Raw genomic sequence first — 65,153 nt, forward strand, 5'->3', positions numbered from 1 at the left:
ATCCAATTATTCCCCACATTCCCAGGGCTGGGGTTTGCTGTGGGTCAGGCAGGGGACATGTGGCACTTGGGGACACAGTGGCTGCAGTCATTTCCCATCCCAGCTCGTTCAGACAGGGTAATTTAAGGGATAAATTGCAGCACAAACAGAGCTGCTTGGCTGAGTTGTTATCTCGGCTGTTGGCTCAGTTGCTCCTGATTTTCCCTCCCAGCAGAGGCTTGGCTGCCATTGCCAGGGGTTTTTGTCAGGGGATGAGGGGATTCAGGGATAACTGCAGATCTGGGGAGCAAATCTGGTGGAATTCCAGCTGCACAGGGTGGGAAATGAGGGAAAATTATGAATATTGCCCAAACTGACACAGGATGAGGGAATTCAGGGATAACTGCAGATCTGGGGAGCTCCATGCCCTGGAATTCCTGGAAATGAGGGAAAATGATCAACAATGCCCAAACTGACAGTGAAATTCAAGGAAAATTGCAGTTCTGGTGAGCTCCATGCCCTGGAATTCCAGGTGGGAAATGAGGGAAAATGATCAATAATATCCAAACTGACAGAGGAATTCAAGGATAACTGCAGATCTGGTGGAATTCCAGCTGCACAGGGTGGGAAATGAGGAAAATTATCAACAATGCCCAAACTGACAGGGGAATTCAAGGAAAATTGCAGATCTGGTGAGCTCCATTCCCTGGAATTCCTGGTGGGAAATGAAGGAAAATGATCAATAATGTCCAAACTGACAGGGGAAGAGGGAATTCAAGAATAACTGTAGATCTGGTGGAACTCCAGCTGCACAGGGTGGGAAATGAGGAAAATCATCAATAATGCCCAAACTGACATTTTGGAATTCAAGGCTAACTGCAGATCTGGTGGAATTCCAGCTGCACAGGGTGGGAAATGAGGGAAAATTATAAATAATGCCCAAACTGACAGGGGAATTCAAGGAAAATTGCAGATCTGGTGAGCTCCATGCCCTGGAATTCCAGGTGGGAAATGAGGGAAAAGGATCAATAATGCCCAAACTGACAGTGAAATTCAAGGAAAATTGCAGATCTGGTGAGCTCCATTCCCTGGAATTCCAGGTGGGAAATGAGAGAAAATGATCAATAATGCCCGAACTGATAGTGGAATTCAAGGATAACTGCAGATCTGGTGAGCAGATCTGGTGGAATTCCAGCTGCACAGGGTGGGAAATGAGGGAAAAATCATCAATATTGCCCAAACTGACAGGGGATGAGGGAATTCAAGGAAAACTGCAGATCTGCTGAGCTCCATGCCCTGGAATTCCAGGTGGGAAATGAAGGAAAATGATCAGTATTGCCCAGACTGACAGGGGATGAGGGAATTCAAGAATAACTGCAGATCTGCTGAGCTCCATTCCCTGGAATTCCAGCTGCACAGGGTGGGAAATGATGAAAAACATCAATATTGCCCAAACTGCCCCAGTCTGAGGTGAGCTTTCAGCCAGGCTGGAGTTTGGATCACCCTGGCATGGGAAGCTGCCCTTGACCCTGGATGAGCTTTAAAATCCTCCCAACCCCAACCACCCCAGAATTCCGTGACATTTCCACTCCAATCAGCATTAAAACCCAAGGAGCAGCTGATGTCACTGCAGGGATGTTCCTGCTCTGTTGATGGGATCAGTTTTTCCTCCAACCTCCCCATAAAATGAGATTTCCCACAGCCCTGGAACAAAAGGTTTTGTTGGGATTTTCCAGCTGGCAGGGAGATGCTGAGCTCAGACAGGACTTGGCATTGTTCTGCTCTGCCCAGGAGAGGATTGTCCTTTCCTCAGGGGAAAGGTGAGGGAGGAGATTATCCAGAATGGAACAAAAAGCTCTTTATTTGAGGTTAAAGGGAGATGTTCCACCCTGGGTTCTTCCCTCTTTGTGTCACTGCAGGTCAGGGAATAGCCAGAGAGAAATCAACCCTTAGTTCAGGTGATTCACCATTAATTCACCTTTATTCACCATTAATTCACCATTAATTCACCTTAATTCAGGGGAATTCACCATTAATTCACCATTAATTTACCATTAATTCACCTTAATTCAGGTGAATTCACCATTAATTCACTTTAATTCACCATTAATTCAGGTGAATTCACCATTAATTTACCATTAATTCATCATTAATTCACCTTAATTCACCATTAATTCACTATTAATTCACCATTAATTCACTATTAATGCACCATGAATTCACCCTAAATTCACCATTAATTCACCTTAATTCACCATTAATTCAGGTGAATTCACCTTAATTCACCTTTAATTCACTATTAATTCACCATTAATTCACCTTTAATTCACCATTAATTCACCATTAATTCAGGTGAATTCACCATTAATTCAGGTGAATTCACCAATAATTCACCATGAATTCACCTTAATTCACCTTTAATTCACTATTAATTCACCATCAATTCACCATTAATTCACCATTAATTTGCCATCAACTCACCATTAATTCACCATTAATTCACCATTAACTCACCATTAACTCACCATTAATTCACCTTATTAATTCACCATTAATTGACCATTCCCTGGGAGCTCAGATTGATCCAGGTTGCTCCCTAAAAGCAGATTTTGTGCTGAGGGAGGGTCAGGCTCTTCCACAACATGATCAAACAAGGAGAAATTGCACTGTAAATGTAAAATAAAAAGCAAAATAAATTAAAGGTTCACTGAGGAATAAACTCCTAGGAGTTATTTAGGTAGTAGGGAGTAAAAATCCACTGCAATTCAAGAAAACAGAATTTCCTCTGATATTTTTTTCCACTTTTATTCATATCCTTATTGGGCCCACCCTGGAATCTTACAATAAATTGGGTAATTCTCTCATATGAACAAACAATATAAAATTTTAATTCATTTTTTTCCCTGTCCTACAGCTGACAGGAGCTCTTCCAAGTTCATTTTGTAGGATAATTGGCCAACTGCATCTCCAGCCATCTTAGTCCTTAACGCTTCTTTCTCATTAATTCCATTTTACTACGTCATGGCACCAGGAAATTGGGAAATACTGCAAAATCAGCCTTTTTTTGGGGCCATTTTGGCACCTTTTAGCCCAGAACTGCCCCAAGGCCAAGATGCTCAGAAGAAAACCAAATTATTCTTTCCCAATTATTTGCCTCAAGCTTTATGAAAACCCCCAAAAAATCAAAAATCCACCTTCAAATCCCAAGGTTGCTGCGCCCTTCTCACATTTTTATGCTTGAAAACAAGAGGAAAAAAAAACCCATAAAACCCACATGGATTTTCCATGGAATCAGATCCGAGCTGGGAAATCTCTCACTGAATTATTTCTGAAGAAAGGAGGTTGGAAATGTTTAACCCAGCGAGGCTCCAGGCACAAAGGCAGAGCTGCCCTGGCTGTTTGCTCAGCTTTTAATCCTCTCTTGTCCACACAGACACACCAAAGGTTGGCTCAGAATCCCCAAAAAAAACCCCAGAGGAGCCACAGGTTCAAGTTCACAGCAGAATTTCAGGTTTTTTTGGGTTGTTTGGATGGTTTTTTGGGGGTTGGTTTGATTTTTTTAGGGTTGGTTTGATGGTTTTTTGGGGTTGTTTTGATTTTTTTGGGGGTGTTTTGATGGTTTTTTGGGTTGTTTGAATGGTTTTTTGAGTTGTTTTGATTTTTTTGGGGGTTGGTTTGATGGTTTTTTGGGGTTGTTTTGATTTTTTTTGGGTTGGTTTGATGTTTCTTCGGTTTGATTTATTTATATTTTATTTCTGTTGTTCTGCACAAATCCAAACCCATCGAATTATGGAATTGAGATTGTTGGGAAGGAAGGTTAAGATCATCAAGTCCAGCACCACTTCCACACATTTTTGCGGAATTTCTGGAATATTTCTGGTTTTTTGGGGTTGTTTTGATTTTTTTGGGGGGTTGTTTTGATGGTTTTTTGGGTTGGTTTGATAGTTTTCTTCGGTTTGGTTTATTTACATTTTTTTTCTGTCGTTCTGCACAAGTCCAAACCCATTGAATTGTGGAATTGGTAAGGTTGGGAAGGAAGGTTAAGATCATTGAGTCCAGCACCACTTCCACACATTTTTGTGGAATTTCTGGAATATTTCTGGTTTTTTGGGGTTGTTTTGATTTTTTGGGGTTTGGTTTGATGGTTTTTTGGGTTGGTTTGATAGTTTTCTTCAGTTTGGTTTATTTATATTTTATTTCTGTCGTTCTGCACAAGTCCAAACCCATTGAATTGAGGAATTGGTAAGGTTGGGAAGGAAGGTTACGATCATCAAGTCCAGCACCACTTCCACACATTTTTGTGGAATTTCTGGAATATTTCCAGGGATGGGAACTCCACCACCCATCCCAGGGCTTTCCAACCCTTTCCATAAAGCAATTTTCCCTAAAAATCAAATTTAAACTTCCCTTGGGATAGCTTGACACTGTTTGCTCTCATTTTATAATTTATTCCCTAAAAAAGAACTCAACCCTCCCAGCTCCACCTTCCTTCTGGAAGGTTCTCCATCATCCCACCCTGAAAACTGCAACCCCAACAGGACCAATTCATACTCTGGATGGGAAAAATGGGATTTTTGGGTGTGAAAAATTCCTCCTTGGCAGAAAAAAACAATCAAATGGCTCAGTTTAGGGACAGTGGTGGCAGGAGTTGGTGACACCAAGGGAACAGGTGCCCAAAAAGTGCCCAAAAAGTGTCCAAAAAATGTCCAAAATTGTCCTAACCCCCCCAAAAAAATCCCAGGAATGGCAGGATTTGGTTGAAGGTTGGATTTGACGATCTGGGAGGTTTTTCCCACTTTTTTGATTGGATTCAAAGCTCCAAATCCTCTCTGCCATTCCTCCCTCAGAGTGCTACAAATTCCAATCCATCCCTGCTCTGGATGGAAAACAGTGAAAAAGGAATTCCTGAGGTTTTCTCTCTCATTTCCATGAGTGTTTTTCTGGCTCTGTTTGACTGGGATGAGCACTGAGAAATCCCTCATTAGCTCTGCTCTGCAAAAAATACTTTTTTCACCGTTTTCCCCAATTAAAAACAGCAAAAATAACAGGAAAAAAAAAAGGATTTGCAGCTCAAAATCAGCCAGATGATAAATATGGTTCTCAAATCCAATTAAATGCTTTTGGAAATTTGTTTTCACTCCGTTTAACGTTCAGAATTTTGCCTTCTGCAGGTCGGAATTGGGAAGGAGCTTTCCTGCTGAGCTTTCCTTTTGCTGGCACTCAGCAAAGGCTGGCTAAAAACTTGGCTTTGCCTCCAATTCAAACACTCCAGCAGGCCAAAAGTCACGGGGGAAGCAGGAAAAAGCTGGAAAATAACTTTTGGCTGAATGACATCCATTAAATCCTGGCTGTGCTCCAGCTTGGGAAGCAAAATAAAGGCGAGTGGGAATATGTTGGGTATTGGGATATCTGGATTTGGAGAAGCATCACAGGATTTTGTCACCTCAGCCCCCAAAGTGTCCCCTCAGGGTGGCTCCTGTCACCTTCCTGTCACTAAGAAAATCTTCCACATCTCAGATTTTGGCTGTTCCAGAGCCTCAACCCACCCAGGACAGGGCAGGTGAAGCTTTTCTTTCCAATTCCTCTATCTCCCCTAAGCAGTTTAATGAGTTTTATGGGTTTAATGCTGTTTAAGGGGTAAAATCCCACTGCAGGGAAATCCATCAGGTAAAATACCAATGAATTTTATGGGTTTAATGCTGTTTAAGGGGTAAAATCCCAATACAGGACAATCCATCAGGTAAAATCCCACTGCAGGGAAATCCATCAGGTAAAATCCTGATGAATTTTATGGGTTTAATGCTGTTTATGGGGTAAAATCCCAATACAGGACAATCCATCAGGTGAAATCCCACTGCAGGGAAATCCATCAGGTAAAATCCCAGTACAGGGATATCCACCAGGTAAAATCCCACTGCAGGGAAATCCATCAGGTAAAATCCCAATACAGGACAATCCATCAGGTAAAATCCCAATACAGGGAAACCCATCAGGTTAAATCCCACTGCAGGGAAACCCATCAGGTAAAATCCCAATGAATTTTATGGGTTTAATGCTATTTAAGGGGCAAAATCCCACTGCAGGGAAATCCATCAGGTAAAATCCCAATGCAGGGAAATCCACCAGGTAAAATCCCAATACAGGGAAATCCATCAGGTAAAATCCCAATGTAGGTAAGATCCCACTGCAGGGAAATCCATCAGGTAAAATCCCAATACAGGGATATTCACCAGGTAAAATCCCACTGCAGTGAAATCCACCAGGTAAAATGGGAAAACCCATCAGGTAAAATCCCAATTCAGGACAATCCATCAGTTAAAAAATCCCACTACAGGACAATCCATCAGTTAAAAAATCCCACTACAGGACAATCCATCAGGTAAAATCCCAATACAGGGATATCCATCAGGTAAAATCCCACTACAGGACAACCCATCAGTTAAAAAACCCACTGCAGGCCAATCCAGCTGCAGCCAGAGGCACAGCCTGGAGCAGGATGGAACCAGCAACCTCCCAGAGCCTGGCAATGGCAGCCTGGTGCCCATCATGTGATTTTGGGGCAAGAACATTCCTCGGGCAGATGAAACTCGAGAGCTGGGCTGTTTGTCTGCAGGCTGCCTTCTCCTCCGGCTGACCTGGAGCTGGAAATGTTCCATCCTCCGGCCGAGGGGCTTATCTGATGGGAGACAGCCGGGCGTGGAGTGAGCAAACAGCCTGAGCTGCTCGGCCTTTGTTCCTCCCTGCTGCCCCAGGCCTGGGCTGCTGCTGCTGCTGGGGATGAGGAATGTGAGCCACACGGAACCGGCTCTGAGCGCTTGTTGGGCTGTTTGGAGGCTGGGAAATGTCCCTGTCCCTGTGCCACTGTCCCTGTCCCTGTGCAACTGTGGAACTGTCCCTGTGGAACTGTCCCTGTCCCTGTCCCTGTGCCACTGTCCCTGTGCCATTGTCCGTGTCCCTGTCCCTGTCTCTGTCCCTGTGCAACTGTCCCTGTCCCTGTCTCTGTCCCTGTCCCTGTGCAACTGTCCTTGTGTGACTGTCCCTGTGCCACTGTCCCTGCCCCTGTCTCTGTCCCTGTACCTGTGCAATTGCCCCTGTGCAACTGTCCCTGTCCCTGTGCAACTGTCTCTGTCCCTGTCCCTGTGAGACTGTGGAACTGTCCCTGTGGAACTGTGGAACTGTCCCTGTCCCTGTGGAACTGTCCCTGTCCCTGTCCCTGCCCCTGTGCAACTGTGGAACTGTCCCTGTCTCTGTGCAACTGTGGAACTGTCCCTGTCCCTGTACAACTGTCCTTGTGTGACTGTCCCTGTGCAACTGTGGAACTGTCCCTGTGGAACTGTCCCTGTCCCTGTCCCTGTCCCTGTCCCTGTCCCTGCCCCTGTCTCTGTCCCTGTACCTGTGCAACTGCCCCTGTGCAACTGTCCCTGTCCCTGTGAAACTGTCCCCGTCCCTGTCCCTGTCTCTGTCCCTGTCCCTGTGCAACTGTCCCTGTCCCTCTCCCTCTCCCTGTGAGACTGTCCCTGTGGAGCTGACCCCTCCACGGACAGATCACTGGGCTCCCCTGTCATTTCTCATCTAGTCAAGGATTATTTGCAATTATTTCTTTATTTAAAAAAAAAAAAAAGTATTTCTGAGAGGGAGAAAGTGGGAAAGGGCTTTAAAACCTCCTCATTCCATGGGCAAGGATACTTTCCACTATCCCAGGCAGATCTAAGTCCCATCCAGCCTGGCCTTGGGCACTTCCAGGGATGGATAGGTCACGGATTCTCTAGGAAAGCTGTTCCCAAAGATTCACAGGATGGTGTCAAGGAATCCCTGGGCTCACCCCTGTGCCGTCCCAGCCCAACATGGACACCTGGAGGTTGTTTTCCTCCAGCTCCTTCCCTCTGGTCCCCAGCAGAGCCTGCCTGGTGCGTCCCTGTCCACACCACACTGGAGGATTTTCATCCCTAATTCCAACGCTGGGATTTTTGTCACTCACCCCAGTGCCTGGAGAAGCCTGGTGCTGCAGAGGGAACTGAGCTGGGACAGTCTGTCCTTTGTTCCTGTTCTCGGTGACTCAATGCAGTGAGCTGTTTGCTCTCGCTGTGGGGGAAGATTGGAGTCCATGGGGCTGGAGAACTGGACAGATCATCCAGGGAAGAGAATTCCACATTATCCAGGGATAAAACTTCTAGATTATCCAGGGAAGAGATTTCCAGATCATCCAGGGAAAAGAATTCTAGATTATCCAGGGAAGAGATTTATAGATCATCCAGGGAAGAGACTCCTGCTTCTCCTTTTTTGTTTTCCAGGAAAAAACACCCTAAGTTCCCTGGGAGAAGGGAATTCCCAGAGGAGCCTGGCTGAGGCAGAGCTGATGGAGAACAGGCAAGGAAAAGCAGGTGTAGGACCTTCCATGGGCAGAACCATGGAACAATTTGGGTTGGGGTGACCTTAAAGCTCATCCAGTGCCACCCCTGCCATGGCAGGGACACCTCCCACCATCCCAGGCTGCTCCAAGCCCTGTCCAGCCTGGCCAGGCTGACCCCATGGAGGTGCAGGTTGGACCCACTCAGGTGAGGCCTCACCTGCAGAGCACGGGGATGAGCTGGGATCATCCTGGAGAGAGCCCAGAGGAGGCTCCAGGCTGATCCCAGGGATGGAGCAGGAAAGGCTGGGGAGAGCTGGGGTTGCTCAGGTTGGGGAGGAGAAGCTTTGGGGTGATGACCAGACTGCGGCCTGGCGCCATGAACCGCCGTGGCCTGCAGGAGGAGAGAGCATTGCCAAGGCCTGCAGGGACAGCAGCAGGGGAAACGGCTTCACGCTGAGAGCAAGTAGGTTTAGATGGGATTTTGGGAAGGAATTCCTCCCTGGGAGGGTGGGGAGGGCTGGGATGGGATTCCCAGAGGAGCTGTGGATCCCTGGGAGTGTCCCAGGCCAGGCTGGATGGGGCTTGGATCAACCTGGGATGGCAGAAGCTTTCCATGGAACTGGATGAGTTTTCAGGTCTGTTCCCACCCAAACCATTCCAGAATTCTATGGGAAACTCCATGATCTTGGAGGTGTTTTCCATCCTGGAACATTCTCTGGATCTATATTGCTATTTTATATCAATATAGAGACAAGTATATCAATATAGAGATAAATATATCAATATAGAGATAAATGAGGTGATGGAAGAAATGGTGGAAGCTCTCCCTGCCCATGGAACTGCATGAGCTTCCAGGTCTCTTCCCACCCAAACCATTCCAAAATTCTATGGGAAACTCCATGATCTTGGAGGTGGTTTCCAACCAGGAACATTCTCTGGATCTATATTTATGTATCTCTATATTTTATATCAATATAGAGAGATATATATTGACATAGAGATAAATATATCGACATAGAGATAAATGTATCAATATAGAGATGAATATATCAATATAGAGATAAATAAATAGATATAGACATAAATATCTCAATATAGAGATCAATATATCAACATAGAGATAAATGAGATGATGGGAGAGATGGTGGAAGCTCTCCCTGCCCATGGCACAGGGTTTGGAACGAGATGGGATTTAAAATCCCTTCCAATCCAGGCCGTTCCATAATTCTGGCTGTACCCACCCTCCTGCCAACCCTGAGAACAGAGCCTGGTGGATCCCAGCCAGCTCAGAGCTGTGCTCAGCCCCACGTCAGAACCAGCAGAATTCCCCAACCCTCGGGAAAAGGCAGCCAGCCTCACGTAGGACCAGGAGGAACAATACCAAAAGCAACACCTGCAAGGGAAAAAAAAACCAGAAAAAAGGCTCCTTAATTCACAATGATCTGCTTTGTCACTCGTGCCGTGGAGAACATTAAACAGCTGGGACGTGTGCACACAATTACACAACAGAAATGGGGCTGCAGGTGTGCTCTGAGCGGAATTAACCTTCCCAAAAAGCACTTTAATCCAGTTAAGAGCTTACAAGGAGTTCGTGGCTCTTGAGAAATGCCATGGCTGTGATTAACTAATTAACTCCCTGCAGCCTGCAGTGGGCTGGAGCTGCACTTATCCTGGGGCAGGATAATTAAGCAAAGTGCAGCTAACGAAGGGGGGAAGATGAAGTAAGTGGTTTTCGACCCTCCATTTCAAAGAAAAGGGAAGGAAGGAAGGAAGAAAGGAAGCCACAGGCTTGTAACCCCAAATACGTCTGTGATCTGCAGGGCAAAAAGTGCTGCTGATATGTGAAATGCTTGTGGTGAGGTTTCATTAGTCAGCCTCAGATGACAGACTGTGACCTGATTAAACACACAGCAAAAACAACTCAGCTGCTGCTCACTGAGCTAGTTTCAATCACCATTTCGGTGAGAAAAAATTGTATTTACTTTCTATTAAAGGCTGGTAGTACAAACAGAGCCAGGGCTGCATTTAAGCTGAGCAGGAGGTAATGAGCAGCTGGAAGGGAGGGAACTTTTCCAAACACTCAGCTTTGGATCATTTCCTTCAACCAAACCCCAGAAAGTAAAATCCTGAGGCCTGGGAGTTGAGGAAAAGGAGGAAAATTCACTTTGGGGATGTGTGAGACAGCAGAGGCGAGCACAAGGGAAAGCTTTGTGTGAAGAGGAGGTTTTGAAGAGGAACAGAGCTGATCCAAGGGTCCTGGAAGGGCATAGGAAGTGTTCTGTTGGCTCCAGTGGGTTTTGGATCACTCTGGAGGTGGAGAGGAAGGGATGGAGCAGGGAGAGGTGGTTGTGGGAACACTGGAATGCAGCTGGGAATGGATGGAGGAAGCAGAGGGGGGCAAAGAGCTGGACACAGAGAGGCAAAGCTGTGTGGTTTTATTCATATTTCTGAGAAAAACAAGCTGCAGGATGGCTGGGGATGGATGGAGGCTGGAGAGGGAAGTGAGGCAGGAGGGAGGCAGGTGACTGAGCTGTGAGGTAACAGAGCCATGGCTGTGCAATGCCAGGGGAACAGGATGTGGTGCTGGGCTGAGCTGCTGAGTGGGCAGGGTGTGATGGGAGCAGGGGGAGCAGAACCACGAACAGAACCCCGAACAGAACCTGGTACAGTCCTGGAACAGTCATGGCAAAATCCTGGCCCAATCCTGGCCCAATCCTGACACAATCCTGGCTCAGTCCTGGCACAATCCTGGCACAATCCTAGTACAATCCTGGCACAATCCTGGAACAATCCTGACACAATCTTAGCACAACCCTGGCACAATCCTGACACAATCCTAGTACAATCCTAACACAATCCTGGCCCAATCCTGGCCCAATCCTGGCCCAATCCTGGCACAATCCTGACAAAATCCTGGCACAATCCTGGCTCAGTCCTGGCACAATCCTGGCACAACCCTGGCACAATCCTAACACAATCCTGGCACAATCCTGGCACAATCCTGGCAAAATCCTGACATAATCCTGACACAATCCTGGCCCAATCCTGGCCCAATCCTGACACAATCCTGGCCCAATCCTGACACAATCCTGACACAATCCTGGCAAAATCCTGGCCCAATCCTGACACAATCCTGGCCCAATCCTGACACAATCCTGGCCCAATCCTGACACAATCCTGGCCCAATCCTGGCACAATCCTGACACAATCCTGGCCCAATCCTGGCACAGTCCTGGCCCAATCCTGGCACAATCCTGGCACAGTCCTGGCCCTCAGCTGCTCTGTCTGTGCCTCAGGGATTCCAGGGGTGGCTGAACATGGATCTGTTGGATCTGAGACTCCAAAAATCCCTGAAAATACCTGTCTGGTGTTTTATCTTCTTTACAATTCTGGTTCCAAGTGACCTTTAGGACAAAGCAGAAGCAGAGAATTGATTCAAACCTGGATTTTTCCTGAACTCTCTCAAATTCTTCCCAATCAACTCTCCTTTTATTTTCACTCCAGGCAGGATTTGCACAGACCCTCAGTGTTGGGGTGAAATTCACCTCGTGCTGCTTCTTCCTTTTAATTTAATTGAATTTAATTTAATTGCTCAGGGAGCACCTGGGTCCAAACCACCAACATTCAGTTGCAAGATAAATTCCCCATAATTTTCCCACCCCCACGAACACGAACATTTCACATGAACACCGCTCACCTGGACTTTGCCCAGTAAGTTCAGGACTTCAGACAACCCCAAGCCAGCTGAGATCTCAGGGACAGCTCAGTGAGCACCTGGAGGGGAAGAATAATCAGATTATTCTGGAATCACCCAAGCGAGCGCAGAGACATCAAACGCTCCTCCAGCCACCAGAGGAAATTACATCCCATTCCCTTTCAAGCCTCCTCCATCCCCTCACATTCCTTCTTTCCTGCCAGCTCTATTTTTGGGAAGGAACTGTCCCTTCCCTGCTGCTGGAGAGCACAGTTGATTGGGATGGTGAACTCTGGGGTCACACACCATTTTGGAGCTCGTCATGCAGAGAGAACGAGCTGAGAGCAACGCTTGGCCAGCAGCCACTTGGGTTTAAAACAGATATTTCTCTTAGTTATTCATTTCTTTACACCAGTTTTTCATCGTTATTTCTCTTAGTTATTCATTGCTTTAAACCAGTTGTTTGTCATTATTTCTCATAATTATTATTCATTTCTTTAAACCAGTTGTTTGTCATTATTTCTCATAATTATTATTCATTTCTTTAAACCAGTTGTTTGTCATTATTTCTCTTAATCATTCAGTTCTTTAAACCAGTTGTTCATCGTTATTTCTCTTCATTATTCATTTTTTTAAACCAGTTGTCCGTCGTTATTTCTCTTAATCATTCATTTCTTTAAACCAGTTTTTCGTAGTTATTTCTCTTAATCATTCATTGCTTTAAACCAGTTGTTCATCATTATTTCTCTTAATTATTATTAATTTCTTTAAACCAGTTGTTCGTTGTTATTTCTCTTAATTATTCATTGCTTTAAACCAGTTGTTCATCATTATTTCTCTTAATTATTATTAATTTCTTTAAACCAGTTGTTCGTTGTTATTTCTCTTAATTATTCATTGCTTTAAACCAGTTGTTCATCATTATTTCTCTTAATTATTATTAATTTCTTTAAACCAGTTGTTCGTTGTTATTTCTCTTAATTATTCATTGCTTTAAACCAGTTGTTCATCATTATTTCTCTTAATTATTCGGTTCTTTAAACCAGTTGTTCATAGTTATTTCTCTTAATTATTCATTGTTTTAAACCAGTTGTTCGTAGTTATTTCTCTTAATCATTCCTTTGCCAGGCAAAGATGCAGATCAAGGATGCCCAGCTTGGTTTTATTCACAGACAATTTAAAATACCGAATTCTCCACCTTTTACCTTTACAACAACCTGAATTTCGTGACACAACTCCTCCCTGATTTTGAGCAACTCCAGCGAGCACCTTGGCAGGGTTATGTGAAAATCCTTCGTGAATTCCTTCCCTGGAGGTTTCTTTCCCAACCTGGGATGGCGAAATGAGGTGAAGGATTTGCCTGAAGTGTCCCAAACAAGCAGCTGCCAAAAATTGTTAGCAATTAGCATCATCTTACACTTAATTAAAGCTCCAAACCCCATCTGATTGCAGCTCTCAATCAATTCCAGAATGTCTGGAGATGCAGCAAAAATCGAAGGGGAAAGTTTGGCTTAAAAATGTTCAAAAAATCAGAAGTTTTCAGCAGGGGAATAGTTATTTAATAATGCTTGCATGAGAAGGGTAATGGAGATAAAATTCCCCTGTGGATAAAATTCCTCTGTGGATTTATATAGATATATTCATTCATTTATAAATTAACATAAATAATGACCATATATATATATATACACATATAAAACTGTGTGATGTGTATTGCTGATCCTGCCATATAAGAACATAAATTTATATCCAGATTATCCATTCCAGTTCTCTGAAGAAGAACATAAAAAGCTGAACATAAAAAGTTCAACTTTTGGAAACAATTCTATATTGCCAGTTGTGGCCCCTGAGAAGTTTTATTCCTCCTTTATTTTTTTTTCCTCCTTTTTTCCTCCTTTTTTCCTCTTTTTCCCTCCTTTTTCCCTCCTTTTTCCCTCCTTTTTTCCTCCTTTATTCCTCCTTTTTTCCTCCTTTATTCCTCCTTTGTTCCTCCTTTTTCCCTCCTTTATTCCTCCTTTTTCCCTCCTTTTCCCCTCCTTTATTCCTCCTTTATTCCTCCTTTATTCCTCCTTTTTTCCTCCTTCCTGACAGCTGGCTGAGTCAATTTTCTGTCCTTTTCTGGCAGAGATTTTGGGGATATTTTTGGGCAGAGCTCACCTGGCCTGTTCCCTGCTCTGCCTCCTTTCTTTAATCCCCAAACCCGAAGCAAACATTACTAACAGGGATGAGCTCAGTGTTTGTTCTGCCAGTGATTCACTGATCCACAGCCAGGGGTGAAAAAACCAGAATTAAAGCCCAGAATGAAACTGAAAAAACCCCAGAATTAAACTGATTCACATCCAGAGGTGAAAATCCAGAATTAAACTGATCCACATCCAGGGGTGAAAAAAACCCCCCAGAATTCAAGCACAGAATTAAACTGATCCACATCCAGGGGGGAAAAAAAACCAGGATTAAAAAAACCCAGAATTAAACTGATCCACATCCAGGGGTGAAAAAACCCCCCAGAATTAAACCCCAGAATTAAACTGATCCACATCTAGGGGTGAAAATCCGGAATTAAACCCCAGAATTAAACTGATCTACACCCAGGGGTGAAAAACCCCAAAATTAAAGCACAGAATTAAACTGATCCACATCCAGGGGTAAAAAAAACCTGAATTAAACTGATCCACATCCAGGGGTGAAAAAACCCCAGAATTAAACTGATGACATCCAGAGGTGAAAAACCCCAGAATTAAATGCCAGAATTAAACTGATCCCCATCTAGGGGTGAAAAACCCCAGAATTAAACTGATCCACATCTAGGGGTGAAAAAACCCTGAATTAAACTGATTCACATCCAGAGGTGAAAAACCCCCAGAATTCAAGCACAGAATTCAACTGATCCATGTCCAGGGGTGAAAAAAACCCCAGAATTAAACTGATCCCCATCTAGGGGTGAAAAAAACCTTGAATTAAACTGATCCACATCCAGTGGTGAAAAACCCCATAATTCAAGCCCAGCTTCACCCCCAGCCCTGCTGACCTGTTTTACCCCAAACTTCCCGGGAAAACTCCCATTCCTTGCCATTCCACCGGATAATTTATTTGTGGATTGATTTGTTGATTTCAGCTTTTATCAGCCAGACCAAACCGACAGAATTAGCACCACCCCAACTCAATGCAATTCACCCCAATCCCCATATTTATCCATTCATCGATCAAATTCATTTCCTTTCCCCATTTTTAGGGCAGCCAACCCCAAAGCCCTGAGCCATCCCAACCCCAACCCCAATGCAGGTTTGGGGCAGAAGCTCAGCAGCAGCAGGAACTGCAGTCGCTGCGCCTGGGGAGTTGAGCAACACCTTGGGCAAACACTTCCTCCTGCAGGAGCAGCAATAAAGCTGAGCTCAGATCCTCCCCTGCCCAGCCCGCCGCAGCTCTCGGGGCAGCAACACCTCCCCACCCCACAAATTCCACCCCACAGCCGCTCCAGAGCATGGGAATCCTCCTCATCGCTGCCCTGCTGGTGAATTTTCTCCATCAAGGTATTGTGCTTTTAATTGTAGTCCTCTGTGGGTTTTGCTGGGATGAAAACTTTGTGGGTTTTTAATTATCAACTGGTGGGAAATAGGGAATATTTCCTAATAGGGAATATTTCCTAATAGGGAATATTTCCTAACAGGGAAATGTTTCTTAATAGGGAAAAGCAGCGAGTTGAAGGCATTGGGAAATGTTATCACCAGAGTTTGGGGTGTTGTAGATTTTCTCTTTGTAGATTTTCTCTTTGTGTTCAAAGCAATTCTGTGTAATTCTTGATTTAGGGAAGGATTTACCGGTTTGAACAGTGGCCAGAAATTGCCTAAAGCCTAGCTGGCTTTGCCAACCACTGGAGCAACACTTACCCTGCAAGTACCACTCAGGCTTTTAATAATTTGAATTTGGATGAAATCAAAGCAGTAATTAAAAGCAACCTTGGTCTGTGAGGGAATTATGGAAGTGTTGTGGAAATTGTTCTCCTGCAAGCCAGAGGACAATTCACCCAATTATTATCAAATTAATCAGCATTTTGGCCATGAAAGAACAGATTTCTATCTGAATTCAATTAACAACATCACCTGGATTAAAATATTGAACACCCTGGATTTACCTGATACTTCAGGTTCTGTTCAGGTGACTTCACCTGGGCAAATCCACTTTTTTTTTTCCCTCCCACCCACGGTTTTTCTCAATTCCTGTCAACAGGAAACAGAGTTTTTCAGGCCTTGGCATGCACAAACACACCCAGGATTTCTATCCATAATTAACCATATAATTAACATTCAGGCACAAATATATAATTCAGTTTTTTTGCACAGAATATCTGAAAATGTGCAAAATCTGAATTTTTTTTTCCTCTCAACAAAACCATTGTCTATAAAATCCTCCCTAATGATATTTTTTTTGCTGGTTGAGGCTCTTGGAAAAACCCACAATTACTTCTTCCTTATTCCAAGTTGTTGTAGGAAGCCCAACAGGAATTTCTTTCCTCCTCCAAAGCCTGAAGGCAGCAAAGACAATGAGCTGATTAAAAAAAAACTCCCTCGAAGAAAAGATTCCTTTCCAAACGAAACCAACCAGTTTTCCTCGAAATTCTGTCTGGATCAGAGTGCAGGGAAGAGATTAATTTAGTCCTGAGCTTCCCTTTAAAGCTCAACTCAACTTGGACTCTCCAGGCTGGAATTGCACAAAGAGAGATGAAATTGGGAATTTTCCTTCCCAGAGTCCTGAAATATTCCTGGGATTATTGCATAAAAACACGCTTGGGAAGTGTGGAAAGAAGCCTGAAAAGCTTAAGATTTTAAAAAAAATCATAATTCATTGAAAAAAAATTAGAAATCATTGTGTAAACCTCACATTAACTTGAACTCTCCAGGCTGGAGTTGCACAAAGAGAGATAAAATTGGGAATCTCCCTTCTGAGAGGCCTGAAATATTCCTGGGATTATTGCATAAAAACACGCTTGGGAAGTGTGGAAAGAAGCCTGAAAAGCTAAAGATTTAAAAAAAAATAATCATAATTCATTGCAAAAAAAAATTAGAAATCATTGTGTAAACCTCACCTTAACTTGAACTCTCCAGGCTGGAGTTGCACAAAGGGTGTGGAGAGATAAAATTTGGGATCTCCCTTCTGAGAGGCCTGAAATATTCCTGGGATTATTGCATAAAAACACACTAGGGAAGTGTAAAAAGAAGCCTGAAAAGCTAAAGATTTAAAAAAAAAAATACAATTAGTTGCTAAAAAATGAGCAAGCATTGTTTAAACCTCACCTTAACTTGAACTCTCCAGGCTGGAATTGCACAAAAGGTGTGGAGAGATAAAATTGGGAATCTCCCTTCTGGGAGGCCTGAAATATTCCTGGGATTATTGCATAAAAACACACTTGAAAAGTGTGGAAAGAAGCCTGAAAAGCTAAAGATTTTTTAAAAAAATTAACGTAATTAGTTGCTAAAAAATTAGAAATCATTGTGTAAACCTCACCTTAACTTGAACTCTCCAGGCTGGAATTGCACAAAAGGTGTGGAGAGATAAAATTTGGGATTTCCCCTTCTGAGAGGCATGAAATATTCCTGGGATTATTATATAAAAACATACTTGAAAAGTGTGGAAAGATGCCTGAAAAGCTAAAGATTTTTTAAAAAATAAGCATAATTAGTTGCTAAAAAATTAGAAATCATTGTGTAAACCTCACCTTGAACTCTCCAGGCTGGAGTTGCACAAAAGGTGTGGAGACATAAAATTTGGGATCTCCCTTCCCAGAAGCCTGAAATACCCGTGGGATTGTAACATAAAAACACACTTGAAAAGAGCAAAAAGAAGCCTGAAAAGCTAAAGATTTTTAAAAAAATAAGCATAATTCCTTGCTAAAAAAAAAGCAAACATTGTTTAAATCTCACCTTAACTTGAACTCTCCAGGCTGAAATTGCACAAAGGGTGTGGAGAGATAAAATTTGGGATCTTCCTTCTGAGAGGCATGAAATATCCCTGGGATTATTGCATAAAAACATACTTGGGCTGTGTAAAAAGAAGCCTGAAAAACTAAAGATTTTTTAAAAAATAACCATAATTCCTTGCTTAAAAAAAAAAAAAAAAAGCAAAAGTTTAAATCTCACCTAAACTTGAACTCTCCAGGCTGGAATTGCACAAAAGGTATGCAGAGATAAAATTTGGGATCTCCCTTCCCAGAAGCCTGAAATATTCCTGGGATTATTGCATAAAAACACATTTGGGATGTGTAAAAAGAAGCCTGAAAAGCTGAAGATTTTAAAAAAAATAACCATAATTCCTTACTTAAAAAAAAAACAAAAGCAAACATTGTTTAAATCTCACCTTAACTTGAACTCTCCAGGCTGGAGTTACACAAAAGTTGTGGAGAGAGAAAATTTGGGATTTCCCTTCCCAGAAGCCTGAAATATTCCTGGGATTATTGCATAAAAACACACTTGGGAAGTGTAAAAAGAAGCCTGAAAAGCTGAAGATTTTTTAAAAAAATACAATTAGCTGCTAAAAAATTAGAAAACAACCTCACCTTAACTTGAACTCTCCAGGCTACAGTTACACAAAAGGTATGCAGAGATAAAATTTGGGATCTCCCTTCCCAGAAGCCTGAAATACCCGTGGGATTGTAACATAAAAACACACTTGAAAAGAGCAAAAAGAAGCCTGAAAAGCTGAAGATTTTTAAAAAATAACCATAATTCCTTGCTAAAAAAAAAAAAAAAGCAAACATTGTTTAAATCTCACCTTAACTTGAACTCCCTGGGCTGGAGTTACACAAAAGGTATGCAGAGAGAAAATTTGGGATTTCCCTTCTGAGAGGCCTGAAATATTCCTGGGATTATTGCATAAAAACACACTTGAAAAGAGCAAAAAGAAGCCTGAAAAGCTGAAGATTTTTAAAAAAATAACCGTAATTCCTTGCTAAAAATAAAAAAAAAATTAAAAAAAAATCCAACCCAGTAAATGTCAGCAGTAAATCTCCACCTGGAGCTGCTCCCAGCACGTGTTTTGTGCAGCAGCTCAGGTGACACAGCAGCGTTAAACCAACATTTTTATCAAGATGCAGCCAGATCTGCTCTGCAATCGCTCTGGAGAGGTTTTGACTCGATAAATCAGTTCCAGCAGGACGGAGCTGTTGGTTTTACTGCTGGTGTTTCACACGAGGATGTGCTCTGCTCTTCCAGACGGAGAAAATTGCGCTAATTGGAGGTTTGACTCCTGGAAAAACCTGGCCTTGGGGCAGCAATTCCCATGGGAGAGCTCTATCCTGTTGATTTTTGGGGTTTTTTTGGGGGTTTAGAGGGTTTTTTTGGTAGTTTTTTTTAAATACAGGTTGTGGTGCTTTGAACCTTCAAGAATTCACCGATTCGGGTGAAATTTTTTTTTTAATTTCTTGAAAATTTCAATTTTTTTCAATTTTTTTCAATTTTTTTCAATTTTTTCAATTTTTTCAATTTTTTCAATTTTTTCAATTTTTTTCAATTTTTTCAATTTTTTTCAATTTTTTCAATTTTTTCAATTTTTTTCAATTTTTGAATTGCTTGAAAATTTCAATTCAAGAAACTGCATCTTTCACAGGAGATTCCAAAAATCTGCTGTTGCCTCGGTGGGAAGCAGCGCAGCAAACCAGATTGTACAAACCTGCTTTCCCCAAAATCCTGCTGCCGAAATGAACCCCAAAACCTTCAGGGTTTGCCCCAAATGAACTTTGGTGGGGGATTTCCCCAAATTCAGAGCAGAAAACAAAAAGAAACTCTTTCCATCAGCTCTGCCTTTCCTCCCCCAGCTCCTTCCAGCCTCTGCAGACTCAAAAGGGTTCTGGGAATTTTGGAACCTCTTGGATTCCTTCAAGATTTCCCTAATTTCCTGCCTAATTTCCCATTATTTCACCTGGCCACGTCCAAATCTCCAAACCTCCAAATCCCCTCCTTCTGCTGTCCCTTTGAACTCAATTTAAAAGCTAAAAAATTGTGATTATTTATCACCACCCTCAATTAAAAACTAAATTTCCGCCACGATTTCAATCCAAGTTCCGCCGCGACAGATTTCAGTGCAGAAATCTTCCCGAAGCAGAGATCTTGCTGCAAAGCTCTGCCCTGTGAAAGTTGATTTGTTTCTCACAGATTTGTTTCTGGGCTTGTCTGTCGCGAGGTGAGTTTGGAGATTTCTCTCATTCCACAAACCCAAATCTATTAATTCCTGTCGTTGGGAAATGCAGAGGAAAGGCTGGGCTGAGCCTGCTGGGGCTTGAGCTGCTCTGAGCTGGGAGGAGAAACACGAAGGGAAGTTGAAAAATAGTTGGAAAAAAGTTGAAAAAAAGTTGGAAAAATAGTTGGAAAAAAGTTGGAAAAAAGTTGAAAAAAAGTTGAAAAAAAGTTGGAAAAAAGTTGAAAAAAAGTTGGAAAAAAAGTTGGAAAAAAGTTGGAAAAAAGTTGGAAAAAAGTTGAAAAAAAGTTGGAAAAAAGTTGAAAAAAGTTGGAAAAAAGTTGGAAAAAAGTTGGAAAAAAGTTGAAAAAGAGTTGAAAAAGAGTTGGAAAAGAGTTGAAAAAAAGTTGGAAAAAAGTTGGAAAAAAAGTTAGAAAAAAGTTGAAAAAAGTTGGAAAAAAGTTGGAAAAAAGTTGAAAAAAAGTTGGAAAAAAGTTGAAGAAAAGTTGGAAAATAGTTGAAAAAAAGCTGGAAAAAAGTTGGAAAAAAAGTTGGAAAAAAGTTGGAAAAAAGTTGAAAAAAAGTTGGAAAAAAGTTGGAAAAAGTTGAAAAAAAGTTGAAAAAAGTTGAAAAAAAGTTGGAAAAAAGTTGAAAAAAGTTGAAAAAAAGTTGAAAAAAAGTTGAAAAAAAGTTGGAAAAAAGTCGAAAAAAAGTCGAAAAAAAGTTGAAAAAAAGTTGGAAAAAAGTTGGAAAAAAGTTGGAAAAAAGTTCAAGAAGTTTGGCCACCTGGGAGCAGGCAGGGATGGAAATTCCTCCAAAATCCAGGATGGGCAAAGCTCTGGGGTTGGGTCTGGGAGGGAGGCAAAGCAGGGGAGCTCGAGGTGGAGCGAGTGATGACTGATGGGTTTTGTCCTTTATACTGTATATTATATATATATATATATATATATATATATATATATCTTTATGCTCTTTTTGTTGCCCTTTTAGGCATTTATAGCTAAATAATCTTAGAAGGGGTTATTTTATTCTATTATATTATTATTTTTAATATTATATTTTATTACATTATTTATTATATTATTTTATATATTATATTATATTATATTATATTATATTATATTATATTATTTATTAAGCTTGACCTAAAATAATCACCAGGGCAGCCATGAAATTTGGTGTTTATTGACACAAAACTGTGTTTTATTATTTATTAATTATTTATTATATTTTATTTTTTATTTTTATTTTTTTATTTATTTTTATTTATTTTATTAGGTTATTTATTATTATTATTAATATGTTTTATTGTATTATTTTATATATTATATTATATTATATTATATTATATTATTATAACGAGACCTAAATTAATCACCAGGGCAGCCATGAAATTGGATGTTTATTGACACAAAACTGTGTTTGATTATTTATTATTTATTAATTATTTATATTTTATATTGTATATTTTATATTGTATATTTTATATTGTATATTTTATATTTTATATTTTTATATTTTATATATTTTATATTTTTTTTTTTTTATATTCTATATTCTATATTTTATATTTTATTTTATATTTTATTTATTTTTAATTTTTTAATTTTTTTTTTTTTTTTTAATTTTTTATTTCATCCATCCCCTCTGTCCCAGGGAGCAGCATTGGGAGATTTTCCGGAGCTGAGCACTATGAAATCGTTTATCCCCAGAAGCTGCACTCAGTGCACAGGAGAGCAGCAGCAACAAACCCAGAGGTAGGGAAGGAGAAAACTGCCTGGGTGATGCTGGGAGGTGGGGAAGGATCTCTGGAGAGGAAGGATTTCTGGAAAGGAAGGATTTCTGGAAAAGGATTTCTGAAAAAGGAAGGATTTCTGAAAAAGAAGGATTTCTGGAAAAGGAAGGATTTCTGAAAAAGGAAGGATTTCTGAAAAAGGAAGGATTTCTGGAAGTGAAGGATTTCTGGAAGTGAAGGATTTCTGGAAAGGAAGGATTTCTGGAAAGGAAGGATTTCTGGAAAGGAAGGATTTCAGGAAGGATCTCTGGAAAGGAAGGATTTCAGGAAGGATTTCAGGAAGGATTTCTGGAAAGGAAGGATTTCCGGAAAGGAAACATTTCCGGAAAGGAAGGATTTCTGAAAAAGGAGGATTTCAGGAAAGGATGGATTTCAGGAAAGGAAACATTTCTGGAAAGGAAGGATTTCTGAAAAAGAAGAATTTCAGGAAGGATTTCTGGAAGTGAAGGATTTCTGGAAGTGAAGGATTTCTGGAAGTGAAGGATTTCAGGAAAGGAAGGATTTCTGGAAAGGAAGGATTTCTGGAAAGGAAGGATTTCTGAAAAAGGAGGATTTCTGGAAAGGAAGGATCTCTGAAAAAGGAAGGATCTCTGAAAAGGAAGCATTTCTGGAAGTGAAGGATTTCTGGAAGTGAAGGATTTCTGGAAAGGAAGGATTTCTGGAAGTGAAGGATTTCTGGAAAGGAAGGATTTCTGGAAAGGAAGGATTTCTGAAAAAGGAAGGATTTTTGAAAAGGAAGGATCTCTGGAAAGGAAGGATTTCTGGAAGGGAAGGATTTCAGGAAAGGAAGGATTTCAGGAAAGGAAGGATTTCTGAAAAGGAAGGATTTCAGGAAAGGAAGGATTTCAGGAAGGATTTCTGGAAAGGAAGGATTTCTGGAAGTGAAGGATTTCTGAAAAAGGAGGATTTCTGGAAAGGAAACATTTCTGGAAGGATTCCTGCAGTGAAAACCCTTTCAAGGGTTTCAAGGCTGAGAGAATTTGGACAAATATTTGCTCTTCCAAAAGAGAAAAACCTGGAGAAGCGATCCCTGAAATAATGGGAGAAATGAGACAGAAAGGAAAGATTTGAAATCCAGGTTGTAAGGCTGTGATTTGGGATTGTTCCAAAGGGAATTTGGGATTTTTGAGGCTGTGATTTGGGATTGTTCCAAAGGGAATTTGGGATTTTTGAGGCTCTGATTTGGGATTTTTCCAAAGGGAATTTGGGATTTTTGAGGCTGTGATTTGGGATTTTTCCAAAGGGAATTTGGGATTTTTGAGGCTGTGATTTGGGATTGTTCCAAAGGGAATTTGGGATTTTTCCAAAGGGACAGGTGATTTGGGATTTTTGAGGCTGTGATTTGGGATTGTTCCAAAGTGAGCTGAGGATGCTCAGCATGCAGAGAATTCCTCAGGCCACCCGTGGCTCTTCTGAACTTTGTATTTCTGCAAAAATATGGAGTTTGATCCAACTCAGGTCTTTAACAACCTGTGGACACTTTAATTCGGATTAAATCAAACCAATAATTCAAAACAACTTTGTTCTGTGCACTTCCAGAAGAAATTATGGAAGTGTTATTATTTAAACTAAATATTTAAACTAAATATTTAAACTAAACATTTGAACTAAACATCCTCTTCAGCACTTCCCCAAACCTGCAGGATTCATTCTCTTTATTATCATGGAGTTGGATAAAACTCAGGCTTTTAACAACCTGTGGACACTTTAATTCGGATTAAATCAAACCAATGATTAAAAACAACTTTGTTCTGTGCACTTCTAGAAGAAATTATGGAAGTGTTATTATTTAAACTAAATATTTAAACTAAATATTTGAACTAAACATCCTCTTCAGCACTTCCCCAAACCTGCAGGATTTATTCTCATGATGGTGAAAATGAGTTTGCAAAGTCAATTTTTTCCCCTCTCATTAAAACCCCTCGAACAGAATCACCTCCAGCTTATTCTCCTCCTGCCAAAATCCTTGGTTTTGGTGGGAAGAGGAGGAAAAAAAAAAAGTCGAGAGCTTGTTGTGACACTGAAATCTGTTTGCAGAGCAAATACGAGGACGAGGTGAAGTTTGGGATCAAAGCCAACGGAGAGGAAGTGGTGCTGCAGCTTCGGAAAAATCAGTAGGTTCTGCTCAGCTCTGCCCTAATTCCTCGCTGGGAAGGACTGCAGGAGGTTCAGGATGCCAAAAATGGGATTTAGGGCACTGTGGGGCAGAGGGGGTTTGGGAAATGGGGAGTTTCAGTGGGGAGGGAAAGGGGAAAAGAGGAGAAATTATCCTCTTGGTTGTTGTTTTGGGAATGTGGAATGAGAGGGACTTCCCGTCCTGCTGCCTCTGCTCTGCTGTTTATTTCCTAAATCGCTAAATCCGCTGCAAATTTCATGTTTTCCTGTTGTTTCCCGAGTTTTCTGTGAGCATGGAGAGTCTGTGGGTGATGGAATTGCAGCCTGGAGTGATGGGTGGCTGTAAACTGAGACACTGCAGTTTCCATCGGATATTGGGGGGAAATTCCTCCCTGGGAGGGTGGGGAGGGATGGGATGGGATGGGATGGGATGGGATGGGATGGGATGGGATGGGATTCCCAGAGGAGCTGTGGGAATCCTGGATCCCTGGAATTGTCCAAAACTTGGATCAGCCTGGGATTAGGGGAAGCTTTCCCTGCCCATGGAACTGGATGAGCTTTCTGGTTTATTCCCACCCAAACCATAATTCCCAGGTCTCTTCCCACCCAAACCATTCCAGAATTCTATGGGAAACTCCATGATCTTGGAGGTGTTTTCCATCCTGGAACATTCTCTGGATCTGTATTTATGTATCTCTATATTTTATATTGATATAGAGATAATTATATCAATATAGAGATAAATATATAGGTATAGAGATAAATACATAGGTATAGAGATAAATATATAGGTATAGAGATAAATATATAGGTATAGAGATAAATATATAGGTATAGAGATAAATATATAGGTATAGAGATAAATATATAGGTATAGAGATAAATATATAGTATAGAAATAAATATATAGGTATAGAGATAAATATAGAGATATAGAGATAAATATATAGATATAGAAATAAATATATAGATATAGAGATGAATATATAGTATAGAAATAAATATAGAGATATAGAGATAAATATAGAGATATAGAGATAAATATATAGATATAGAAATAAATATATGGGTATAGAGATAAATATATAGATATAGAAATAAATATATGGGTATAGAGATAAATATATAGATATAGAAATAAATATATGGGTATAGAGATAAATATATAGATATAGAAATAAATATGGTATAGAGATAAATATATAGATATAGAAATAAATATATGGGTATAGAGATAAATATATAGATATAGAAATAAATATATGGGTATAGAGATAAATATATAGATATAGAAATAAATATATGGGTATAGAGATAAATATATAGATATAGAAATAAATATATGGGTATAGAGATAAATATATTGACATAGAGATAAATATATAGACATAGAGATGAATATACAGATTTGCCTCAGCTCTTCAAGATTTAATATATAGATTTACTGCTGCTCTTGAAGCTGGAGGAACCAAATAGAACGTGGGATGGACAAAATCCTCCTGGAAATGGGAATTCTGCCTCCAGCAAACATTTCAGCCAAGTCTGGGTTCATGGATAACCTCTCCAGCGGCTGTGCAAACACAGGAGTTCCACAATCAATCCCTGCTAAACACAGCCTCTAATTAACTGCCTGCCCTGGCTTAATCTAAACTAAATATTTGCAGTGGGGAGAGGGAAACAGTGCTGGGAGAAATCCTGTTCTTCAAGGAGAAATGGGATTGTGGATGGAAACTGCCCAGGCTGGAGTCACTGCAGATCTGCTGCTTTTGGGGAAGATGTAAAAAAGACCCAAAAAAAAATTAAAAATCCATAAATAATTCTCCATTTGCATCCAGATCTGCCAGGAGATGAGTTTATCCCAGCCAGACCAGCAGCCTTGAATTGAATTTCCTCTTCCAGCAAAGCCTTTCTGCTTGAGCAAGGATTACCCACCAGCAGAATTCCCCTCCCTGCAGCTTTTCCCTCCCGAGTTTCTGTCTTGGATTAATGATAAAACTCCTTTTTTGAGAGCGAAGGGCTCTGACACCCTCTCCTCCACTCCCAACAGAATTTCTTACATGGAAGTGAAGAAAAATCTATTTATTTACTAAAACTACGCAGAGTGCCCTGCAAGGCACAGGGGAAGGGGAAAACTAAGGGGGGGAAAAAAGAGTTATTAAACTTGATTTAAAAAGTTTTTTTTTTTTCTTCAGACATAGCTTTTTTTCTTCTTTGCCCTTCTTGGGGGTTGGGCAGAGCTCCCCCAAAGCTCTGCTGTCTTTCGGCTCTCTTGGGTTTTTGGGCGACAAAGCAGATCGAAGAAAAGGGGTCTAAACGAAGAAAAAAAATGAAAAAAATATCCCCAAAAAAACCTAAAACATAACCTACTCTATATAAGTTGGAATTAAATAATAAAACCTTCTTCTTGATGCCAAAATGACCAATCTGGGTGACCTTTGAAAAGTCTATACAGGTTGGAATTAAATAATAAAACCTTCTTCTTGATGCCAAAATGACCAATCTGGGTGACCTTTGAAAAGTCTATATAAGTTAGAATTAAATAATAAAATCTTCTTCTTGATGCCAAAATGACCAATCTGGGTGACCTTTGAAAAGTCTATATAAGTTAGAATTAAATAATAAAACTTCTTCTTGATGCCAAAATGACCAATCTGGGTGACCTTTGAAAAGTCTATATAAGTTAGAATTAAATAATAAAATCTTCTTCTTGATGCCAAAATGACCAATCTGGGTGACCTTTGAAAAGTCTATATAAGTTAGAATTAAATAATAAAATCTTCTTCTTGATGCCAAAATGACCAATCTGGGTGACCTTTGAAAAGTCTATATAAGTTAGAATTAAGTAATAAAATCTTCTTGGCACCAAACTGACCAATCTGGGTGACCTTTGAAAAGTCTGTATAAGTTGGAATTAAATAATAAAACCTTCTTGATGCCAAAATGACCAATCTGGGTGACCTTTGAAAAGTCTATACAGGTTGGAATTAAATAATAAAACCTTCTTCTTGATGCCACACTTTGAACCTTTTTTCTCTGCTAGCGGCTCAACCGCGACATAACCTGAGCGACTGTTTGAATTCCCCACCCAGCCGGGGCGATGTGTCATCATCACCTCCTTTCCCCACGGAAAGAAATTCCTGGGAATAATCATTTCCTGGGAATAATCTCTGCCCTTGGCTCCTTGCAGGGATCTCCTGGCTGGAGATTATTCCGAAACTCTTTATTCCGCTGACGGTCAGAGAATCACGACAGCTCCTCGCGTCGAGGTAAGGCGGGAAGGGATTTTTCACTTTTATTGCTGGTCTTGGAGTTCAGAAAATCCGGGAGATGAGGGGAAGGGAAGGTTTGAAATTCAGGTTTTAATGATGATGTGGTTTGGGATTGTTCTGAAGGGTTGGGGAAGTTGGGATTTTTAAGGCTGTGATTTGGGATTGTTCCGAAGGGATGGAGAAGTTGGGATTTGGGATCGTTTTTAAAGGATGAGGAGTTGGGATTTCTCAGGCTGTGATTAGGGATTGTTCCAAAGGAATGGGGAATTTGGGATTTCTGAGGCTGTGATTGGGATTGTTTTTAAGGGACAAGGAAGTTGGGATTTTTAGGGTTGTGATTTGGGATGGTTCTGAAGGGTTGAGGAGGTTGGGATTTCTCAGGCTGTAATTTGGGCTTGTTCCAAAGGATGAGGAGTTTGGGATTTTTGAGGCTGTGATTTGGGATTGTTTTTAAGGGTTGAGGAGGTTGGGATTTTTAAGGCTGCAATTTGGGATTGTTCTGAAGAGATGGGGAAGTTTGTGATTTCTCAGGCTGTGATTTGGGATTATTCTGAAGGGATGGAGAAGTTGGGATTTCTAAAGATGTGATTTGGGATTGTTCCGAAGGAATAGGGAATTTGGGAGTTCTAAAGCTGTGATTTGGGACTGTTCAGAAGGGTTGAGGAAATTGGGATTTCTCAGGCTGTGATTTGGGATTGTTTTTAAGGGACAGTGAATTTGGGATTTCTCAGGCTGTGATTTGGGATTGGTTTTAAGGAATAGGGAATTTGGGATTCCTAAACCTGTGATCTGAGATTGTTCTGAAGGGTTGAGGAAATTGGGATTTCTCAGGCTCTGATTTGGGATCGTTCTGAAGGGACAGAAGGTTTGGGATTTCTCAGGCTCTGATTTGGGATTGTTCTGAAGGAACAGAAGGTTTGGGATTTCTCAGGCTGTGATTTGGGATTGTTCTGAAGGAACAAGGAAATTGGGATTTCTCAGGCTGTGATTTGGGATTGTTCTGAAGGGACAGTGAATTTGGGATTTCTCAGGCTGTGGTTTGGGATCATTCCCAAGGCACAAGGAGGTTGGGATCTGTCCCTTGCTGTCCATCAGCCCCACAGCTCTCCCTCCAGCCAGGCACCACCTCCGTGAGCAATTCGGGATCAAATTCCAACCTTTTCCCAGCATCCAGAGCATCCCAAAGCTCCCAACTCCCGACTTTGCCCTCCCGAGTTGTTCCTCGTGTTCAGCCACGTGAGCTGAACTCCTCCTCAGCCAGCAGATCCCAGAGCTGATAAAATCCCAGAGCTGATAAAATCCCAGAGCTGATAAAATCCCGGAGCTGATAAAATCCCGGAGCTGATAAAATCCCGGAGATGATAAAATCCCGGAGATGATAAAATCCTAGATCTGATAAAATCCCGGAGCTGATAAAATCCCAGAGCTGATAAAATCCCATTTCCTCCAGGATCGAATTTCCAGCCGATAAAATCCCATTTCCTCCCAGATCGAATTTCCAGCTGATAAAATCCCATTTTCTCCCAGACTGAATTTCCAGCCGATAAAATCCCATTTCCTCCCAGATCGAATTTCCAGCTGATAAAATCCCATTTTCTCCCAGACTGAATTTCCAGCCACTCCTCTGAGCCCTGACGGATTCTCTGCACCTCCAGGCAAACAGGAAATTTAAAATGAAAATGTAAAATTTAAAATTTAAAATTGAAAAATCCACTGATCTTCCCCCAAAACTCCCATCTGGGTTCTCCTCCAAGCTCAGGAGATGTGTTTTAACACAGAATATAGAATAAAAATCCTATTTTTCATTTTTTAAAAATTTTTTTTTTCCAATAGGGATTATCAGGAATGGGAGAATCCTGAATGAAATAAATGTGCAGAAAGAATTCCAGATTGGAGGTTTTTTTTAAAAGACAAATTCAAGCAAATTCAGGGAATTCCTGCACTGTGGATTTTGTATTATAATCAGGAATTTTTCCTCTTGTATCCCTAAATGATGGAGATAAATCCTCCATTTTCCCCAGAAATTTTCCCTTTGTGGATTTCTTTTTTTCCCCTGTGAGGAAGTTGGATTTTTGTGGTGGAAGGAAGAGAAATAAATGGTAAAATGAAACCAAATGTCACAGAAAAAGAAAAAAAAGAAGAAAGAAAGAAAGAAAGAAAAGAAAAGAAAAGAAGGTTTGGATACAGAATTTAAGAAATTTATTCAGGAAAATGCTGTGGCTAGAATTTTCCACAGAAACATAAACCTTAAATCCTTAAGCCAGTTAAACCCCAAATTTTTTCCCCTTACCCATGTTTAATATAATATCAGCATTTTAATCTCACTGAAATTAATTCATTTAACCCTTGGGTAATTAAAGAGAAATGTGGGCACAAGGAAACCATTCAGGAGTGGAAATATTGGAAATATTCTTATTTTTCTGTGCTGTGCATTGACCAGAATCGTTAGAATTTCCATAATTTGGGTCACTCCACGTTGAAGGATAAAAATAATAAATCCACAGCAAGCCTGGAAATTGCCATGAAATTTAAAATTCATTTTAATTTTAATGTTTTAATTTTAAAATTTTTCTACATTTAAATGTAAAAAAAAAAATTAATGTTCATTGTAATGTTTAAAAAATAATTTTAAGCATGGGAGATGCTTAGATGGGAAATCTCCTCAAGTAACTCAGTTTATTGTATTTTATAGATAATTTAATTTGTTTTCTGCAGTCCCAGTTGAGTCAATGGCCACAGCCTGACCTGAAATTGGATTTTTTTTTAGGATCACTGTTACTATGGAGGGAACGTGGAGGATGATGCAGAGTCTGTGGCGAGCATCAGCACCTGCCAGGGGCTCAGGTGAGCAGGAATTTGGGGTTTTGGGGGAAAAATATCCATGGTTTGGCAGAAATGTTCAGGAGAAAATCATCAGGGTGTAGAGAAAAGGTAAAATATCCATATTTTGGGGTAAATTTCCCAATAGAAGAGAATCAAGGTGTAAAGAGAGGGCAGAATATCCATATTTTGGGATAAATGTTCCAAAAGAAAATAATCAGGGTGTAGAGAAAAGGCAAAATATCCTATTTTTGGATAAATATTCAGTAGAAAATAATCAGGATGTAAAGAAAAGGCAGAATATCCATATTTTGGGGTAAATTTCCCAATAGAAGAGAATTAATGGTAAAGAAAGGGCAAAATATCTATGTTTTGGGAGAAATGTTCCAATGGAAAATTGGATAAATTGGATAAATTTTCCCATTGGATAAAATGTTCCAGTGGAAAAGGATGTAAAAAAAGGGCAGAATATTCATGTTTTGAGATAAATGTTCCAATAGAAATAAATCAAGGTGTGAAGAAAGGGCAGAATATTCATGTTTTGGGATGAATTTCCCAATGGAAGAGAATCAAGGTGTAAGGAAAGGGCTTTGGGATAAATGTTTTGGGATAAATGTTTTGTTTTGGGATAAATGTTCCAATAGTAGAAAATAATCAGGGTGGAAATAAAGGGCAGAATATCCATATTTTGGGATAAAGGATCCAATAGAAGAGAATTAGGGTGTAAAAAAGGGCAGAATATCTATATTTTGGGATTAATTTCCCAATGGAAGAGAATCAAGGTGTAAAGAGAGGGCTTTGGGATAAATTTCCCAATAGAGAATAATCAGAGTGTAGAGAAAAGGCAGAATATCCATATTTTGGGATAAATTTCCCAATAGAAAAGAATCAAGGTTGTAAGGAGAGGGCTTTTGGGATAAATGTCCAATAGAACAGAATCAAGGTGTAGAGAAAAAGCAGAATATTCATGTTTTGGGATAAATTTTCCAATAGAAGAGAATCAGGGTGTAAAAAAAAGGCAGAATATCCATGTTTTGGGATAAAATGTTCCAATAGAAATAAATCAGGATGTAAAGAGAGGGCAGAATATATAAATGTATATAAATATTGCTATAATATACAAATGTACATAAATGTTACTATAATATATGTGTATATAAATATAAATATTGGTCTAATATATAAATGTATATAAATATTGCTAGAATGTATAAATTTATATAAATATTGCTAGAATAGTGTATGTAACTATTGCTATAATTATAAGTGTATATAAATATTACTATAATATATAACTGTATTTCAATATATAAATGTAAATATCGCTACCATATATAAATGTATATAAATATTGCTAGAATATATAAGTGTATATAAATATTACTATAATTTATAAGTGTATATGAGTATATAGACATAAACATTGCTAGAATGTATAAATATATAAATATTGCTAGAATATACAGATGTATATATTTATTATTCTATATAATTTATAATAATATAATAGAAAGTGATATAAAATAAAATAATATAGTATAATATAGTATAATATGGTATAATTTAATACAATAGAATATAATATAATATAATACAATATAATACAATACAATACAATATAATATAATATAATACAATATAATACAATAGAATATAATATAATATAATACAATATAATACAATACAATACAATATAATATAATATAATAATATAATACAATACAATACAATATAATATAATACAATATAATACAATACAATACAATATAATGTAATATAATGTATAATACAATACAATACAATATAATGTAATATAATATACAATACAATATAATATAATATAATGTAATATAATATATAATACAATATAATATAATACAATACAATATAATACAATACAATACAATATAATATAATAATATAACATAATAATAAAATATAAATAATATAATATTACCTATATCATTTAACCATAGCAACATTTAAACATCCCTAAAACACCCCAACGATCTCCACACTCACCCCAAACCCCAACTCTCCCCATTTCCCAGCGGCTATTTCGAGCACGGCGGGCAGCAATTCCTCATCGAGCCGCTGGGCTCCTCAGAAAGTGAAAAACACCTGATTTATCCCTTCGAGGCTCTGCGGGAAGAGCCAATCCTCACCTGCGGGCTGCTGAACAACTCCTGGGATCAGGATCCCAGCGATCCCATCAACGGATCCTTCCGGTCCAGCAGCAGCCCCGAGGTGAGCAGGGGTGGGCAGGGAAAAAAAGGGGTTTGGGGGGAAGGGGAGAAGGAAAAATGGGAAATATGGTGATTTTTCTGGAGATGTTGGTAAAAAAAGGGTTAAAAATGGGTGTGAGTGGTAAAAATTATGGGGTTTTTGGGGGTGTTGCCTAAAAAAGTGGTTAAAAATTGGGTGTAAATGGTAAAAATCTCACTTTTTCTGGGGATGCTGCTAAAAAACTGGTTAGAAATAGGATGGAAATGGTAAAAATAACACTTTTTTCTGGGGGTGTCACCTAAAAAAAGTGGTTAAAATAGGGAATAAATTGTATAAATCTCACTTTTTCTGGGGGTGTCACCAAAAAAAAAAAGAAACCAGATTAAAAATAGGGTGTAAATGGCAAAAATGTCACTTTTTCTGGGGGTGTCACCTAAAAACTGGTTAAAATTTGAGACATTATGTATCAGGTTGTAAAAATCAGAGTGAATTTTCCAGGTGTGAGATTTCAGAATCACCAGCTGAGTTCAACCCTTTCCTGCCCAGTGCACCTCTGACCCCTAAATAATCCTTAATATTTCCATTTTCCTCCAAATCCTGATAAAAATTGAATTTCCAACCTAATTTTCATCATCTAAACCCAAACTAATCCTATTCTGAACCACCTGGCTGAAGAAATCCCCTCAATAAAATTAATCAACGTAAAAAAATAAAATTAAAACTGCGAAATTTGGGATGGGAGCAGCTCTTAAAAAGAATTTAAAATCATTAAATAGCAATTTAAATAATTTAATAATAAATCATTAATAATTATTAGTTAAACAAGTATGAATTTATTTAAAATAAATAATTTAAATAATAAAAATAATTTAAAATAATCAATTATTCCTTCAGATGAAAGCTTACCTGAAATCCAAGAAATACCTGGAGCTCTACATCGTCGCTGACAACACTTTGGTGAGTTTTGGAATTTTTATTTTTTTGTCTTCCAACACAAAATTGGAAATTCCCAACCCAAATTCCCAGGATTTTCCACCAGCTGTGAGGTTGCAATGAGCCTGGCTGGGAAAAGGAGTTCCTAAAGGGATTTATTTGGGAATTCCCAGCTGGAGAGGATGAGAATTGGGATAAAATCTTGCTGGTGGAATATCCTGAGCTGGGATTGTCCTGAGTTATAAGGGAATATTCTGAATTATAAGGGATATTCTGAATTAGAAGGGATTATCCTGATTTGGGTGGGAAAAGGGAATATCCTGAATTGAAATGGGATATTCTGAATTGTAAGAAAATATCCTGAACTGGAATGGAATGTTCTGAATTATAAAGGAATATCCTGAATTGGATGGGAATATCCTAAATTATAAAGGGAATATCCTGAATTAAAAGGGAATATCCTGATTTATAAGGGAATATCCTGAATTGGAAGGGAATATCCTGAATTAGAAGGGAATATACTGAAGTGGAATGGAATTTCCTGAATTGGAAGGGAATATCCTGATTTATAAGAGAATATCCTGAATTGGAAGGGAATATCCTGAATTAGAAGGGAATATCCTGAATTGGAAGGGAAAAGGAATGGGAATATCCTGAATTGGAATGGAATATCCTGAACTGGATGGGAATATACTGAATTATAAGAGAATATCCTGAATTATAAGGGAATATTCTGAATTGGAAGGGAATATTTTGAATTATAAGGGAATATCCTGAATTGGAATGGAATATCCTAAATTATGAGGGAATATCCTAAATTATAAATGGAATATACTGAATTATAATGGAATATCCTGAACTGGATGGGAATATCCTGAATTACAAATGGAATATCCTAAATTATAAACGGAATGTCCTGAATTATAAGGGAATATCCTGAATTGGAATGGAATATTCTGAATTGGATAGGAATATCCTGAATTATGAGGGAATATACTGAACTATAAGGGGATATCCTGAGCTGTATGGGAATATCCTAAATTGTAAGGCAATATCCTGAATTAGAAGGGAATATCCTAAATTGGAAAGGGAAAAGGGAATATCCTGAATTGGATGGGAATATCCTGAATTAGAATGGAATATCCTGATTTATAGGGAATATCCTGAATTAAAAGGGAGTATCCTGATTTATAACGGAATATCCTGAATTGGATGGGAATACCCTGAATTATAAATGGAATACCCTGAATTATAAATGGAATATCCTGAATTATAAATGGAATACCCTGAATTATAAGGGAATATCCTGAATTAAAAGGGAATATCTTCAATTGGAAGGGAATATCCTGAATTATAATGGAATATCCTGACTGGGAAAGGATCCACAAGGATCACTGAAAAGATCCAGAAATACCCCGAAATTCCCATTTTGGGAGGAGCTGATACTGAAACCCACCATCTGATAAATTCCTCCACCAAACACCATTTTTTATAAAGAATATTTTTTATCCACAGCGGTTTGCTAATCATCTTCTCTGGGTGATATTTAATTTATGTAAATATTATATAATATTTATTTCCTGATAAATCCATTTTTCCTCTCCTTTTCCTGACATTCTGTGGTTACTTTTCAGTACAAGAAATACGAGGAAGATGTTAAAAAAATCAGACAAAGGATATTTGGAATTGTCAACCACATCAACACGGTGAGAGCAAACCAGCCAGGTGACACTGAAATCCAAGAGATTTTGAATTTTTTTCTATTGAAAACCATGGAAATCCAAGTGATTTATAATTTTTTCTACTTAAAAACATTGAAATCCGAGTGATTGATATTTTTTTTTCTATTTAAAGGCATTGAAATCTAAGTGATTTATAATTTTTTTTCTATTTAAAGGCATTGGAATCCAAGTGATTGATAATTTTTTTCTATTGAAAACCATGGAAATCCAAGTGATTTATAATTAACTTATTAAATAAAAATGAAATAAATAAATAAAAAGTAAATAAATGTAATAAATAAATAAATGTTAAAAATAAATAAATAAAAATTAATTAAATTAATTAAATAAATGTAAAACCCCAAATTTTTAAAAAAATTAATAAATAAATTAAAAACTGATTAAATTAAAAATGAAAATAAAAAAAAATTAAATTAATTAAATAAATAAATAAATAAAATAAAATTTAAAAAGCAAATAAACACTTTAAAAAATTTAATAAATAAAAAACTGATTTGATTAACGAAAAAGGAAACAAAGAAATTAAAAAGAAATTAAACTGAAAAATTAAATAAATTGAAAAAACAAACAAACAAATAAAATAAATAAATAAAATAAATAAAATAAAATAAATAAAATAAATAACTAAATAAAATAAAATAAATAAATTAATTAAAAACTGATGAATTTTTGACTTGCAGCTGTACAAGGCGCTGCACATCCACGTGGCGCTGGTGGGGCTGGAGGTGTGGACAGCTGGGGACAAGTGTCCCCTGAGCAGGAACGCTGGCTTCACGCTGGACACCTTCTCCAAGTGGCGCCTGGCGGATCTGCTGAAAAGGAAACGCCACGACAACGCCCAGCTCCTCACGTGAGTTTGGGTCCATTCCCGTCCCCTTCTTATTCCAGAAAAATCACCCACTGCTGGGGAAAATGAAATAGGAAAGTTTTGTGAATGTGATTAACTGGCAAAGATGCTGAGAATATGGAAAATGTAAGGGAAATTGGGATGGAGACAAGATGAGAATATGGAAATTATAAGGGAAATTGAGATGAAGAGAAGCTGAGAATATGGAAAATACAAGGGAAATTAAAGACAAGCTGAGAATATGGAAAATATAAGGGAGATTGAAATGAAGACAAGCTGAGAATATGGAAAATATAAGGGAAATTGAGATGAAGCCAAGCTGAGAATATGGAAAATATTAGGGAAATTGGGATGAGGACAAGCTGAGAATATGGAAAATATAAGGGAAATTGGGATGAAGAGAAACTGAGAATATGGAAAATATAAGGGAAATTAAAGACAAGCTGAGAATATGGAAAATGTAAGGGAAATTGAGATGAGGACAAGCTGAGAATATGGAAAATGTAAGGGCAATTGGGATGAAGAGAAGCTGAGAATATGAAAAATGTAAGGGAGATTGAGATGAAGAGAAGCTGAGAATATGAAAAATATAAGGGAGATTGAGATGAAGAGAAGCTGAGAATATGGAAAATATTAGGGAAATTGGGATGAAGAGAAGCTGAGAATATGGAAAATATAAGGGAAATTGGGATGAAAACAAGCTGAGAATATGGAAAATACTAGGGAAATTGGGATGAAAACAAGCTGAGAATATGGAAAATACTAGGGAAATTGGGATGAAAACAAGCTGAGAATATGGAAAATATAAGGGAAATTGAGATGAAGCCAAGATGAGAATATGGAAAATATAAGGGAAATTGAGATGAAGCCAAGATGAGAATATGGAAAATATAGGGGAAATTGGGATGAAGAGAAGCTGAGAATATAAGGGAGATTGAGATAAAGACAAGCTGAGAATATGGAAAATATAAGAGAAATTGAGATGAAGAGAAACTGAGAATATGGAAAATGTAAGGGAAATTGAGATAAAGACAAGCTGAGAATATGGAAAATATAAGGGAGATTGGGATGGAGACAAGCTGAAAATATAAGAGAAATTGAGATGAGGACAAGCTGAGAATATGGAAAATATAAAGGAAATTGAGATGAAGACAAGCTTTGATTTACTGAACAACCAGAAAACAATGGTTTGGCCACTGGAGGTGATCCTCTGGATGGAACAATCCCCTCTGGGTGGAACAATCCCCTCTGGGTGGAACAATCTCTGGGTGGAACAATCCCCTCTGGATGGAACAATCCCCTCTGGGTGGAACAATCCCCTCTGGGTGGAACAATCCCCTCTGCCTGCAGACAGCTCCAAGGGTCAGAGCAGAGCCTGCCTGCTGGCAGAGGGGCCAAAAAGCAGTTTTTAGGGTTTAAAACATAACCCTGTGTGGTAATGGGATTGTGTGCAAATGTTGTAGGGTTTGGAGCTTGTTCTGGATTGGTCAATGAGAATTAGAATATTCAAAATATAACAAAAAACCCCCAAAAAAAAAAAAAAAAAAAAACAAAAAACACAAAAAAAAAAAAAAAAAACAATGATTCTTATAGGTTGTGTGTAAATGGTGTAGGGTTTGCAGCTTGTTCTAGATTGGTTAATGAGAATTAGAATATTCAAAATATAAAGCCATACATTAATGGGATGATTCTTATAGGTTGTGTGTAAATGGTGTAGGGTTTGGAGCTTCTAAATCGGTTAATGAGAACTAGAATATTTAAAATATGACCCCGTATGGTAATGGGATGATTCTTACAGGTTGTGTGTAAATGTTGTAGGATTTATAGCTTGGTCTAGATTGGTTAATGAGAATTAGAATATTTAAAATATAACCCCGTGTGGTAATGGGATGATTCTTACAGGTTGTGTGTAAATGTTGTAGGATTTATAACTTGTTCTAGATTGGTTAATGAGAATTAGAATATTTAAAATATAACCCCATATGGTAATGGGATGATCCTTACATGTTGTATGTAAATGTTGTAGGGTTTGGAGCTTGTTCTGGATTGGTCAATGAGAATTAGAATATTCAACACAGAGGATGATTTGATAATTTATTGTCTTGTAAACAGCAGCTCGAGCTCTTGGCATCGATCTCTTTCTGCTCTCTCTCTCTCACTTCCCTGACCTGCTCTGAGCTGTTTTTTCACTGTTGAACCTCTAGCAGAGTGAAAGACCAGGCAGAGCCTCAGGTGGCACAAATCTGAATTTATGATTTAAATTTTACAACTTATCTAGATCTCTCTGTGTGTTTTTCTCCCCCCAGAGGTCTGGATTTCGAGGGCACCACCATCGGACTGGCTTTCCTCAAATCCATCTGCAGTGATTTATACTCTGCAGGTATTATTCAGGTCTGATTCCTTTTTATTTCGTTTTTTTCCAAGGTTTTTCTATGGTTTTTTACTCCTTCAGTGAAGAATCTTTGTGAGAACTGTTGGGTTTGGGGCATTTTTGGTTCTCTGGTTCTTCTCGTTGTTTTATTAGGATGTAAAAATTCCTAATTTTTAGTTTAAATTTAAATTAAATTAGGAATTTAAAAATTGCTAATTCTGGGAATGTCCAAGGTTGGGTTGAATAGGGTTTGGAAAATGTTGGGATGGGTGGGTTTAAAACCATTCGGGGAGTAAATGAAATTGAAATTAAATTAAAATGAAATTAAAATTAAATTAATTTTAATTAATTAAGGTCCTTCCAAACCCAAGCTATTCTGGGAGTAAATTAAATAAAAATTAAATAAAAATTAAATAAATTAATTTTAATTAATTAAAGTCCTTCCAAACCCAAGCCATTCTGGGAGTAAAGAAAGCACATGCATGATATTCGCACCTCCACGGTGTAAATTTCATTTTATTTTATGCAATTTCAATAAATACTTTATCAATATTTATACCACACCTCCACAGTGTAAATTCAACACAATTCTATAAAATTTAAATAAATAATTTATATATATATATTTAATAAAGAATAGAATGCGACCCAAATAGATGCACAGAATTTATAAAATTTCAATTTATGAAATTTCAATGAATACTTTATCAATCTTTATACCTCACCTCCACGGTGTAAATTCGACACGATTCCATAAAATTTTAATAAATAATTTTTATATTTTTAAAATATAGAAAATAAAATTAAAATTTTAAAACGTATAAAAATAAAAATATATTTATATATTTTTAAAATAAAGACTAGAATGTAACCCAAATAAATGCACAGACAGATTGAGCCTCACATGAACCCTTGTGCATCGTGGGGATAATTCCACTTGGAGAAAAACAGAATTTTTAATAAGAAAAATCATTCTGGTTTTTATCTCCTCTGGGTGGCAACACAGATCCTTTCCCATGGGAATTTTCTCTTCTTCTTCCTGTGTTTTTATAAATCAAGATAAAGTTTGGATGTTATTGAAACAATCCCTGGAAAGATAGATGGTTCAAGCTTGGCCAGTCGGCCTGGGGGGAGGTTTGGAATTATAAATCAAGATAAAGTTTGGATGTTATTGAAATGCTCTCTGGAAATAAAGACAGTTCAAGCCTGGCCAATTGGCCTAGGGGGAGGTTTGGAATTGACCCAATCCAAAAAAAGTCTATTTAAGTTCTACAATGTAAATAAAAATTCTATATAAGTTCTAAAATTTAAACAAAAATTCTATATAAGTTCTAAAATTTAAACAAAAATTCTATATAAGTTCTAAAATTTAAACAAAAATTCTATAGAAATCCTAAAATTTAAACAATAAATCCAAATTTCTGCCAACCTGAGATTCTGTCTCACTCCGCTAGCGGCTCAACAGCCACACCTCTGTCATTCCCACTTGGAATAACCACGGAAATTCGGGAATCTCTTTGCAGGACCACAACAGGAACCACGTGGCGGTGGCGGCCACCATGGCCCACGAGATGGGCCACAACCTGGGCATGAGCCACGACACCGAGGTGTGCTCCTGCAGCGACGACGTCTGCATCATGACCGACACCGTCAGGTGCGCCTGGGGACACAGAAATGGGGATGGAAATGGATTGGGGACAAGCTGGAGGGTTCTGAAATAGGGGGAGATGATTCCAATCAAATGAAAATGGATTTGGGACAAGCTGGAGGGTTCCAAAATACTGGGAGATGATTTCATTCAAATGAAAATGGATTTGGGACAAGCTGGTGGATTCCAAAATATGGCAGAACTTTGGTCCTGGGAGATGATTTTGTTCAAATGAAAATGCATTTTGGACGAGCTGGTGGCTTCCAAAATATGGTAGAGCTTTGGTCCTGGGAGATGATTCCATTTAGATGAAAATGGATTTTGAACAAGCTGGTGGGTTCTGAAATATGGCAGAGCTTTGGTCCTGGGAGATGATTGCATTTAGATGAAAATGGATTTGGGACAAGCTGGTGGATTCTAAAATATGGCAGAGCTTTGGTCCTGGGAGATGATTCCGTTTAAATGAAAATGCATTTTGGACGAGCTGGTGGCTTCCAAAATATGGCAGAGCTTTTGTCTGGGGAGATGATTCCTTTTAAATGAAAATGGATTTGGGACAAGCTGGTGGATTCTAAAATATGGCAGAGCTTTTGTCTGGGGAGATGATTCCATTTAAATGAAAATGGGTTTGGGACAAGCTGGTGGATTCTAAAATATGGCAGAGCTTTTGTCCTGGGAGATGATTTTGTTCAAATGAAAATGGATTTGGGACGAGCTGGTGGATTCCAAAATATGGCAGAGCTTTGGTCCTGGGAGATGATTTTGTTCAAATGAAAATGCATTTTGGTCAAGATAGTGGCTTCTAAAATACAGCAGAGATTTTGTCCTGGGAGATGATTCCGTTCAAATGAAAATGGATTTGGGACAAGCTGGCGGGTTCTAAAATACGGCAGAGCTTTGGTCCTGGGAGATTATCCTGTTCAAATTGCTTAATTTAAAAAAAAAATTTAAAAAAAAGGAAGAGATTTCAGGGTATCTGGAGATATTTGCAGAGAGAAAACTCCTAAAAATCCAATCCAAAGCGATGTTGGGGATTTATTTGGGAATTCCCAGCTGGAGAGGATGAGAATTGGGAAAAAATCCTTGTGGTGGTTGTGGTGTTGGAATATCCTGAGCTGGGAATATCCTGAATTGGAAGGGAATATCCTGAATTGGAAGGGAATATCCTGAATTGGAAGGGAATATCCTGAATTGGAAGGGAATATCCTGAATTGGATGGGAATATCCTGAATTGGATGGGAATATCCTGAATTATAAATGGAATATCCTAAATTATAAATTGAATATCCTGAATTAGAATGGAATATCCTGATTTATAAGGGAATATCCTGAATTGGATGGGAATAACCTGAATTGGAATGGAATATCTTGAATTAGAAGGGAATATCCTGAGCTGGAATGGAATATCCTGAGCAGGAAGGGAATATCCATACAGACCTTAATCCTTCACTATTTAGAACAACATTTACACCCAAGAGCTGTGGGTGTAAATATCATTAACCCTTCCCCTCCCAAAGGGATTTCTCCCCTTTACCCAAACCGATCCCAACCCAAATCCCATTTTTCCCCCCTGCAGCTCGGTGATTCCCAAGGAATTCAGCTCCTGCAGCCTGCAGAGCTTCGAGAAGTTCCTGCTGGGGGAGATGCCCCAGTGTCTGACCAACAGCCCCGAGCTGAGCAGCATCGTCGCCCCGCCGTCCTGCGGGAACGGATTCCTGGAGAAGGGGGAGGAGTGTGACTGTGGCACGCCCGAGGTAATGGGAATGGGGTTTGTTTTTGTTTATTTTGCACATTTTTTCCCAATTTGGTGGAGTTTTCAAGCGGTTTAAGCTCGTTTGGAAAGTTGGTTTTTGTAAGATTTCGGGGTTTGTTTGGTGAGGGTTTTTTTGGGGATTTGAAGGTTGGGAAAGTTTTATTCAGCCTGGAATGGATGATGCTGGAAGTAGGAAAATTGGAGAAAATTGAACCATGGAAGTAGGAAAATTGGGGAAAATTGAACCAAGAGTCAGAGCAAGGCTTGGTTGAATTTTAATTAATTATTAATAAAATCTATTATTTTATGTTTATCCTTGGGAAAGGCAAAGGAGTTTTCCAGGCTGGACATCTCAATTTTGCTGCAGTAGAAACTCTGATCACCAATTTGCTGCCCTGGAGTGGTTTGGTTTATTTGGTGAGGTTTATTTGGTGAGATTTTTTTGGAATTCAAAGCTTGGAAAACCTTTATCTGGCCTGGAATGGATGATATGGGAAGTAGGAAAATTGGGGAAAATTGAACCAAGCGCCAGGGCAAGGCTTGGTTGAATTTCAATTCATTTTTAATAAAATCTATTATTTTACATTAATCCTTGTGAAAGGCAAAGGGGTATATCCAGGTTGGACATTTCAGTTTTGCTGCAGTAGAAACTCTGATCACCAAATCGCTGCCCTGGAGTGGCTGGGTTGTTTTGGTGAGGTTTATTTGGTGAGGTTTTTTTGGTGAGATTTTTTTGGAATTCAAAGCTTGGAAAAGCTTTATCTGGCCTGGAATGGATGATATTGTAGTAGGAAAATTGGAGAAAATTGAACCAAGCGCCAGGGCAAGGCTTGGTTGAATTTTAATTCATTTTTAATAAAATCTATTATTTTATGTTAATCCTTGGGAAAGCCAAAGGGGTTTTCCAGGCTGGACCTTTCAATCTTGCTGAAGTAGAAACTCTGATCACCAAATTGCTGCCCTGGGGTGGTCTGGTTTATTTGGTGAGATTTTTTTGGAATTCAAAGCTTGGAAAAGCTTTATCTGGCCTGGAATGGATGATATGGGAAGTAGGAAAATTGGGGAAAATTGAACCAAGCGCCAGGGCAAGGCTTGGTTGAATTTTAATTCATTTTTAATAAAATCTGTTATTTTATGTTTATCCTTGAGAAAGGCAAAGGGGTTTATCCAGGTTGGACATTTCAATTTTGCTGCAGTAGAAACTCTGATCACCAAATCGCTGCCCTGGGTGGGAAAATGTGCTCCTGGCTTGTCAGGGGGTGGTGACACAGGAACTGAGAGGTGACAAAGCCACCCCACGTCCCTGCCAAACCCCAAGTTCCCTGCTCACCTCCCACCCCCAAACCCAGGGCCAGGTGAGGGACAGAGGTGTGGTGTCCTTGTCCCCAGCTGTGACCTCTGTTTCTGTGGCAGGAGTGCACAAACGAGTGCTGTGACCCCGAGAGCTGCACGCTGACCGCGGGAGCTGCCTGTGCCCATGGGGAGTGCTGTGAGAACTGCCAGGTGAGACCCCAGAAAATGTGTGAGAACTGCCAGGGGAGAGCCCAAAACTGTGTGAGAGCTGCCAGGGGAGATCCCAAAAAATGTGTGAGAACTGCCAGGGGAGACCCCAAAACCTGAAAAACTGCCAGGGGAGACCCCAAAACCTGAAAAACTGCCAGGGGAGAGCCCAAAACTGTGAGAACTGCCAGGGGAGACCCCAAAAAATGTGAGAACTGCCAGGGGAGAGCCCAAAACTGTGTGAGAGCTGCCAGGGGAGACCCCAAAAACGGAGAACTGCCAGGGGAGAGCCCAAAAAATGTGTGAGAACTGCCAGGGGAGACCCCAAAACTGTGAGAACTGCCAGGGGAGACCCCAAAACTGTGTGAGAGCTGCCAGGGGAGACCCCAAAACTGTGAGAACTGCCAGGGGAGACCCCAAAACTATGTGAGAGCTGCCAGGGGAGACCCCAAAAAATGTGTGAGAACTGCCAGGGGAGAGCCCAAAAAATGTGTGAGAACTGCCAGGGGAGACCCCAAAAAATGTGAGAGCTGTCAGGGGAGACCCCAAAAAATGTGTGAGAACTGCCAGGGGAGAGCCCAAAACTGTGAGAACTGCCAGGGGAGACCCCAAAACCTGAAAAACTGTCAGGTGAGACCCCAAAAAATGTGTGAGAACTGCCAGGGGAGACCCCAAAACTGTGAGAGCTGCCAGGTGAGACCCCAAAAAATGTGTGAGAACTGCCAGGGGAGAGCCCAAAACCTGAAAAACTGCCAGGGGAGAGCCCAAAACTGTGAGAACTGCCAGGGGGGACCCCAAAACCTGAGAACTGCCAGGGGAGAGCCCAACCCTAGAGAAACTGCCAGGGGAGACCCCAGAAACTGAGAACTGCCAGGGGAGATCCCAAAAACTGTGAGAGCTGCCAGGGGAGATCCCAAAAACTGTGAGAACTGCCAGGGGAGACCCCAAAACCTGAAAAACTGCCAGGTGAGACCCCAAAAAATGTGTGAGAACTGCCAGGGGAGACCCCAAAACTGTGAGAGCTGCCAGGTGAGACCCCAAAACCTGAGAACTGCCAGGGGAGACCCCAAAACGTGTGAGAACTGCCAGGGGAGATCCCAAAACCTGGGACAACTGCCAGGGGAGATCCCAAAAACTGTGAGAACTGTCAGGGGAGATCCCAAAAACCAGACAACTGCCCCAAACTGTGAGAGCTGCCAGGGGAGATCCCAAAAAACTGTGAGAACTGCCAGGGGAGACCCCAAACTGTTAAATTAGAAGGAAATACAGAATGTATAGATTTATCATATAGATATATAGATATATAGATATATAGATATAGATATATAGATATAGATATATAGATATATAGATATATATCTGTATCTATAACATATAGATACAGATAGAATATATAGAATATATAGAATATATAGATATATATATAGAATAGATAGAATATAGAGGGTATATAGAATAGATAGAATATATAGAATATATAGAATATAGAGGTAGAGCTGCCTTCTCTGCTCATTTCAAGGCGCTCAGAACTCACCTCCCTCCAAAAACCATCCTGGCAAAGAAACAAGCAGGGTTTAGCTGGACTTTTACCCAGATTTCTCCCCGGGAAGGGCTCCGGAGCAGCATGGACGATCTCAGTGTATTTCCCTCCTCAGTACAAGCAGGCGGGCTCGGTGTGCATTATGAGCACATGTATGAGCTCATGGATGAGCACATGTATGAGCTCATGGATGAGCACATGTATGAGCTCATGGATGAGCACGTGTATGAGCTCATGGATGATCTCAGTGTGTTTTCTCCCCGCAGTACAAGCAGGCGGGCTCGGTGTGCATGGATAAACTCAGTGTTTTCTCCCCGCAGTACAAGCAGTCAGGCTCGGTGTGCATGGATGAGCACATGTATGAGCTCATGGATGATCTCAGTGTGTTTTCTCCCCGCAGTACAAGCAGGCGGGCTTGGTGTGCATGGATGAGCACATGTATGAGCTCATGGATGAGCACATGTATGAGCTCATGGATGAGCACATGTATGAGCTCATGGATGAGCACATGTATGAGCTCATGGATGAGCACATGTATGACCTCATGGATAAACTCAGTGTTATTTTCCCCCCGCAGTACAAGCAGGCGGGCTCGCTGTGCATGGATGAGCACATGTATGACCTCACGGATAAACTCAGTGTTTTCTCCCCGCAGTACAAGCAGGCGGGCTCGGTGTGCATGGATGAGCACATGTATGACCTCATGGATAAACTCAGTGTTATTTTCCCCCCGCAGTACAAGCAGGCGGGCTCGGTGTGCATGGACGATCTCAGTGTTATTTTCCCTCCGCAGTACAAGCAGGCGGGCTCGGTGTGCATGGATGAGCACATGTATGAGCTCATGGACAATCTCAGTGTGTTATTTTCCCCCCGCAGTACAAGCAGGCGGGCTCGGTGTGCACGGATAAACTCAGTGTTTTCTCCCCGCAGTACAAGCAGGCGGGCTCGGTGTGCCGCGCCGTGCAGCACGACTGTGACCTGGCCGAGATGTGCAGCGGCCGCTCGGCCAGCTGCCCCGAGGATCGCTTCAGGGTCAACGGGCACCCCTGCGCCTCCGGGGAGGGCTACTGCTACATGGGCACCTGCCCCACCCGCCTGGGCCAGTGCCAGGCTGCCTTCGGACCCCGTGAGTCACCCGCGGGACAGCGACAGCACCGGGGGGCAGCGGGGACAGGGAGAGGGGAGGTTGGGGTCTGGAAAGCTTCTGAGATCTGTTGGAAATCAGCCAGGGAAAGATAATAATATATAACATCACATAACACAATATAACATAACATAACACAATAGAACACAATATAGTATAATATAACATAATATAACACAATATAACACAATATAGTATAATATAACATAATATAACATAACACAATGTAACATAATATAATGTAACATAACATAGTATAGTGTAACATAACATAATATAGTGTAATATAATATAACATATGGTAATACAATAATGAAATAATGTAATATTATATTCTATCTATATATTCTATTATTTCTCTTCTATTCTTTCTATTCTATTCTATTCTATTCTATTCTATTCTATTCTACTCTACTCTACTCTATTCTATTCTATTCTATTCTATTCTATTCTAATCTATTCCCATTCTGTTCTGTTCTGTTCTATTCTATTCTACTCTGTTCTGTTCTATTCCATTCTATTCTCTATTCTCTATTCTCTATTCTCTATTCTCTATTCTCTATTCTCTATTCTTTCTTACTATATTCCATATTCTATGTTCTATATTCTATTATATACATTATATACATAATACAGTAGAATATACATTTGCAATATGTATTTTTATATACAGATAAATACATATGTAGTGTATATTAATATAGAAATCTATAATTATATACATAGATAGTAATTCTATAATTCTATAATTATAGAATTACATAGTTATATATTCTATAATTTAATACATGAATATATATTTTATATAAGTATAAAATATATACATTTTATATTTATACAAGTAAAGTCCAGCTCATAGCACAACTCATTCTTATTTTCCCATTTCCCCTGTCGGTGGTCACAACTCGTGAGCTGAGCTCAGGGCAGGGGGAGCTCTGTGCTTCCAGAGAAATGGGAAGTGGGCAGAGAATCCCAGAGAAATGGGAAGTGGGCAGAGAATCCCAGAGAAATGGGAAGAAGTGGGCAGAGAATTCCTCTTTTGCAGGGTGTCTGAGGTGGCTGGAGCTGGGGAAGTGGTTGGGCTCAGGGAAGGGAAATGTCTGAGCTGCTCACCAACAGCCCAACTGCTCCTGGCAGCAGCGTTTCCTGCAGCTGGGGAATGGTTTGGGTGGGAAGGGAACTGAAATGTCACCCAGTGCCACCCCAGGGACATCAGGGATATTCCCAGGTGATCCCAGCCTGGCCTTGGACACTCCAGGGATCGATGGCAGCACAGCTCCTCTGGGAATTCCATCCCAGCTCATTCCCACCCTCATTCCTTCCCAAAATCCCATTTAAATCCCTCATTCTCAGTGTGTTCCCATTCCCTGTCTCTGTCCCTCCATCCCAGTCCCTCTCCAGCTCTCCTGGAACCCTTTAATCCCTGGAAAATCTCTGAGCTCTCCCTGGATCCTCCAGGGATAAATAATATATATGTATTTATGTATTTATAACACATATATATTATATTCTCCCTGGATCCTCCAGGGATAAATAACATATAAATACATATATAAATACATAAATACATATATAAATACATAAATACAATGTGTTTATGTATTTATAGTACATATATATTATATTCTCCCTGGATCCTCCAGGGATAAATAACATATAAATACATATGTATTTATGCATTTATAACACATATATATTACATTCTCCCTGGATCCTCCAGGTAGAAATTCCCCCAAGTCACTTCCATCCCAGAGCACACCCCTGGGCGAGGAAAGGAGCTGGAATATTCCCAGTTCTCCCAGCAGAGATCCCAAACTGATCCCATTTTCTCTCCCTGCTGCAGAGGCCACGGTGGGCGCAGCCTCCTGCTACCGGATGAACGAGAGGGGAGCTTACTATGGCTACTGCAGGAAGGAGAAGGGAACTCACATCCCCTGCAGCAAAAAGTAAGCTCTGGTGGTGGGGAAGGTGGAATAGGAAAGCCTTAGAGATATGATTACCTTATGGTATGATTGATTACCTTATGGTATGATTACCTTGTGATAGGATTACCTTATTATATGATTTCCTTATGGTATGATTTCCTTATGATATGATTAGCTTATGATATGATATGATTAAAAATTGATTAAAAAGATGCTGAGAATATGGAAAATATAAGGGAGATTGAGATGAAAGCAAGCTGAGAATATGGAAAATGTAAGGGAGATTGGGATGAAGAGAAGCTGAGAATATGGAAAATGTAAGGGAGATTGGGATGAAGAGAAGCTGAGAATATGGAAAATAAGGGAAATTGGGATGAGGACAAGGTTTGAGTTGAAGAATAACTAGGAAACAATGGTTTGGCTGACTGGAGGTGATCTCCTCTGGATGGAACAATCCCCTCTGGATGGAACAATCCCCTCTGGGTGGAACAATCCCCTCTGGGTGGAACAATCCCCTCTGGGTGGAACAATCCCCTCTGGGTGGAACAATCCCCTCTGGGTGGAACAATCCCCTCTGGGTGGAACAATCCCCTCTGCCTGCAGACAGCTCCAAGGGTCAGAGCAGACCCTGCCTGATGGCAGAGGGGCCAAAAAGCAGTTTTCAGGGTTTAAAATATAACCCTGTGTGGTAATGGGATGATCCTTATAGGTTGTGTGCAAATGCTGTAGGGTTTGCAGCTTGTTCTGGATTGGTTAGTGAAAATTAGAATATTTTAAATATAACCCCGTATGGTAATGGGATGGTTCTTATAGGTTGTGTGTAAATGCTGTAGGGTTTGGAGCTTGGGCTAGATTGGTTAGTGAAAATAAGAATATTCAACACAGAGGATGATTTGTTGTATTGTAAATGGCAAATTGGTCTCTTTTCTGCCTCTCTCTCTCTCTCTCTCTCTCTTCTCTGACCTGCTCTGAGCTCCATCCTGCAGCTCTGCAGGTTTCTCACACCCAACTCTCTTCCACAATAAACCCAAATGCCCTAAAATCCAACTTCAGAGATCTCTTGTTTCCATTCCATCCTCATAACCAAATCCCACAGAGTTAAATCCTCCACTCTGGGACGTGGAATTTGCTGGGATTTGGGACAACAGGCCATTCCTACTCAGATTAGGGGATATAAACCAGGAGAACCCCTTGGCACATCCCTGTGTTCCTTTTTGTTCAGTCTGGAAACTGGGAAATCAATTCTGAGAAAATGGGATTTAAATTCTGAGGTGGAAAAGCAAAGAGAGATCTGCAGGGAGGAGGAGTGTGGAGGGAAATCCAGGGGAAGGGATTTTGAGATTGGGAATTTGAACCTGGAAAGGGAAGAAATATCAGTTAAATCCTCATTTCACTAAACGAATTTGTGTTCCTTAACGAGCTCAAGAGGAATTAAGAGGAATTAATCCAACCAAGCTGCCAGAATTCCCTCCTGCAGGGATTCCCTTGGAATTCTGGAATTCTGCAAAGCAGTTTGCTGGCTCAACACCTGCTGTTCTCCCTGCAGAGATAGAATGTGTGGGAAGCTGTACTGCTCCGGAGGGAGGGAGATGCCCAGGGATGGCAGCCTGGTGGCTTTTGATTCCTGCAAATCCAGTTTCTCCCGGGGTGGAGATGTGGATCCAGGGATGATCCTCGACGGGACCAAGTGTGGGAATGGCATGGTGAGCACAGAAAAATATATTTTGCTTTATTTTTCTCCCTCTTTGGGTCTTCCTTCGTCATTATGAATGGCATGGTGAGCACAGAAAAATATTTTTTGCTTTATTCTTTCCCATCTTTGAGTCTTGTCTTCATCGTTGTGAATGGCAAGGTCAGGACAGAAAAATATTTTCTCTGTATTTTTCCCCCTCTTTGGGTCTTGCCTTCGTCACTATGAATGGCATGGTGAGCACAGAAAAACTTTTTTTCTTTATTTTGCTCCCTGTTTGGGTATTGCCTTCATCGTTATGAATGGCATGGTGAGCACAGAAAAACTTTTTTTCTTTATTTTGCTCCCTCTTTGGGTCTTGTCTTCATCGTTATGAATGGCATGGTGAGCACAGAAAAATATATTTTTCTTTATTTTTCCCCCTCTTTGGGTATTACCTTGGTCATTATGAATGGCATGGTGAGCACAGAAAAATATTTTTTGCTTTATTCTTTCCCATCTTTGGGTCTTGCCTTCATCGTTATGAATGGCACAGTGAGCTCAGAAAAACTTTTTTTCTTTATTTTTCTCCGTCTTTGGGTCTTGCCCTTGTCGTTATGAATGGCATGGTGAGCACAGAAAAACCTTTTTTCTGTATTTTTCCCCCTTTTTGGGTCTTGCCTTCATTGTTATGAATGGCATGGTGAGTACAGAAAAATATATTTTTCTTTATTTTTCCCATCTTTGAGTCTTGCCTTCATCGTTATCTCCTTTAAGACATCATTATCTCCTTTAAAACATCATTATCTCCTTTAAAATACAATTATCTCCTTTAAAATCTCCAAGAGACATTTTAATTAGGGAGATTGAGTGTTCCCCAAACTTCTGCTGATCTCTCTCCCCAATTTTTATCCCAAACCAGCAGCAGAGCAAACAGGAATTCCCATCATCCCCATTTCCCCAGCCTTGGCTGCTCTGTTCTTATTTTTAATTATTTCATTGTTTGTTTATTTATTTCTTTATCTATTCTTTTATTATTTATTTTATTATTTATTGATTTTATTATTTATTTATTTTATTATTTATTTATTTTATTATTTATTTATTTTTTATGTATTTTATTATTTATTTATTTTATTATTTATTTGTGTTATTATTTATTTATTTTATTATTTATTTATGTTATTATTTATCTATTTTATTATTTATTTATGTTATTGTTTATTTATTTATTTATTTATTTTATTATTTATGTTATTATTTATCAATTTTATATTTATTTATTTTATTATTTATCAATTTTATTATATATTTATTTTATTGTTTATTTATTTTATTATTTATCAATTTTATTATTTATTTATTTATTGTTTATTTAATTTATTATTATGTTATTTTTTTTTTTACTGGCACAGAAATCTCGTGGCACCAAAACCACAGCTTTGGCTGCAGGCTTGGGAGATCATTAATTAGCATTTCATTATTAATTACATGTAATTATTTCCCCAACGGGTGCTGTTTCCAACCCCCAGTGCATTCCCACCTGCCATTCCTGCCCCATCTCCCCCTCCTGGGGTGCAATTTGAATTATTTCTGTTTTTCCCTGAGCTCTCCATCCCTTCCCAGGAAAAAATACCAACTCTGCCTGTCCTGGGAGCTCCAAATCCCCGTGGAATTTTGGGAATATTCCATCTTTTTCCCCCATTTTCCAGGTGTGCAGCCACGGGGAGTGTGTCCACGCCGAGGAGGTGTTCAGATCCACCAACTGCTCTGCCAAGTGCTCTGGCCACGCTGTAAGACCAAAAAAATTGATGTTTTTCACTTTAAAATCCTGAGAAAATGATGCAGAGTTTCTTGCTGGCATTGTTTAGGTTGTTGATGTGAATCTGTTCAATTTGGGAGGTCAGGAGCTTCTTAGATTTTTATAAGATGAAATTGAAGCTGAGATGAAATTTTAAAAAAATTAAAAAATTTTTAAATCTAAAAAATTTAAAAATTTTAAAAAATTTTAAAAATTTAAAAATTTAAAAAATTTTTAAAAATTTAAAAAATTTAAAAATTAAATTTAACCTTTTGCCCAGGAGATGAACACAGCCCCTGCTCCTGGCCATGGCATCAAATCTAATTTTTTCAGGTCATTTTGGTTTGGGGAGGATAATTCTGCAAAGGATAATATTTGACTTTTTAGAGTCCTGCAGATCAATAAATTCACTCTGCAGCGAAGCTTTCAGGGCTGTCTTTAACCCAAATTTAACCCAAGATGGAATTAAAAAACTCTAAAATTTAAAAAATTTTAAAAACTTAAAAAATTTAAAAATTAAATGTAACCTTTTGCCCAGGAGATGAACACAGCCCCTGCTCCTGGCCATGGCATCAAATCTAATTTTTTTAGGTCATTTTGGTTCACAATTCTGCTGATATTTGACTTTTTAGAGTCCTACAGATCAATAAATTCACTCTGCAGTGAAGCTTTCAGGGCTGTCTTTAACCCAAATTTAACCCGAGATGGAATTAAAAAATTCTAAAATTTAAAAAATTAAAAAAATTAAAAAATTAAATTTATCATTTTTCCCAGGAGATGAACACAGCCCCTGCTCCTAGCCATGGCATCAAATCTATTTTTTATGTCATTTTGGTTCACAATTCTGCTGATATTTGACTTTTCAGGGTCCTACAGATCAATAAATTCACTCTGCAGCGAAGCTTTCAGAGCTGTCTTTAACCCCAAAATGCTAAATTTTAGCCCCAAAAACCTCTCAGAACCTTCCCAAATTCCCAGATTCCCAGCTGAGGATATCCGTGGATGTTTTTTGTCCCCAGGTGTGTGACCACAAGCTGCAGTGCCAGTGTGAGGAGGGTTGGGCACCTCCCAGCTGTGACAGCTCCTCTGCGCTCACTGGTGAGTGGCACCTTGGGATTGGCCTTGGAAAATCCCCCTTGGAATTGGTCCTTGGAATTGTCCTTGGAATTTGTGCTTGGAATTTCCCCTTGGAATTGTCCTTAGAATTGTCCTTGGAATTTGTCCTTTGAATTGTCCTTGAAATTTCTCCTTGGAATTTCTCCTTGGAATTTGTCCTTGGAGTTTGTTATTGGAATTATTTCCCCTTGGAATTATTTCCCCTTGGAATTTGTCCTTGGAATTGTCCTTGGAATTATTTCCCCTTGGAATTTGTCCTTGGAATTGTCCTTGGGATTTGTCCTTGGAATTTCTCCTTGGAATTTCCCCCTTGGAATTTGTCCTTGGAGTTTCTCCTTGGGATTTCTCCTTGGAATTTGTCCTTGGAATTTCTCCTTGGGACTGTCCTTGGAATTTGTCCTTGGAATTTGTCCTTGAGTTTGTCATTGGAATTATTTCCCCTTGGAATTATTTCCCCTTGGAATTTGTCCTTAGAATTGTCCTTGAAATTTGTCCTTGGAATTTCTCCTTGGGATTTCTCCTTGGAATTTGTCCTTGTGATTGTCCTTGGAATTTTTCCTTGGAATTTTTCCTTGGAATTTTTCCTTGGAATTTTTCCTTGGAATTTGTCCTTGGAATTTCTCCTTAGAATTGTCCTTGGAATTTGTCCTTGAAATTTGTCCTTGGAATTAGTCCTTGGGATTTGTCCTTGGAATTGTCCTTGGAATTTCCCCTTGGAATTGTCCTTGGTATTGTCCTTGGAATTTCCCCCTTGGAATTTGTCCTTGGAGTTTCTCCTTGGAATTTCTCCTTGGAATATCCCCCTTGGAATTTCCCCTTGGAATTTGTCCTTGGAATATCCCCCTTGGAATTTGTCCTTGGAATATCCCCCTTGGAATTTATCCTTGAATATCTCCCTTGGAATTTGTCATTGGAATTATTTCCCCTTGAATTTGTCCTTGGAATTTCCCCTTGGAATTTGTCCTTAGAATTTCCCCCTTAGAATTTCCCCTTGGAATTTCTCCTTGGAATTTCCCCCTTCGAATTTCCCCTTCGAATTTCCCCTTGCAATTGTCCTTGGAATTGTTCTTGGAATATCTCCTTGGACTTTCCCCTTGGAATTTCTCCTTTCCCGGCTGGAATGAGCTGGGGAGCTCCAGAGGAGCAGTTCAGCACCACAGTGGTTCACATGATTGTTAATTGGGATAATTAAGACCAACAAACCCAAGCAGCACCATTAAATTGTGTCCTCATCTGCCACAGGGTTTAAACAATTCCAGGAATGGGAATTCCAGCTTTTTCCAGGGATGGGAATTCCTGCTCATTCCAGAGCTTTTCCATGGAGAAATTTAGGATTTGTTTAGGGTTTGTTTAGGGTTTTTTTAAGGTTTGTTCAGGGTTTGTTCAGGGTTTGTTTAGGGCTTGTTTAGGGTTTGTTTTGGACTTGTTTAGGGCTTGTTTAGGGTTTGTTTAGGATTTGTTTGGGATTTGTTTAGGGGGTTTTTTCGGTTTGTTTAGGGCTTGTTTAGGGTTTGTTTAGGATTTGTTTAGGGTTTGTTTAGGGCTTGTTTAGGGTTTGTTTAGTGTTTGTTTAGGGTTTGTTTTTGGGCTTGTTTAGGATTTGTTTAGGGTTTTTTTAGGGCTTGTTTAGGGTTTATTTAGGGTTTCTTTAGGATTTGTTTAGGGTTCGTTTGGGATTTGTTTAGGGCTTGTTTAGGGTTTTTTTAAGGTTTGTTTAGGGTTTGTTTAGGGCTTGTTTAGGACTTGTTCAGGGTTTGTTTAGGACTTGTTCAGGGTTTGTTTAGGGTTTTTTAGGGTTTCTTTAGGGTTTCTTTAGGGTTTCTTTAGCCCAAGGACAGCAACAACAACTGATTTAAAACCTCGCAAAACCACCATTAATTCATCCCATCCCATCCCATCACCAACAAAGCCATAAATGAGAACAAACAGAATTTTAAAAAATCCTATTCCAGCAGCGATGGAAAACTCAATACCACTGGATCTTTGGGATCTCCCAGTGGCTCTGGGATGTCCTAAAAGCTGTTTTGTCCCCCAGGGATCGCGGTGGCCGCTGGGCTGCTGGCTGTCCTGGCTGTCACTGCTGCCACCGCCGTGCTGCTGACGAGACTGAGGGGAATCCGTGAGAGGTAAATCCTTCCTGTTCCCTAAAAACCAGGGAATGTCCTGGGAGTGGGAATTGGCGTTAGAGAAATGGGAATGTTAAATAGTGTGTGTTAGATTGTTATTGTTATAGAAATGGGAATACTAAATAATGTATATTCTATTATTATTATTATTATAGAAATGGGAATTATTGTTATATAAGTGGGAATATTAAATAATATATATTATATTATTATTATTATAGAAATGGGAATTGTTATATGAATGGGAATATTAAATAATAGATATTATATTATAATATAAATGGGGATATTAAATATCTATTATATTATTATTATAATATAAATGGGAATTATTATTATATAAATGGGAATATTAAATAATATAGATTCTATTATTATATAAATGGGAATTATTATATAAATGGGAATGTTAAATAATATATATTCTATTATTATTATATCAATGAGAATTATTGTTATATAAACGGAATTATTGTTACATAAATGGGAATATTAAATAATAGATATTCTATTATTATTATATAAATAGGAATTATATATAAATGGGAATATTAAATAATATAGATTCTATTATTATTATATAAATGGGAATTATTATTAAGTGGGAATGGGGGAATTAGATGCTAGAAAGGATGGAATTTGGTCTGTGGGATTTGGGAAGTCGGTTCTAAAATCCCATGGTGGGAGTGGTGAAATGGAGCTCTTGATAAATCCTTAATAATTCAAAATAATAATAATAATAATCCTTAAAGTAATAATAATAATAATAAATTTAAAATAATAATAATAATAATAATTCAAAATAACAATAATAATAATCCTTAAAATATTAATATTATTAATAATAAAAATTTAAAATAATAGTAATAGTAATAATAATAATAATAATAATAATCCTCAATAAAATCTGCATTTCCTAAATAAATAAAGGGAAGAAAAAAAATCCGGATGTTCAGCTGGGAGGTTTTTTCTCCTCTCAGTTCTGAACTCCAAGTGACCATCCCTGCCCTGTTTTGCAGGAAGCAGAGCCGCAGGGCAGCTGGAGCCACCAACCAGGTGTTCGTGGATCAGGAGCAGCCAGGGCTGGGGACAGCCGGCCAGAGGGTGAGCAGGGGACAGCTGGGGACTGTGCTGGGCAATGCCAGCGGGGTGACAAGGTGCTGAGGGGATCATGGGGATGGGGATGGGGATGGCAGCAGATTCCCAAAATTCTGGGGAGATGGGGCTGGGAATGCCAGCAGAAGATTCCCAAAATTCTGGGGAGATGAGGCTGGGGACGCCAGCAGGAGATTCCTAAAATTCTGGGGAGAATATGCTGGGAATGCCAGCAGGAGAGTCCCAAAATCCTGAGGGGATGGGGCTGAGAATGCCAGCAGGAGATTCCTAAAATTCTGAGGGGATTGGGATGAGAATCCCAGCAGGAGATTCCCAAAATCCTGAAGGGCCAGGGCTGGGAATGCCAGCAGATTCCCAAAATCCTGGAGGGGATGGGGCTGGGAATGCCAGCAGGAGATTCCTAAGGGGACAGTGCTGGGAAACCCAGCAGGAGATCCCCAAATTTCTGAGAGTGTAATCCCAGCAGGAGATTCCCAAAGTGCTGAGGGGACAGAGCTGGGAATCCCAGCAAGAGATTCCCAAAATCCTGAGGGGATTGGGATGAGAATCCCAGCAGGAGATTCCCCAAATACCGAGGGGACAGAGCTGGGAATCCCAGAAGGAGATTCCTAAGGGGACAGTGCTGGGAATGCCAGCAGGAAATTCCCAAATTTCTGAGAGGAATATGCTGGGAATCCCAGCAGGAGATTCCTAAAATGCTGAGGGTGTAATCCCAGCAAGACATTCCCTAAATTCTGAGGGGAATATGCTGGGAATCCCAATCTCCTCCCAAAATGCTGAGGAGAATATGCTGAGGATCTCAGCAGAAGATTCCCAAAATGCTGAAGGGATAGAGCTGGGAATGTCAGCAGGAGATTCCCAACATTCTGAGGAGATGGGGCTGGGGATCCCAGTACGAGACTCCCAAAATGCTGAGGAGAATATGCTGAGGATCTCAGCACAAGATTCCCAAAATCCTGAAGGGATAGAGCTGGGAATGCCAGCAGGAGATTCCCAAAGTGCTGAAGGGACAGAGCTGAGAATGCCAGCAGGAGATTCCCAAATGTTGAGGGTGTAATCCAAGCAGGAGATTCCCAAAATGCTGAGGGGAATATGCTGGGAATCCCAGCAGGAGATTCCCAAAATTCTGAGTGGAATATGCTGGGAATGCCAGCAGGAGATTCCCAAAATTCTGGGGGGAATATGCTGAGGATCTCAACACAAGATTCCCAAATGCCGAGGGTGTAATCCCAGCAGGAGATTCCCAAAATCCTGAGGGGATAGAGCTGGGAATGCCAGCAGGAGATTCCCAAAATGCTGAAGTGACAGTGGCAATGCCACCCGGGCAGGGCAGGGCAGGACAGACTCCCCAGGGATGCCAGCAGGACAAGGAAAAGGCTGCAGCTGATTTGGGATTTCCCTCCTCCAGGTGATCGATAAGAAGGTTCTTCCCGTTCCTCCTCCTCAGCAGAGCAAAGCCCAGAGTGTGAGTAGTGCTGGAATATCCCTGGGAATATCCTTGGGAATATCCATGGGAATATCCATGGGAATATCCCTGGGAATATCCCTGGGAATATCCATGGGAATATCCCTGGGAATATCCCTGGGAATATCCCTGGGAATATCCTTGGGAATATCCCTGGGAATATCCCTGGGAATATCCCTGATTTCCTGGGGTCACCGAGCCCTGGGGACAGGCTGATCCCGCTGGGACATCCCTGGGAATATCCCTGGGAATATCCATGGGAATATCCCTGGGAATATCCCTGGGAATATCCCTGGGAATATCCCTGGGAATATCCATGGGAATATCCCTGATTTCCTGGGATTTGGGAATGTCACCAAGCTCTGGGGACAGGCTGATCCCGCTGGGACATCCCTGGGAATATCCCTGGGAATATCCCTGATTTCCTGGGATTTGGGAATGTCACCAAGCCCTGGGGACAGGCTGATCCCGCTGGGACATCCCTGAGCTCCGGAACAGGAAATTCCTGAATCCTCCATCCTTCTATTTCACTTTTATATCCAACCCCAGCTGCACATTCCATGGAAAACATGGAATTTAACACAGGGAATGTGTTAAAAGGGTTCAAATGTTTTAATTAAATAGAATATTGAATTAAATATAATATAAATATGTTATCTATTATAAAATTATACATATTATAATAATATATAGGTATATATTATATAATTAAAATTATATTTAATTTTATATTTCTATTTATATTTATTTTATACTTATATTTATTTTTATATTTATTTTTATACTTATATTTATTTTATTTTCATTTTTGTTTTTATTTTTATATTATTTATATTAATTTTTATTTTTATTTTTATTTTTATTTTAATTTTAATTTTTATTTTTATATTTATATTCTGTTTTTCCCCAGGCTGTCCCGAGGCCCAAAGCTCCTCCTCCTCCCATTCCTGCCACCAAGCCTGGCTCTTCCCATCCGGAGGCAAAGTTTGTAAGTTCAGCTCTGCAGCTTCTCACATCCCCAGTTGGAAATGAATATTTGCAGGTTCTGGCTGTGATTTGATATAAAAATCAGAAATCGCAGCCTTTCCAAGCACAGATTTTTAGGGTGAAATTTCTTGGCTGAGTAATCCTAAACTGCACAAATATTCTTCGTCCTTCATAGAAAATATAAAATAGAAAACGCGAAATAGAAAACGTAAAATAGAAATATGAATTAAGAAATAAGGAATGAGAAACAAGAAACAAGAAATGAGAAATAAGAAAGAAATAAGAAATGAGAAATAAGAATGAAATAAGAAATAAGAAATAAGGAATAAGGAATAAGGAATAAGAAATAGGAAATAAATAAGAAATAAGAAATAGGAAATAAGAAATAAATAAGAAATAGGAAATAAGAAATAAGAAATAGGAAATAGGAAATATAAAATTTAAAATTTAAAATATAAGATGTAAAATATAAAATATAAAAACCACAAAATATAAAATACAAAATATCAAATATAAAATATCAAATATCAAATATCAAATATAAAATATCAAATATCAAATAAAAAATCCCCACATAAAGATTATAAACCACATTTCAATCCCACTGCATTCAGAGATGCTCCTTCAGCTTCCATTCCCCGAAAAAGCTGCAGGAATTTGGGATATCCCTGTCCCAGCTGAGGTGTGGGAATTCTGCAGCTCCAAACAAACCCCAGTGACCTTTAAATCCCATTTTTTTCCAGGTTCCTGAGAGAAAAGCTCCTCCTGTCCCTTTTCCCAAAGGCAAACCTCCACCTCCACCCCAGGTGAGGATTATTCCCAGGTAATCCCGGTGGGAATTACAATTCCCTGGGATGGAATTCCCTGGAACAATTCCCTGGGATGGAATTCCTGAGAACAATTCTCTGAGATGGAAATCACTGAAACAATTTCCTGGGATGGAATTCCTTGGAATTGCCTGGAACAATTCCCTGGGATGGAATTCCCTGGAACAATTCCTTGGGATGGAAATCCTGTGAACAATTCCCTGGGGATGGAATTGCCTAGAGCTGCTGGGAACAATTCCCTGGGGATGGAATTCGTTGGAATTGCTGGGAACAATTCCTTGGGGATGGAATTCCCTGGAACTGCTGGGAACAATTCCCTGGGGATGGAATTCCTTGGAACAATTCCCTGGGATGGAAATCCTTGGAACAATACCCTGGGATGTAATTCCCTGGAGCTGCTGGGGACAATTCCTTGGGGATGGAATTCCTTGGAATTCCTGGGAACAATTCCCTGGGATAGAATTCCCTGGACCTGCTGAGAACAATTCCCTGGGATTGAATTCCCTGGAACAATTCCTTGGAATGGAAATCCTTGGAACTGCTGGGAACAATTCCCTGGGGATGGAATTCCTTGGAACAATTCCCTGGGAATGGAATTCCTGAGAACAATTCCCTGGGATGGAATTCCCTGGAACAATTCCTGGGGATGGAAATCCCTGGAACCGCTGGGAACAATTCCTTGGGAATTCCATCCCCAGGGAACTGCTGGGAACAATTCCCTGGGATGGAATTCCTTGGAATTGCTGGGAACAATTCCCTGGGATAGAATTCCCTGGACCTGCTGAGAACAATTCCCTGGAGTTGGAATTCCCTGGAACAATTCCCTAGGATGGAATTCCCTGGAACAATTCCCTGGGGATGGAATTCCCTGGAACAATTCCTTGGGGATGGAATTGCCTGGAGCTGCTGGGGATGGAATTCCTTCGAATTGCTGGGAGCAATTCCTTGGGATGGAAATCCCTGGGGTGGAAATCCCTGGAGCTGCTTGGAACAATTCCCTGGGATGGAAATCCCTGGCACTGCTGGGATCAATTCCCTGGGATGGAAATCCCTGGAACAACTCCCTGGGGATGGAATTCCCAGGAATTCCCGGGATTTAACCCCTCTCTCCCCGCAGGCTCTGAAGCCCCCGCTGAACCCCCGAGTCTGATCTCCCCGCGCGGAGCCGGGCGCCAATCCCCAATTTCCAGGGACAATTCCATCCCTCCATCCCTCCACCTCCAAAAACATCCACAACCTTCTCCCTCTCCTCCTCGAGAGCCGCTTGGGAAGGGAATTTTGGGATTTCCAGCGGTGAGGAAATCCCAAATTCTGCTGGTGACCTCGAGCTGCTGCCAGGGGGAAGCACGGCGGAACCGCCGCCTGCACTGAGGTGTAAACCAGGAGTAAGTTACTACAGCTGCTGAACAACCCGCTGGGGGATGAGGATTTTCCTCCTGTGGAGCAGAGCTGAGAGGATCAGGGAAAAGCTGGAATTTCCAAACCTGGAGAAGCAGGTTTGGGAATGGTAAATTTTGATTTTTTGGCTCCATTTTTGGATGTTTCCCAACCTTCCCTGTGCTCAGCAACACGAAGTTTCTCCTCGATGTGCAAAATCCTGGAGGAAAAGAAATCCTTTGTGAACTCAAGGTTTGGGTTGGATGTGGAATAAATCCCAAACCACCCTGGGAATGGTTCTGGAAGGATCCTCTGATGGATTCTCTCCATGATCCCGAAATTCCATGCAAAATGAGGATTTGATGGAATTCTGGAATTCCAGCCTTGGGTTGGAGGAGTGAGGTTGTGATCTCAGTTATCCTCCAGGGTTAATTGCTGCTTGATTGGAGCTAGGAGCAGGTTGGAATCTCCACCTGGGGGTGGAAAAATCCAAAACAAAAGTTATTTGTGTAAAAATCCACAAAAAGTTATTTGTATAAAAATAAAAAAAAAGTTATTTGTGTAAAAATCCACAAGTTATTTGTGTGAAAATCCACAAAGAGTTCTTTGTGTAAAAATCCACAAGTTCTTTGTGTAAAAATCAAAAAAAAGTTATTTGTGTAAAATTCCACAAGTTCTTTGTGTAAAAATCCACAAAAAGTTCTTTGTGTAAAAATAAAAAAAAAAGTTATTTGTGTAAAGATCCAAAAAAAAGTTCTTTGGGAAAAAAATCCACAAAGAGTTCTTTGTGTAAAAATCCACAAGTTATTTGTGTAAAAATCCACAAAAAGTTATTTGTGTAAAAATCCACAAAAAGTTATTTGTGTAAAAACCAAAAAAAAAATCCAAAAAGTTATTTGTGTAAAAATCAAAGTTACTTGTGTAAAAATAAAAATAAAAGGTTTTTTTACGAGTTGTGATGAATGTGTTTGCAAAGATTTCTGTATTAAAGTTCTGGCTGAACAGGAAGGGATTGTCGAGTTTTTAAAAAACCATAATTTTCATCATTAAAAAAATAAATCATGAAAAGCAGGAAAAACCAGGGTGAAGTGGGATTTCTAAAGCTCTAAAATCCCATTTTAAAAAAAAAGGTAACTTTAAAAAAATATAATTCCCAATTCAATTTATCATGAGGATGAACAGGATATTCCATCAGGGATTTTCTGCCTCCTTAAAATCGAATTTTTTCTGCTTTCCAGCCTTTGTGAGCATTCCAGGATTTCTCAAGGATAGTGGAATTTGAATTATTTCTTAATTCAAGAGATCAAAAATCCTCTTGCAGGTGACCAGGAGTAGAAACTTTAGACAAATATTATATTTCCTATTTAATTTCTGTATAATTTTATATCAAATTTATTTGAAAAATACTATATTTTCTATAGAATTTCAATATAATTTTATATAGAATTTATTTGAAAAATACTGTATTTCCTTTATAAATTCATACCTAATTTATTTTAAAATACTATATTTTCTATATAATGTCAATATAATTTTATATAGAATTTATTAAAAATATTATATTTTCTATATAATTTCTATACAATTTTATATCTAATTTATTTTAAAATACTATATTTTCTATATCATTTCAATATAATTTCATATATAATTTATTTGAAAAAATACTATATTTCCTATATAATTTTATATAAAATCTATTAAAATATTATATTTTCCATATATTTTCTATGTAATTTTATACCGAATTTATTAAAAATATTATATTTTCTATATCATTTCTATACAATTTTATATCTAATTTATTCGGAAAATACTATATTTCCTATATAATTTTATACCAAGTTTATTAAAAACGTTATTTTTTCTATATAATTTTATACCGAATTTATTAATATATATAGTCTATATAGTTTCTTCATAATTTTATATAGAATTTATTTTAAAATATTATATTTTCTATAGAATTCCTATATAATTTTATACCAAATTTATTAAAAATATGATATTTTCTATATCATTTCTATATAATTTTATATGGAATATTTTGAAAAATACTATATTTCCTACATAGTTTTATACCAAATTTATTAAAAAATGATATTTTCTATATAATTTCTATATAATTTTATATCGAATTTATTAATATATACCATCTACACAATTTCTATATAATTTGATATAGAATTTATTAAAAAACATTACATTTTCTATAGAATTCTTATATAATTTTATACCAAATTTATTAAAAATATTATATTTTCTATATCATTTCTATATAATTTTATATCAATTTTTAAAAAATATACCATCTATACAATTTCAAAATAATTTTATATAGAATTTATTAAAAAACACCATATTTTCTATAGAAATCCCTATGTAATTTTATATAGAAATTATTAAAAATATCATATTTTCTATATCATTTCTATATCATTTTGTACCAAATTTATTAATATATACCATCTGTACAATTTCTCTATAATTTTATATAGAATTTATTAAAAAATATCATATTTTCTATAGAATTTCGATATAATTTTATATCGAATTTATCCCCAGTTTAGGATTTCCAGCCTCCCTTGCCCGCAGCTCCCCAGCACTGAGCTCAGCCTTTCCTCCGAGGTTACTCCGAGGTTACTCCGAGGTTACTCCGAGGTTACTCCGAGTGTAGCTCCAGCCTCTCCTTGCGCTGTACAAACCTGACATCTGCTGCTCAAAAACCTTCACTGCAAGGGGAAAAAAATCCCCAAATCTGTGGAATTTTGCACGAACCACAGGCTGGACTTTCCCTGCTTTTCCCCCCCAAAAAAATTAATTTTAGGGTTTTAGGGATGAAGGAAAATTCTGCAATATTCTACTGTATGGAAAAAAAATTTGCTTTTTTCCTGCTCTTTTCCAATCTCTGCATTCCCACAGTCCTGGAATAATTTGGGTTGGAAATGATTCCAAATTATAAAAGAATAATAAAATAATTTGGGTTGGAAATGATTCCAAATTGTAAAATAATAATAAAATAATGTGGGTTGGAAATGATTCCAAATCATAAAATCATAATAAAATAATTTGGGTTGGAAATGATTCCAAATTATAAAAGAATAATAAAATAATTTGGGTTGGAAATGATTCCAAATTGTAAAATAATAATAAAATAATTAATTTATATATAAAAATATATATTTTTACCTATATTATATATTTTATATATATTCTATATATATATTTATGTATATTTATATTTTATATATATTTTAAATTTTATATATAAAATATATATATAATATATATAATATATATAATATATATTAATGATATAAAAATAATATTATTTATATAATACAAAACGATTCCAAAATATAAAATGATAATTCCAAATTACAAAATAATAAAAAAAAATCAAATAAAATCATTCCAAATGATCAAATAATATCTATAATAATAAAATAATAAATTATTTCATGACGAGAATTATAAATTATTTTATTATTTTATTCGGAGAAATCAAAGCTCATCCCAAAACTGGACAGGGATGACCATCCTGCTCCTGACAGCAAATCCATCAAGAATTCCCAAAAAATCCAGGTGTGACCTTCGGGAGATCTCAGGGGAAATGGAGGATGAAATATTGATGAAATATTGATGAAATATTGATGAAATATTGATGAAATATTGATGAATTGCAGCAGCAATTAGGGAAGGGAAAGGGATTGCTGGGAGGTTGGGAAGGTTCTGGGTTTGATCAGAGCTGAGAAAACAACCCCAGGAAAATGGGGAAATGGCAAAATCCATGGAATTCCAGCAGGAATTGGGAAATGGAGGCAGAAAAATGGGAAAAAAGTGGGGAAAATGAGAAAAAAAGTGGGGAAAATGGGAAAAAAAGTGGGAAAAAGGGGGGAAAAAAGTGGGAAAATGGGAAAAAAAGCTGCCACAGCCCTGGGAGGAGGGAGAGCTCTGGGTCAGATCAGATCTGAGAAAACAATCCCAGGAAAAAGGGGAAATTATAAAATCCATGGAATTCCAGCAGGAATTGGGAAATGGAGGCAGAAAAATGGGAAAAAAGTGGGGAAAATGGGGAAAAAGTGGGGAAAATGGGGAAAAAAGTGGGAAAAATGGGGAAAAAGTGGGGAAAATGGGAAAAAAAAGTGGGAAATATGGGAAAAAAAGCTGCCACAGCCCTGGGAGGAGGGAGAGCTCTGGGTCACAGCAGATCTGAGAAAACAATCCCAGGAAAAAGGGGAAATTGTAAAATCCATGGAATTCTAGTAGGAATTGGGAAATAGAGGCAGAAAAATGGGGGGAAAAGTGGGGAAATGGGGAAAAAATGTTGGAAAAATGGGGGGGAAACTGGGAAAAATTGGGGAAAAAAGGGGGAAAAATGGGGGAAAAAAGCTCCCACAGCCCTGGGAGGAGGAGAGCTCTGGGTCACAGCAGATCTGAGAGCACAGCCCCAGGAAAAAGGGGGAATGGTAAAATCCATGGAATTCCAGCAGGAATTGGGAAATAGAGGCAGAAAAATGGCTGGAAAAGTGGGGAAATGGGAAAAAATGTTGGAAAAATGGGGGAAAAATGGGGAAAAAAGCTCCCACAGCCCTGGGAGGAGGGAGAGCTCTGGGTCAGATCAGATCTGAGAGCACAACCCCAGTAAAAATGGTAAAGTCCACTGCATCCCAGCAGGAATTGGGGGAAAAAATGGGAAAAAAGTGAATTTTCTGGAGCCACAGGCACAGGAGGAGGGAGTAGGGTATGTCCTGGGTCACACACTGCACAGCCCCAGGAAAAAGGGGAAATTGTAAAATCCACACCATCCCAGCAGGAATTGGAAAATAGAGGCAAAAAAATGGGGAAAAAG

General features: G+C 39.1%; 1 protein-coding gene across 1 annotated transcript; it reads left to right on the forward strand.

The window, feature by feature from the left end:
- The first annotated feature begins 15,319 nt into the window (after window positions 1–15,319).
- LOC146420278 (zinc metalloproteinase-disintegrin-like NaMP) lies at window positions 15,320–60,654 on the forward strand. The gene is made up of 24 exons (XM_085048440.1): window positions 15,320–15,553; window positions 21,846–21,946; window positions 24,022–24,098; window positions 27,287–27,365; window positions 30,136–30,212; window positions 32,240–32,435; window positions 33,309–33,371; window positions 34,982–35,053; window positions 35,770–35,939; window positions 38,243–38,327; window positions 39,831–39,961; window positions 41,532–41,709; window positions 43,122–43,211; window positions 45,679–45,874; window positions 47,736–47,838; window positions 49,364–49,520; window positions 51,199–51,279; window positions 52,307–52,385; window positions 54,439–54,529; window positions 55,549–55,633; window positions 57,054–57,110; window positions 58,021–58,098; window positions 58,841–58,903; window positions 60,042–60,654. The coding sequence occupies exons 1-24, from the start codon at window positions 15,505–15,507 to the stop codon at window positions 60,072–60,074; spliced, it is 2,391 nt and encodes a 796-aa protein (XP_084904566.1). The 5' UTR covers window positions 15,320–15,504; the 3' UTR covers window positions 60,075–60,654.
- The last annotated feature ends 4,499 nt before the right edge of the window (window positions 60,655–65,153 follow it).

The sequence above is a fragment of the Lichenostomus cassidix genome, unplaced genomic scaffold (assembly GCF_008360975.1).
Source record: "Lichenostomus cassidix isolate B80296 unplaced genomic scaffold, HeHo_3.0 HiC_scaffold_706, whole genome shotgun sequence".
In the NCBI taxonomy this organism is placed as follows: domain Eukaryota; kingdom Metazoa; phylum Chordata; class Aves; order Passeriformes; family Meliphagidae; genus Lichenostomus; species Lichenostomus cassidix.

Bases quoted from the DNA above. Each gene is read 5' to 3' on its own strand.
- LOC146420278 (XM_085048440.1), top strand. From the start codon at position 15,505: ATGGGAATCCTCCTCATCGCTGCCCTGCTGGTGAATTTTCTCCATCAA. The intron at 32,436-33,308 runs GTGAGCAGGGGT...TTATTCCTTCAG, and splicing joins GGTCCAGCAGCAGCCCCGAG to ATGAAAGCTTACCTGAAATC. The intron at 45,875-47,735 runs GTGAGTCACCCG...TCCCTGCTGCAG, and splicing joins CCAGGCTGCCTTCGGACCCC to AGGCCACGGTGGGCGCAGCC.